The sequence below is a fragment of the Typopeltis vanoorti genome, chromosome 7 (genome assembly GCF_054136105.1).
Source record: "Typopeltis vanoorti isolate ZY-2024b chromosome 7, IOZ_Tvanoo_1.0, whole genome shotgun sequence".
In the NCBI taxonomy this organism is placed as follows: Eukaryota; Metazoa; Arthropoda; class Arachnida; order Uropygi; family Thelyphonidae; genus Typopeltis; species Typopeltis vanoorti.
The window spans coordinates 1,053,303-1,125,391 of NC_143555.1; the positions used below are offsets into that span (position 1 = coordinate 1,053,303).

Below are 72,089 nucleotides of genomic sequence, written 5' to 3' on the forward strand. Positions count from 1 at the left end.
TATTTAATACCAAAAGTCGCCGATAGGGGAAATGTTGGCGCTGGAGGAGCCGAAAACAAGCGGATAATTACATTAAGGGCAGATAAAATGGAATGATAACATTTCGACGGTATAAGCGACAGCCGCGTCACTCATTACAGCTGAATATGTGGCGCGTTACAATGATGATAATAAGAATAATAATAATTAAACGAAAACAACTTGAGAGAGTCACAGAAATTAATGTAGTGATTGAACTCACAGGATATAATGTTTTATTCATCGGAATCAGGGTCTCCTGGATCACATACACGATTTTCAATGTGCTGACCTTTCTTGTGAACAACAAATTGCATCGGGCGTCCGACATTCTCTACAGCTGAACGTAAGGTGTCGGATTGGATGTCCATAACAGCCCTTTTTATGTTCTCTTTCAAGACATGCAAGTTCGGAACGCCACCAAAATACACAACGGATTTCAAATACACCACAGCCAAAGGTTACATGATGTCCGGGATCGAGGCGGCCATGCCGTCAGAAAGAACTGACTGATAACCCTCTCATTACTGAAATGCTGGCGTAAAAGGCGCTGTACTGAACGTTCAATGTGTGGCCGTGCTCCATCCTGCATAAAAATTATGGAGTCCAAACATTGTCTTTGCTGCAATGCAGGAATGACAAAATTTTCCAGCATTCGTCGATAAATCTCTCCAGTAATGAAGCAGGTTACAGGACCTGTAGGGGTAATACGCTCAAAAAAGTATGCTCTTATTATGAAATCGGGCTGTGAAGCCACACCACACGGTTACTTTTGGAGAAGGTAGTGGTACTTGCTGGATCGCTTGGGGATGTTCAGATGTCCAAATTCTGCAGTTGTGAATGCTGACCGACCCATTTAAATAAAAATGAGCCTCATCATCCCACAATATTCTCCAAGGCCAGTCGTTGTCAACCTCCATTCGGGCAAGAAACGTTAGGGCGAAGGTCATGCACTTATCATAATCTGCGGTAGTTAGTGCTTCCACACGACTGAACTTATACGGATATAAGTGAAGCATTTTCCGTAAGATTTTCCAGACTGTACCATAAGCCATATCAAGTTTGCAAGCTATGGCACGAGCGCTTGGACCAGTACTGGTCCCTGTGTCGTCGAACACCGCAGTAGCAACGTCTGGTTGCTACTGCGGTGTTACCCTCTCTTCTTGCACTGTTTTCCATCTTCTGCCAGGTCTAACTCCTAGTGATCCAGTGTCTTCAAACTTCTTAATCATAGCTCTCAGTGCTTCAGCTGACATACTACCTGTACGCAGGTTACAAAGCCTTCTAAATTCCCGAAGAGCCGCTACGGCATTGCATTGTTTAAGGTAAAACAACTTAACAAGTAAAGTATGCCGAGCCAGGTAGGACGCATATTGGGCACAATTGGTCAGTCATTTGAATAACTGCCTGAACGTCCCCAATCCCTTTTTAAGTGGAATTAGTGGCGTTGCTGTCACGTGCGCACATTAAAATTTGCATAATCTTTTTAACCTGCGTTGACTGCAAATATCTGACTGCCTTCGGCTCCGCCAGCGACAAAATTTCTCCTATCGTTGACTTTTGGTACTAAATCTTTTTTTCGTAGAATTCATCTCCCCATGCCTTCGAAAGTCTCAATATAAAATTTGGTCAGTCGGTTCATTGGTTTTAGTTTCAGATACCTCCAAAGAGGGAAAATTAATTTTTGGCTGCCCTGCATTATGTAGAATTTTAAACTTGGTAATACCTGAAGCCCAGGCAGTTAGCCGAGTGGTTACGCGCTTCGCAACCATATGCCTGGGAAAGGAGTGTCCTAGCGTCATAATTAGAAGGCATGTCCTAATATTGATTTAGTTCTCTTCATGATCAGAATTTAGGCTTAGATGGTGGGATACATTCATTTTACAGTTTAATGGGATAATTAGCGCACAAAGAAATAGTTAAACAAGTTTAATCGATTTCAATATTTCGTCTCAGTGAAAGACAATCATCAGAAATACAATGTTACCATTGTAATGACACACAAGAAACAATAAGTGGAAGAAATGAGGTAGATTGGTAAGCATGTTTACTTAATTTAACGACGTTATCATGAGCGTTTTAGTCGTAAAACTTTCTCCATTTAAAATTGATATAATTAAATCTCAGGAAGATTTGAAATCCGTATAACTTTCATCTCTTTATTGAGATTTAAATGCCTTCCATTGTATATTCTTGGTTTAATTCCACAGTGAGTTGCATAAGTCACAACTTTCCAGTAAAGAGAGAGAGAGAGAGAGCCTTAAAGAGTTGCAATATTTGAAGAATAAATCAACAAAATTCGCAGCGTCGATGACGTAATTACGAATGCAGTTGCGTACAAAAGAAACTTAAATTACTAAAACTGAACGGGAAAGAATGAAAGCTTTTCGATAACATTAAACTTCCCTTCAAAAACATTTTTGACGGCCCTTGATTTTAATAATCGCTGCGACGTTAATGCCACGTAGACACTTAAAATTCCCTCGTGGCTTCTGAATTAGCCATTGAAGAAATGTCACGTCAATTTCTCGGCGGCATTTGAGAAAAATAAATTTTCTTATCATTTCCCTCATTTCGATGCTTTAATATATTATCTAATTGAATCCTTCTTGAAATATGGGGTTTAAAAGAATAATTCCTTATCCTGAATTCCGTATTAAAAATCTCTTCAAAATGTTTCATTTCGGAAAAGACTCGAACTAATATCTTCGGGTGAGTGCATCACATGTGAATTGCGTTCGTATTGGAGCAGGCTACAATACGTACGCATTTTGAATAAAGAATCTTGCTTTTTGGTTGGGGAATCTTACGTATGAGAGTGGCTTCAGTCGAAAAATTCACAAAAGCCATCTCGTTCTAGAGGCGATTCAAACCTTCACCTTTTCAGATAATGTAGAGCCTCCTTGGAGCAGATCAAACGTGGAACTTTTAAAGTGCTTCAGACATCCATTTGAAGGGGGGGGGGGGAATGTTCTCAAATTAGGAGGGAAAATCATCTACCAGTAACAAGCAGTTTATTTGAAGCGGTCTGCATTTTTTTTTTCACTAGGAGAGTGGTAAAAAAAGACTAACCGCTTAAAACATGCTGATTCGAATGTTTTTACTAATGTAATTTGTAGGCTTTGACACGTAAGAATGTCAGGTAGACAATGAGCGAAGTGAGAATGAAATCGCGAGAAATGCATGCCAAGAACTTTGGCAGGTTCATCGTTCACTCAACAAGAGCATGTAACTCTCAAGGGCCTCCTTGTTCCCAACCCGCAACTTCCGTCTTTGAAACAGGCTTGCCGTAATTTTTAAATTAAATCCGTAAATGAAAGCCCTCACATACAATGCTAACGAGCTTATTCGTTCTCCTCAACTTCCAGTTCCATTAGCAGATTAATTCACTGCAAGGTGAACAACCTCACTTGTTCGGCGTGTTATCAATGAAAATAGAACTTATTTCTGGTTTAATGAGTATTCTTGGAGTAACTTGAAAGTGTAAGAGCTACATATTCGGTGAGTTGGAGTTCTGTGATAATCCTCTTTGCCTTATTCCTTTCAGAGTCTAGTCGTTTACTGAAAAAAATAAGTACACTACCCCACTATAAAGATCTAAAAAGACTATTAATACAGAGTGTAGTTTCATGTTAACAGCATGAACCGTTTCGACTGAAGCTCTGATAACCTTTTAGACACCTTTCGTAGTACTTAGTTGTTGTTTTTTTAATTTAAAGTAAAATCGAATTAAAATAAATTAGAAGCCGAAGAATTTACTGCATTGAAATTCACACATCCCTTACTGTATTCTTAAACAAAATGAAAGAAATGTTGTAATCGCTTTAACATTAATGTTCTTTAATGCTGTTAATTTAAACCATTATTTATCGAATTAAAAGCATTCAATCGATGGGATATTTTCAGTCAACACAGCAAAATACACGCGTGAATGTGTTAGGCATCCTAATAACTAAGTCGGCCTTAAATTTCCTGTTGAAAATCTGAATTACCTCTTTAAAGCGGTAATCGTTTACTTAAATATTCTACATCTGAAGAATCTCAGAAAATTAGGGAGATTTTTATCTGACTTTTGATCACGGGATCACTTTTATTATTCAACGCATTAAACTCTCCAGGTGTCTGGGAAATGAAATAAGTTAAATTTTTTAATTTTCGAAGAAAGGGAACGAAATTTCAGGCGAGAAACACCCTTAATAACCGACTTCCTTAAACTTCTCTAATTAATGTGTTAATGAGTTTGCATGTTGCAACCACAGGGTAGCGACACGCGGAATAGCGAAGAGCGTCGGCTCTGACTTAACGAACGTTGTTCGATACCTTGGGAAAAATTTAAGCTGAGGTTATGCGCGAAATTTATTCATCGGTTTATGGGTTGTGCACCACTGTGTCTTCAGATATAACAAAAGACAAGAAAGGACAAAGTTCGCTATTGGACACTGCATTACCATCTGGATTACGAGGACTTCATAGTGTAGTTAATGGGACGAAAACGCCATATAAGTGGGTAATCCTGCAATCAGTGGTTCCACAGTAGAAATGAAAGGATTTTAAAAACTTGTGTGTTCATACCGAAAATTATTCATTTTCTCCTGATAAATTTTGGGTATTTTATGGGAATAAATTCAGGTCTGTTTTATTCGAATTCGCTGAAATTTTTAGAAACAACTATATGCTAACTGTGGTCGAATTCGGTTCAATATACACAAGTATTTGAGTAGGAGGAGAAGTAGACGAAGAACAACAGCGACTGGGATTTGCGTTTATTAGCGGATTTATTAATTATTTATCGGTTGAGCATCTATGTCGAACCGTGAATGAATAATATTCCTTTTGCAGTCTTTACTGCAATTCAATCTTTGGTCCTTTTGACTAATTTCTCTGCTTCGAGTCATTGCCCTGACGCACGAATTAGCACACACAGCCAATTAATTCTTTTTTTCTTGGAAGGATGAAAAGGGGAATTTTTTATTAAATATCTTTAATCCACGTAAAGATTAGACGATGATAAAATGCAGCTTTCCGTTTATAGCAGTCCCCAGATGAACTGAGAGAAAGTAGTAATAAACTATCACATTCGCATTTTGCTCTGTAAGAGCACTGCATATACTTGTACATGAATAAATATACAATGTACTTCGCAATCCAACTTAACCTAAACAAGTTTCTAGCTACATCCTAAGCCGTCTGAACAGTCCAGTCTTTCGACTTCTGTTCAGTAATATTCTTGCTCCGGTTAAGGGAAACGTTTCATGTAACCTTGTAGGATCAGGACTCAGGAGAGGACACCAATTTAACTGACGTCAAAAAATAACTTTTAATACAACAAGATGAACAGTGTATACATAACTTCATGCAGTTTTCAAAAATATATAAACATCTATTAATACAGATGTGTATGATATATTCCTTTCTTTATTATACTCGTACATTCTTTAAGTAGCTCTGCATCAATGAGCACAATATAATGACACATAAGGACACTCTGTTGCCAAAACTATCTTGCACTGGCGCATTTAAAATAAAAACTAGACTGCGCAACAGCCGTTCTGTTTTCATGTTCTTCAACGAACGGCAGACGTTCTTTAACTTCTCTCTCTCTCTCTGGAAAAACGGCACTGCATGCACTTACGAAATTGTATGGTGAAGAGCTGCTTCTGTGGTCCCGCTTCCCCACCTGTCATACTGCAAAGGCTAAAACTCGATCATGCCGTTTAATCGACTGGTTAGCACTGATCTAACTCGGCTGAGCATTTGTGGAAGATGAAGGGCAACAACATGTAAGAAACGAAATCCACGCTGAAATTCTTTTGGCACTCGTGCAACTAAAGACATGCTTGAAGAATTGACAGCAAGTTTCCACCAAGTGATCCAGAAATACGCTGAAGAAAATTGGCGTACTATACACATTATAAAGGAAATAGTTTAATTTTCTTAATTTCTTCATGTTGTAATAATTTTGGCAACATAGTGTGTACAATATTCACATATAATGTTGTCTGTACATGCTTTAATCAGATATACGTTTTAAGTTATATTTACGGTGAAATAACTAGAATCAGATGATCCATGTTTGAAATTCATTCGCGTGTTTACAAAATCATTTCTTCTTGTTATAAGCAGCTAATAATATAACGGGCGAGGACAGTCAAGTATCGGGAAATGGATTTATATTGAAAATCGATTTATTTTAAGCAAATATTTCTCTGATAGTCTTTGTAGTCTTACAGGTTGCAAACTTGTAACGAATTAGTGATGCGGACGGGATAACAGAGAGATAATCCAGAACTATTCTAATGAACAAACCTAGAACGTATCAAACTACTTCATCTCTCTCTCTCTCTCTCAAATAGATGGACTAGCTATCTAAAACAGGAAAGAGGACATGATATGGACTCGGCGAATGCTGATTAAAACAATGTTAAAAGAGACAGTTAAACATGCAGCATATATGATTCTTACCACAATCCGTGGAAAGGAAAACGTGCACACGTAGAGCGAGTTTGAATAAGTCACTTTCAATCAAAACACCGTTAAAAATATTCCTTGTGCAGAGATATTTCCGATGAAATGATATCTTGGCCATTCCGTTTGCGAGGTGACGCTTAATTCACAATTCATTTATCTTTATAACTTTATATTTAAATAAGTCTTCTTTGAAGCATTCGTTAGAATTTTGAAGCTACAGTGATCACTCCGACATGATTTTCCTTACACAATAACTATCAGGCGAAACTTTGTGAAAAAGAGGCCCCAAGGTTTACAGTTACTGCCCTGGGTTTCTCTCTCTGGTCTCTGATGAAGACAAACCAGTTCTTACAGCTGTCAGGCCACTGAAATTTAATTCAGCACCAATAAAAGACAAACATACAATATCTGGGCAGAGCTCGTGTCTTTTAAGTAGTTCGTACGAAGCCACTCCAGCGCCGAAGGTTGTGTTCTCATAAGATCTCTGGTAAATTTTCGAAACATGCGGTTCCTTCTATATTTGGCTATAAAGTATGGTTGATTCCATAATATCCTCCATTTTAACATTATTCTTCTAGACATCATTCTGAAATCTTACTGGTTATATTACGGAATTAATTAACATATTACCAGACCGACAATGTGAGGAAAATTCGTTTTTTATTTCTCGTGTACAGCATTGAAGTGTCTGTTCAGGGAAAACAATTGAAGGCGCCAGGTTAACTCTATTAAGAAAAATATACTTACAGTATGTGGAGGGGGAGAGAGAATATTTTCCGTGAGAAATACTATTCACATTACAACGACACTTTCGAAAGCAAAATTCATTTCCTCATTGAGCATCGAAGGTTCCACAATTATAAGGCATTTTATAAAATGAAGATTTTCTCTAAATTAATAACAAAAATTTCTTGTTTTGCTATATAATGTTCTGTATATCTACTTTCATTTCCTGATGAAGTAAGCGTTTAATTCTAGAAAATTATTTCTCCCTAGGTAAAAAAAAAGTACCGAAACAGATATCATTCTAAGTTGTCAGTGTGAAAGTCACGAGTCGTTTAGGTATATCGCGGAAAATTCACAGTAAGTGACCCCCTTACCACGATCGTCAACATGAGAAGAAAATGAATTACTTTTCCCTTTCTCACTTGGAATTATATTAGAAGCCTTTCTGACGAGTTTCTATTCGCTCTGATATTAAAAAAAATATATTAGTTACGAAACTCGTTTGTCTAATCTGTCCGACTTTCGTTAATTTATTTCAAATCCATATAAGAGAGGTTCGAAAACAAGCTGTAGTTACATTACAGCGGAGGATGGGCTAAATGTGAGATAGTTTGGGAACTAGATTATGTCCCTTCCAGTTATATCAAGGATATCACTTTTTGAAGCCACTTCAGGTTTAACCAAGCAGGATGGTGGTCTCAGACAAGGAAATACAAATCATCTGGTGTCTAGAAGACTTTCACAGATATCTTGGAGATATAACCCTTAACAGAACAAACCATTTTTGGAGAACGAAGACATTATTTATTTGATCATACAGGCCTACAAACTGAACACTCCGTTTTATACTTTTTTCTTTAAAGAACTAAGTCAGAACTCCGATTACCATACATTTGATCTGAGAAGATGTGATGTCCTCTTAAATAAATCAACTAAAATATTCTGGTCTTCATTGATCAAATGTCTTGCTGCTCTAACAAATTTTAGTTGAAGATGAACACTAAATAGACAAAACACGACGAGAGCAGTCGACAAGAGAGAAAAATATTAAATTAATTCCCAAGTAGATGCAGAATGAACAAACTATTTCGGGGATTTGGACGCAATATTTAACGAAGATGAATAATTAAATGTAGACGTATATGGAATGAGCAGGCTGGGGTGGACGGACTCCATCTGAATATGTTTCAAAGGTCTGCCTGTCTCTTTGAATCTCAACATGCAAGCTGTGTTCAACCAATATTAACAAATGCCAAGAAATGAAACAATTGATTATAGATTCTGGAGAGAAATTTCAACCTTAGGAACCATATCCGAAAATAATTTGCCATCATTGAGCTTGTAAGGGGAATCGTATTGATCATGATGAAAAACATACGTAGCTTATAATATGCCCAAGCAAACCAATCTGACGAAATAGCTTTCCTAAAAGGAACTTATTTTCGATGTTATTCGCTTCAGGCTGAATTGGTATTATTTCCATTCCAGAATAATTAGAAAAACAAAGCACAAAGGTCCTTTTATATGAGAACAGTGTTTAATACAAAACGCTGTCCAATTCTATTCTTATTTAGTCCCAGCGATTATTTGGTCCCCTACTGCCACCGAATTCATAAGGTTATTTCGCAGTCAAGAATGGGCGGCATTTCTCAAACAGCAGCAGCCAGTGAATGACACAAACAATTTCTGATTGTTCTATTTCTACTTTAATGATTATTTCGAAGTAGCCAATCATCCGTTCGACTATTAATAACTCTCCTGCTACTTGATTTCAGTCCACATGAGAAGTTGCCACACTTATGGAATTACGATAGTGACCGGTTGCCAAGAAATTGAGGAGAATAAAAAATCCGTTAGTGTGTGTGTGTGTGTGTGTGTGTGTTACTTGAATAGTTGGTGGTTTGTTTATTGGGGAAATCGGTAGGGAATGGCTTTCGTTTGTGATGGGCCTTCTTCCTCTTGAGTGGAGGAGAAAAATCTGCTCTTTACTAAGGTATTCCTTTATCGCATGTCATTTACATCATTATCATTGCTGACCTGAAAGAGTTATGAGATTGGATTGGCCTCTATTTTCCTAAGAGTGCGACTAATCAATCCCTGGCGGTGTAACAACTATATTCCAATGATTCCAGAAAGAACAACTAAATTTGGTCTGAAGGGTTTTTTGTTATTCTAATGGTATCTTAATATAAAGATCTGACTGAGTCGCTTTGAGAATTTCGCATTGTGCAGAATGTGACGACCTCCGCATTTGTAAGAGTTCTTAATTCATGTTTCAAAATCAATTATTAAAATAATTGATCAAGAAATGCTGGTCACGTCACTTATGCTAGCAGAATATAAATACAGCTCATATTATTCGGACGTAAGTATTACTTCCACTGGTGTTGGACAGAGCAGAGGAAGGAATGAAGTGCGAGATTAAGCTCATTATCAGTAATATGTTAAAGAAGCCACTCGATATTTGATCAAACAATGACAGTGAATAATCTTGAAGTGTTTATTTTGAGCAACGAGGATAATGAATGGACAACATCGATTCGCATACGAATTCATGGCGCGAAATCCACAAGTCTTGTCGACACTGAACGGTCCTCCTTTTGTTCAACTTTCTGGTTTCGCCTTTGCCGATTGCAGCACTTACGGAAGCGAACTTTGAACTCCGTGTTGAATCTTTCCTGGAAAAAAAAATCTATGTTAGAACGATGCATCTAAAATGAAAAACTATCACCAACTTCGATTCTTGTTTATATCATTTTATAATAGCTTTTAAAAAAGTCCCAATTAAGTTGAATTTGCACACACAATATATCTCTTCATTCAGTTCTAATCACTCTTCATCCTCCACCTTTTACTCATAGTGAGCGCTGGCCACCAATGATCCAAACCTTTCACGACATACAGAGAGAGAGAGAGAGAGAGAGACTTCACAACTACGCTTACTTGTAAATAGAAAGATGCTGCTGAATTCATATCAACCTTTCTACTTCAGAGAGAGTTACTATCCACAGTGATTTCTCCCTTTGTGGTCTCGTCAGTAGAGCTCGATCCAGGAACTATAAATGCTTTATTTCCACATACTAATAATAATACAATATGCTATTAGTATCACAATGCTTTGTTGATATTGCACAATTCTGGATCAGAATGTTATTGCAATTTTTTCAACAAAACATTTGGCTCTATTGGTTGCATTTGTAAATAATGTTATTGTGTTAATAGTTTTAATTAATATAATTTTGTTTTGACCTTATCATACACATGTCCATGATAAGGTCAAAACTATTGGTTTACTTCAGAGCTCTATGAGACGTTTGTTAACCTCTGATGCATGCAGTGCACTCCTAAATGCATGTAGTCCACTACAGTGGACAGGATTGAAAATTGGATTGAATGTAGGAAAAAAATGAAATAAAATTTACAATGTTTTCTTACATCCTAAAAATACTTAATTTTTTTTTTAATCAGCATTTCAGAAATTCGTGCATGAGAGGGTTAATGTTTGCAAGTGAAGTATCTTCATGATCTTCACATGATGTACAAGAATATACCTTGTCCGAAAGAAAGTAGGCTTTGCCTCTGAGTAAATTGATATCATGTCAACAGCCTCCATATACAAGTCGACTTCTTTTCTTCTATCCATGGAGCTACAACTAAAACCGAGCCTTGACTCCTGGATTTCTTGCTTTATTATTGACTTTCTACTACTCTTTTACCATGAAGTTTTCTATCTTTTACAGTCTTCTTACCAATACTGGTATTTTTCATGTGAAAAACATGTCCTGTTTACTGCAACGTTTAGAACTTGATTATTCTAGATATTGTAGGTTTTTATACAGTGATAAAAACTCGTGCTTGTATCCGATCCTCCAGGGACATTTATAATTCACTTTTCAAAGAAATTTCCTCTCAGGAGCAGAAATCAAATTCCCTACCCATAAACTATCTAGATTTCTCATCCGTAGGTAACAATTGAACAAATTATCGATTTAATGATTGTACTTCAGTCTGCCAATGGATATCTTTTGGACTCAATGAGAAAATGAAAGTAGATTAGTCGTGAAGATACTTAAAGCAAAAGCTTTGTTTGCTTACTCCTGATAAAGAATCAAAACAAGAAAAGTTCTTGTCGAAAAAAATCAGTATAATTCACTAAGCTCGAATGTATAAAGAAAATGTCGGTCTAGATGTACAAACAATTGTATTCAGCCTCTCTCTCTCACTGCTGAATGAACACTTCCCCATTCTTAATTTGGGGACGGTGAGTTTACTTCTCCCATGGTTATCCAGTCCATTTAGATCTAGTTAGAATCCCAATGCGAGATTCGAACCCGCATCTCTTTTGCTGAACATAAGATACGCTAACCACTCGATCAACTATACGGTGTAGAAAGAATAAAGAATGTAAATAAGAAAAATAATAAGGATCACCAACTGAAGGATCATCGCATCCATAATAAAACTGCACACTAAATACTTCGATCACAATACTCTGTTAGATGTGAAAATGACATACGATATAATATTACAAGAAAATTAAGATGGTCTTCATCGATCAGGTTATGAAATGAATTAAACGAAGCGAACCAAAAATACGATCTTAAAAAGTTCATAATCGTTATGGCATTTAAAGGTCGAGATCATATGTTAGATCAAAAATTGTCATAGCAAATAAAATATATGACACATCTTTAATTACTTGGCTTCATAACATATCTAAAAATGGAAAGATATAGATGACAAAATAAAGAAAATTCAGAAAGTCTGTGGAAAACAATTAAAGGGACACTTCATATTAAAATAGATGTAAAACTCAACTAACACTTCATAAAGCAATGGCCACTCTTACTTCGTTATGTGGTTCATAAAATGGACTTAAAAATAACGATGAGAGTATTGTATTCTACAAGCTGCACATATCCGAGTTTTTAAGAACAATTAAAAGATACACAAAATTGGACCGTATAAGAAATGAAGACATCAGAAAAGAACTAGATATTTACGACGCAAATGAAGAGTTTAAAGATATGGAGAGAGATGAAACGAGAATCTATTGGGATGGAAAGATATCCGCTACTAGTACATATGGATAAATATAAACGTAAAGGGAAAGATAAAGGAAGAGCAGCTGAAAGACAGAAAGACCAGTGAAGGCGGACCATGCAAATGCCTAATCCTTGAGGAAAAGAAGTTTGATTTGAATTATGTACGAAGGAACTAAGAATGAGACGTGGTACGTTTGCCATTTCCGTGCGTTTCTCTTGGCGATTTGGTAGTTCGGCGAGATGGAAATACATCAGAGCTTCAGGGAGAACAAAAATCCTTGCAGTTCCTTTTGACTCGGTCACCACAAGTTGAAAAGGCCTTATAAGAAGGTTCCTCGCATCCTAAACGAGGTTCGAACTTACTTCCAACCTAATCTGTGTGGCGATATCCTCTCAAATGCACTGCTGAGGCGATGCCTTTGGAGGAAGTGGGATTGGTGGATATCATGCATTATTTTGCCAGGAAGAAAGTAGAGTAACTGTCAGCACGAGCAGAGAGATCTGATCTTGACTAGTAATATTCGAGTTACCAGAGGGAATCAAGGTGAAAGAACTACGTTTGAAAGAGGGCCGCAGTGCTGTTTGATAAGTGAGGCGATGTTTCTCCAGATTGAGTAACGGAATAAAAATCGGTGCTCAATCATCCTTCAAGCAATGAAAAGCTCTTATCCTCTTTTTGCTGTACCACACGATAGAAGTTCGTCAACATGTATGCAAGAAAACAAGATACATAGAACACGGACACTCCAAATTTAGTTGAGAAATCTGGAAAAGACGACATGCAGGGAATTATACACAGAGGAAAAATGGTCACCCCCCCCCCGTTACAAAGAAAAGAAGACTATTTCAATTTGTTGAATGATCCCCGATCAAATGTTTGGCACTCAATAGAGAGATTGCAGGTTTCTCTGATCGCATTTCGATGTGGAACACGCCATGCAGCGAGCCATATAGATATGATCTAAGGGAATTCGCGATTTCTGTGATCGTTTAACTAGTGAATCTGCAGTTCGTGAAGTAAAGTAATCGTGAAGAATTTGCCCATAGAGGACCGAGATGAGGAGTATCGACCATTATTTTGATGGCATTCTTTTATCTCTTATTTACGGTTTTCGTTGCTTGCGTAAATGAACTTAAATATATCCCTCACAGTTCATTGTACTCCTAGAAACAACCGAAAATTGAATATCGAAACTTTCAATCTGTAATATAAGCATTTTTAAAATGGGCATTTATTGTTTAATTGAGTTAATCTAATTAATGAAAAGTCAGTCTGAATCTCAGAATTTATTCCATATATAATATATTCCAGCACGAGCGTCCCTCCCCTCCCTTTATCTCTCTCCTTTTTATAAGACCAACGAAAATTTCAAAAAGGTATTTCTACATGTAATATTTCATTAAGATTATTTGTTCACGAAAAAAGCAAAAAATGTCGAAGTGAATAAATGAGATACTTACGTTATACATGGCGTAGATGAAGGGGTTGCAACACGAGTTGCTCATAGCCAACCAGTGACAGCTAAACCAGATCACGTTTATGTATTTGTATCTGTAATTATAAAGAGACACGTTAGTCTCATCTAACGAGAATAAACTCATCTCAATATAGAAAAGTAAGAGTATAGACAATCAATGACGGCCTCAACTATTCTAGAGTTTTGTCCTTAAATCCTAATTAATATTTTCATGTAATCAATAACCTACTTACTCCCTTGGCACAGCAGACAATCGTCAACAAATTATGAAAGGAAGTTTCCTAGATCGGTAATAATGTAATTTTTATTACTCTTTAAGTAATTAAGTGAAACCAATTTTAACGAACTTCTCTCTCTGGAAGTGATATCTTTTATTCCCAGTAAACGGGAAGCACTTTTACAAACGTGATAAGAACAGCATCAGAAGCACAGTGTTTCAGTAATTTCTGAGAGGTAAGTGACCGCGTACAAGAAGATGAAAATAAAAATAACACTTGCTCTCTTTTCTTGTAAAAATAGAAAAGAGAATCAAGAGAGGAAATAACAATGCCCTTCATCTTATTGTAGAACTTCCGTTCCCTGAATGATTAAAATTACCGAGTTTCCACTCTTGAATATTCAACGCATCCCGAGTGTGAAGTGCTAGCTTCTGACTTCGTTGTAGTGTTTATTTATCAGAATAAACGACAATTTTATTTTTATTTTAAATAATTTCTCCCGTTCGCTGTGAAAAAACAAGATTTCATCTCGGGAGAATGAGAAAGATTGTTCCAAACAGTTACATTTGGAATCAGAAAATCGCTCGCCAATCTAATACGATATTTCAGTGTTCCACTCGTTATACACCAGTCACAGACAGCATGAACTGCTTTCCAGAAAGATCTTCAGAAATTTTCCATCGCGGAGCAAGTGATATTTCTATATTCTCTAACTCGCTGATTTTACCGAATACCCTGTACCACGCTAATCAAGGAAGACGATCGGATTGCACGTTACTACCATCCGTTTTCATTTACCCACTGAGCACGAACATCCCCAGGAATCGTAACCACTTAACGAGTGACACCCAACAAACAGTGTTCCGCAGGTGAATATTCTTGTGACAATTGCGCAGAGGGAATCTTGACACACGTTAAAGACGGATAAGCCCCAGCGAGGGGCTTATCCCTCTTTAACTTTGAAACAAAGGAAGTGTCACATTCAAAAGCATCAATCATCCAACTTTGCTTGCAGATAACAGATTTCCTACATTCTTTGTGCTTTTGTAAAAATATTCAACTCTAATCGAAGGAGAGTAAATTGAAGTGAAGTGAATAACAATCTAATGTAAGGTAGCTGTATGTCAAGAATAAAATGTTGATACCAAAAGCAAGAAGCGATCTAGAGACGACGAGGGTATTTCGGAAGATATGCTAAAAGTGTGTAAATTGCTTAATAACATCTTCATGGTGAGTACCGGCACCTTTTTTTTTTTCCAGAAAAAAGCACTGCTGATAAAAAATTTGTCTTCTGTTGTTGAATGCTTTTTTGGATGGAATTATTCGTGCTTTAATATCTGATTGGTTTCTTCCATCTTCTGTGCTAAAAATACCAAGATATTTAAAAGCGAATACCTGTTGTATTAGGTTATTATATTTTCCAGGTTTATTTTCATTGGAAAATAAACTTGTAATTTATAATTAATTTTACTTGTTTAATTGTAATTTATAATTAATTTTTAGGCTGTATTGTGTGAAAATATCTTCCATCTTTGATCTGATCAGAAAAAAATTAAAGTGATCAGATTTGATCACTTTCAGTTTGTTTTCATTATCAGCTATAACTGCTATATCATCTGTGAACTGTAGCTAGTTAATATCAATTCCATTTATCTTAATTCCTGTTTCTCTTTCAATTTATTTATTGCATCTTCAATGTAGAGATTAAACAGTATGGGTGAAGGAGAGCACCCCTATCTTACACCTCTACGTAATCTTGCTATTGCAGTTTTTGATTTATTGCTGGCTGTTTCTATCAGGGCTTCTTGATGCTTGTAAAGTTTAAGTGTGAGCCTTCTATCTCTTCAATCTACCTTTTATTGTTTTTAGGAGGTGAAACATTTGGTTCCAGTCAATACTGTCGAAGGCCTTCTCCAAGTCAAGAAAGACTATCAGAGTATTTTGATTCTTCTCAAATCTTCTTTCAATAACTGTTCACAGAGCTAGAATTGCTTCTCTTGTTCCTTGCTGTTTCCTGAATCCAAACTGGTCATTGCCAACATATTCTTCAACTTTCTTTGTTAGTCACGTACGGCTACTATAAATGGACGCACCTAACCTCTGTACGTAATCAGTAAACGTTGCCAAAAATAGCGAAACGTGGTGTGTAGTGCTGCACTGCAATCAGGTCCGCGACAGGTGTGCTGTCTTTTTCTTTTTTCAAGCGTTCTTACTAACTGTTGAGACTGCTCCACCTAAAGTTAGCGACCCCTCCCCTGCAGAAGATATGCAACTCGAATAGGGGGAAATAACAAACATACCGCCCCACCATCAGAAACATCAAAGGCGGCGAACCGCAAGGAGAAGAAACCGAAATCTACCAGGACAGGGAAATCCACACTCCTTCACGAGAAGACAACATAAAGGATACAATCAAGAGGTATATACCTCTGAATACAAAATAGTCCACTTCAAGTTAAAGAACAGAAGGCACGAGTTCGAAGTCCTAGCGAACTCGTGTTCCCAACTTGAAGCAAGCCTGCAGGGGGGTTGGATATTCCGCCTCCCTCTCCGAACAGAATCCTTGCTTAGATTCATCAAAGACCTTTAGAATAAAGGATCTAGTCTGGGTATAAAGAACCAATAACGCCACCATCCGTTTGCATCGCCTCACTAATCACAGGCCTCCGATCACCATTTAAACAGAAGGCGGTGAGGAAACTGTCAAGCTTCATCAGGCTATTGTTCCTGTGGAAACACACTTTTGCCACTACAGAGATATGCAGCAACTTAGCCAAACTTACTCCTTGTCATCGAACTGGAGCTTTGGCCCAACACCACTCAGTGCCGGAGTTGGGGTAATTATACGAGCCCCTCCCCTCCTATGAGACTTTCATAACATCCAAAGGGATGCAAAAGGAAGAATTCTCGCCATAGGCTGGAAGTACCGGGCTGTACCACCAGGTTCCTTAACATCTTAAACAAAGTAAGAGAGAACCCAACATCAGGAACATCGGACTACAAAAATTTGGAAATTCACCTTAGAAATGCTCAGCTCACCGATGTTTGGCGAAATCCTAATCCCTACACCCCTAACTACACAAGGTTTGGCCAAGGAGTTGGTACTCAGTCTTCACTTCCCTTTTCTCAGTCAAGAAAGCTTCACCAAAAAAATGATAGAATAAGGCCAAAGAACGTGCCTACTTCTACAGATCTCAGCTTTGAGACATCTACATAGGAAGGAGCTGGTTCGTAGCAAGCCAACGCCAAGGAATACTATGTGATAATATCATCCAGGAAATCAACATCGAAATAGATGCAGAAAAGAAAAGGCAAGCGGAGGAAAGAAATTTCAAGTCCAGAAAATACTTGCGCTCGGAAAATACGGCGTCGGACACTTTTGACAACAAGCTCTTTACAAGGTTCAGAGAGAAGATAACCATATTTAACATCACGGACGGGGGCAACGTCATCAACACCACTGCTGATATCCTGCAAGCCTAACTGAGGCACTAGAATGAACTTTATACAGATGACAGTGCCTCACTGGACTACTCCTGAAACATACATCACTAACTTCCCTGCACACATCCAAGCAGGGAAGTTAGCAATACCGAGCACTTTACAACATATTCCTTACCACTGGAAAAGGTGCCAGTCAAGTTCGTTGAGTACCATACGGTTTTCATCCCCAAGGCCAACAGGAATTCCTCCCTGATCAACAAACAAAATGGGGATGAAATACGTCAAAAGCACCCACGTGTATGGCATCCCAGCCCGATCGATAGAATTTCTGCACTTCAGAGAGATGTTCCGTCTGGTATTCACCAAGAATCTTCCGATGGCATTGCTCTCAACCTAGCGTTTCACAGTGTCCGAACATTCATATCTGTTCCATATTCACCAGGAAGTCTAGGTCACCAGGGGTCTCCTTCCGATTCTCCCAGGAGGCTACAACAGCTCTACCTGCCTACAAATTAACGGACATTCATCCGACCCCATTACCATCCAAAAAGGATCAAACGAGGATGTCCTCTCAGCCTCCTTGCTTTTGCTCTGGTCCTTGAGCCTTTATTACAGGCAGTCAACTTTTATGCGGTTAGAGGAATATCACTTCCACTCACAACGGAGGAATCCAAAATAACAGTCTGTGCAGATGACGTGGTGCGACGATGACTCCATGAGGAACCTCTTTAATATCGTAGAGAAATTTAAAGCATCAAGATTGCAAGAAAATCAGGACAAAACACAGCTCAAGATATACGTATGAAGTGTGGAACCCAGTTAACCTCCCACTGAGTCTAATTCTCAAGGTAGACCCCATTACCATCATACAGGGTGTCTTTCCATGCCACCTGAAGTCTAAAAAGAACATCTCATCAGCAAGACCATCGACAGCCTCAAGCCCTGGAAAATCAGACCGCTGTCACTTTCCTTCCAGGCCACAGCAATCAAGACCATTTGTGTGCTCAGATTACCAATATGTCCTTAACATAACACATCTTGAAACATCAAAAAAACCGGTCGTACAGGAAATCCTTAAATTTCTTCTGTGGAAACTTACGTCGTGAAGTTGACACCAAAATCTTCCAATTTCCAGGGAAGCTGGAGAACTTTGGCTTCAGGTCAACAAAATAGGATATCCGAGTAACACTGATTTCCATCTCAACAGGGTACTGCAAAGCAAGCATCATAGCAGTTATCTTATTCCGTATTGCTTGGAGTTTCACGTTTCCCCCCCTCTTTGTAATTACAGCTCACCAAGGATACAAGGCGGAAATTGTCCCAGAGTGCTCCAACTACCTTGGCTAGATTTTACAGCAGCTTCGCTCTTCAGTCATTGATATTAACATCAAACAGAATAAAATGGTATAATGTCATCCCTACCCATCTATGTACTGACTTTCTGGGTCTAGGGACTCACACGCTGTTTGGTCACTAGTGACACATCATGTCTACCTGTCAAGAAAGAATCTGGCATGGAGGAAAGCATACCATAGCCTGGCAGTAAATTTTAACATCTGGCGATTTCACAACACCAGGAATTCCTTCTGCCACTTATGCCTGAGTGTGGATAACGTGAAGCATGCCTTATATATGTGCCCAGTCTCCCAAAATATCTGGAGGAGGCCGAGTGATATGTTCTGCATCACTCTTTTAACACGGGATCAATTCATCTTCCTGAGTTCTCACCAGCAACAAACAATAGGCAGAGGTCTCTTAACATAGTGATAAATAAGATCTAATATCACGTCTGGAAGATGACGGAAAAAAGTGGAAACATAAATCCTCCAAGCTGGGCAGACATCTCTCGGATCGTGCTCTGCTGTTTCTTTCACGGGGATTAACTTGGATGCTAATCCAGGCATTGAAGGCCACCTCTAGGCAGTTGACCCTGAACGGGTTGATCCCCTGGGCGCCGGTTATCTTCGTGGTTATCCAGCAGACCTCCGAGAGAGATCGCGAAAGAGAAACATGTGACAGAACAGAGCTAATTAAATTAAAATTACTAGCTGAGGCTTTTCCCCTTCATTCTTCCCCATTTCTCTCCCTCCATGACTTTATTTCCTTCTCCCTTACCTTGCCTTTTCCCGCAACTTCCGTTTCCCGGCCACTTCCTCTACTTTCTAGTGGTTCTCTTGCCTCTTATTTAAATAGACCGAAGATGAGATTCTTGACTCTTTCACCACGCAAACCAATTTGACCGCGGGAAGATAATTGGGGTCTGGAGAGCTAGTGCCAGTATTTCGGAAATAGCCTCACTTGTTGGTTGCTCGCGTACTACTGTATACCAGGACTGGATTAACCATGGAGAGACATCCAACAGAAGGATTGACATTGGTCAGCCATGTGTGGTTGATCCTAGAAGGGAGCGACTGGTGTCTCAGCAACAACGTGCAACAGTCGCATGAATCATCCACCATTATAGCAGCGTGGCAGTTCGATCATTTTCCACATGCATCATACCTTGCTTCGCCTAGGGTTCCACAGACGGAGACCCACGAGGTTTCTCATAATGACGACCAGGCATCGCATAAACGCTTAGTATGGGCCGAGAAACGTCGGCAATGGAACATCGGTAGATGGAAGGTTATCTGAAGTGATTAGTCCAGTTTCCTACTGCAGCATGCTGATGGCCTGGTACTCATTTAATGTAATCATGAAGCCATATCCCCTAGTTGCACAGTTGGGGTGCAACAGGCCGGTGTAGGTGGTGTTATGGTCTGGGGAATTTTTCCTGGAACGCCTCAAGTCTGTTGGCTAAGATGCTTGCTCACAAACACTTAATGGCGAATGATACTGGGATCTGGTAGCCGACCCTCGCTATCCACATCTGCAGAAGGTTGCCCTCACTACAGTGCAATCTATCAACTAGAAACCCACCTTGTCGTCGGGAGGGCAAGGAGAACGACAACGAAATCGCCAAATTGCCTTTGCCTCAGACTAACCCAATTGAACATGTGTGGGATATGCTAGAATTGGGTGCGAGAACTGCTGATCCTCCTCCAAAGAATGAGGTGGACTGATGGAGTTGCTTCAGCGGACGTGAATCGAATTACATGGAGAATGTTCGACATTTTGGAATCTGTTCCTAGGCGTCTGTCAGCGTTTTGCACAGAGAGAGGTGGACCATCGCTTTACTACGTGGGTGTACCTAATGCCAAACTAGCTCAGTGTATAAGAATGCTTATTTAGTAAAAATGTATCCATTGTGTAACAATCCTGTACTAAGTCAAGAAAGAGGATTTTCTGTGAACTAGAAACGGTACTTCACTCACACATTCTCTTTCTTATTGAGAGCGTCAATTTTCTTTAGCTACTCAAGTAATACTAAATCAGTAGCAATAGTGACACCATTTATCAATCATAACGGTAGTTGCAGGCAACTTCCTGTTTTCTCAGAATTTCGCGCGGTTTTTATAGATGAGATGGATTTGTTTAATGAGATATACTCACGAACTGAGTTCGCATCCCGTCACGGACGAGAAAAATACTTGGAAAGTAAATTAGACGGTCTCACACGACGTTTCCTTCTCGAAATCTTCATTTCCTCAAAACAAGCCAGAAGACCATCCACAGTTCACTGGCTCAAGAATTTGCTTGCTTCGGCCGTAATTCAACGAAACCGAGTGAAGAAAGAAGCCCAACAAGCTTGTGCTCGAGGCATTTAGCACCCCCCCCCCAAAAAAAAAACACTGAGTATTAGATGGTTATTTCTTGAACTTGAATGTAGAATTCCTATGAACGATCTGAATAAAGACTTTTGAAATAATTTATTACAGGAAAAAGTTCTCGTAAAATTGCAATAAATGCTTCATTTTTCTTTGATTATCTTGCTTACGATTTCTTTGTTTTCTAACCCAATAAAGATTTTAAAGCGTTTTCATTCTGAGTTTTATTAAACTACTCTGTGTGCGGCTGTCGAGTCCTTAAAAGAAGAAAAAAACTTTTTCGGTAAGGGTTTCGTCAAGATTATGAGACGCATGGGCGAAGAAGAGTGTGGTCCATCTTTCACTTACATTACAAGCAGAAGAAAGAAAAATCCGTTATTGAGAAATCGAGTAAGGCTAGAAAACAGATAGTGAAAGCCGATAACGGTGCGTGTGAATCATATCATTTGAGGTTTGTTCTGCCATAAATGTCGTTTTGCCCTTACTCGTGAGTTGGTTCTCAAGTCTTGGAGCGATCGAAGGAGTGCAAACAGATCGAAATTCTGTTTCTTCGCTGCATTGTTGATTCAATTAAGCCTGTTCTCGCTGGAAACGATCTCGAGATGATTTCGCACCGTTTCTTTCAATCAACGTTTATTTTAAAAATGCGAAGCCAATAAACTAATTCCATTACATTCTCACCTATCATCCATTCATTGACTGACCGAACGACACCAACCAAGATTTTATTTCAACCGCACATCCATTATAAGCTGACAAAAGCTTTTACTTAAAACAAGTTCAGTAGAAGCCCCAGTACCGTGTAATCTTATTTTTCTCCAGTAGCAGTGCTTTTTTTGTCTATTTACTAATCAATTCAAGGAGTCTCAAGTGCTGAACAACTATGCATTTTCCATCTGCACACTCGAACAAAAGTACGCTTTGTCACGGCGTACTGGTTGAAAACAGTGCAAAAAAGTATTCAAATTGTAAGTCTGTTTTAAGGCGGGGGTTTCCGTAGTGTTTTCCCCCCTTTCTGCTAATTAGCAAAGTCCTCGCGAAACGCATTTTCTGAAGATATTTTACGAGGGCTTTGCTAATTAAAAAAGACTTGTCTATAAAATGTATTTAGTTTTGTTCACCACGCTACTGGCCAAGACGTCTGTAGACGTCATGGTTATCATGGATGCGAAGTGCATATAAAAATTTTAATACCATTGATATTACATTGAAATAGGTGATGGATACGAAGCGTATGAGTATCCGTATTTGATCCATAATGGCCGGTAAGGTGGTTAACGATGCTTAAATGGGATTTGCTCGCTAACTATGGAACAAAGGATTATCCGAGGGTCAGTGTAGGACTTAAATAGGTGCACGGGATCATTTGAAATGTCAAAATAAAAACTGGGCGCTTCACCAACTCGTTTTGCAAGGAGCCTTTGCATAGACAAAGGCAGACCGTGAAGCACACGGCATACAGGAGTAGTTTCGGAATCGCCACTCATTGCGCAGTTTCCGGTGCATCAGTCTCATTGAAGTGGGTATTTTGGATCGAAGCCTCTGCTGTGGTTTGCTTATTTCCATGAGATAATTTGTCAGAAACGTTTGCGATCATGCTGCAGCGTTTCGTTTTCAACCAGAGTTATTTATTGTTGGTTGGGAATTACTTTTTCTGTTGTGTCCAGCAAAGAATATCTCCAATATTGGCTAGTCATTGAGAATTAGTTTCATATACTTTTCATGCAGACTGATCATGTTTGAAAGTGGGGGGAGGATTATCAGGTTACGAACTGAAGTGCATTGTGCTATTTAACAGGCTATGTAAACTATAATTATAATTAGTCAAGCACTCTACCACAAAAGCAGTTTCACCCTTCATTGAAAATGAAACGAGCAGCATACCGTAAAAGACATTTCTAACGAACAGCCTCGTGAAAATTAGCGAACCCACAGCAAACATCTCCCCATGGGTTCCGATATATGGTTCTGAAATATCTATTTCAATGAGATTGCTGAGCTATATTTTAAAAAACAATACTCATTCATTAAAGTCTTCATACTTTTTCTCCCAATCTCTGATCGAGCAGAATTTTTTTGAATCTAATTAATTAAATCAGAACTGCATTGGCAATAGCGAGCAGCAACTTGAACTAATTGCATTTAACGGTCTGAGCATAGGACAGCTTATAGTCTATGACAGTGGTGTTCAACCTTTTTTACTACGCGAGCTACTTTTCTATAAAAAGTTATTCGGCGATCTACTCTCTTATATAGATAGCGTTCCCCCAACCTGATTACGCACAAATAAACAACTACAAAATAAACAACTAAAAAATAATACACAATTAAAAACTTTATTTGTGTATTTAAAATTTTAATTATCACTTTTAATTATTTTAATACAACAAATATTTAATATAAGAAAAAAAAACAAATATATTGGAATAAAATATTTCTCTATTTTGGAAAACCAAAGTTAGAAAAACAACAGATTGATTACAAACTCACAAGTTAAAGGAAATGCTGGTTGATTAAAAAAAAAAAAAAGTTAATGTGAAATTTGGCATTGTTTGGACCTCGCAATATTTTCAAAGTCAAGTTGATATGAAGAAGTGGCCAATCGCAGACAATCATCCAAATGATAATTTGTAATTTGGTTTCTTAATTGATTTTTTATGACGGTCATATTTGAAAAAGCGGATTCTGACAAGTATGCTGATCCGAAACACGACAGAATTTTTCGCGCAATATCAGTTAATACTGGGAATTGTTCATGTGCATACTTCCAAACTTCCTTGTTTATTGATTTTAAATGTAAACTATTCTGAATGTTTATTGTCTCAAGTTCTACTTCAGCTTGGTTTATATCCAACAGCCCACTAATTTTATTTGAAATTTCTGTGAGGTTCAAGTTTTCTTGAAATGGATTATTCATAAAAGATACAATCATTTCAGTTTTATTAAAATCTTTAAATTTTGAATTTATTTCTTCCTCAACTAATTCTATTTCACGAATAAATTCTTTTAAATCATAGAAAAGCATTTCTTGATTTTGTTCAAAATATTTTAATAAATATGGCAGATGTCTAAATTCGCGGTCATTTATATTTTTCTTTAATAAAAGTAAGTATTGTTGGAAACATGTCGGAACTTAACATGTTAATTAAAATTTTATCTCTACCTTGTAACTCTAAATTTAAATTGCTTAATTTCGTACAGAAATCTACTAAAAATTATAAGTGTAACAACCATCTTTTATCACTCAATTGTGGATAAATATCTCCTTTTTCACCAAGAAAAAGTTTTATATCGTTAATTAATACAAGATATCTTTCTAAACATCGACTTCTGCTGATCCAGCGAACATTATTGTACATCAGAAGTTCCCTATCATCATCTGCCTGTAATTTAAATAACCGTCGTTGCGGGGGCTCGAACAGAATTTACAATTTTAAATGTAATATCCAAAACATCTTTTGTGTTTGTTGGTGAATAATACAGTGGTACTTTAAAAAATCTGGATATTTGTCATCGTTTTTACATAATGAAATGAAGCCTAATTTATTACCTATCATTGCAGGAGCGCCATCAGTAGTAATAGACACCAGTTTAAAAAGCGGAAGTTTGTGTTGTTTCAAAAATTCATCAAATGCTGAAAAAATGTCTTCTCCCCTAGACCTTCCCGATAATGGCATAATTTTCAAACGTTCTTCTTTACTTGAATAATCTTGAAATACCATACGAATAAATACGATTAACTGAGCAATATCAGTGAAGTCGTTTGATTCATCCAATTGTAATGAAAATGCAGCACACTGGTGAATGTCTGACATTAACCTGGCCTGGAAACTTTTCTCCGGCAATTGGAACTCTTCTTTTCGGCAATCTGAAACCGTGTTTGCAGCCTACAAGTAGTTTCTCTCTAGGGACGTCTCGAACCGATAAGCTCCTTTCTGGTAGCAGGAAACTGCTCTCTCAAGCAACGTGGATCCGGCCAGTCTCTCTGACGGCGACTCTGAACCGGGCGGCCTCCTCTGACAGCAATTCTGGAACCGGGACCCCTTCTGCTTGCTTCAGTCCCTTTTTATCAGGCCTCCTCTGAGACCTCGCATGAAGTTTGACAACCCCCAAAGAATCAGTATGAATCTTTCATCTTAAGTTTCAAGTTCGGCACGCCTTTTGTTCTCCTCTGCTTTCTTTTGATTGTAAGTTGCCGGCCATCGGAAAGTAGTTTGAACTCTTTCTGACTAACTTCTGAGATGTTTACACTTAGTCTGCAAGCCTTTTTAATGCATACAAGTTTCAATAACAACCTTTGTAATGCCGCCGTGTACAGATTGCGACAAAAACATCGCCTTTGTTTTTAACACTGACATATTCTTATTAAAGCGGTATATACAGTTAGCTTCAAAAGAGTTATTTACAAAAACATCTAAAACAAACTATACCGAGACAAACAAAGTTTATTTTTTTACAATATTCACATGGGACTTAACCTAATTAAAAAATTGATGTACTGTGCTTTGGAATATTTAATATTTAAGCTACAATCGAGTTTTTACACTTTGCCTATAATCGTATTCACTCGGCTCGCTGTTTGACTTCCACCGATCCAAATTAATTCATTTACCCGGACTTCATAAGATAATAACTGATTTGACAATTTAAACGAAAAAGTAATAAACAACAGCAATACAGTTAAAGCGAATTAAAATTAATACAAAATAATAAATAAAATATTATGTTTTCAGTTTTAATTAAATTTGTAAGTAAGGAGGAATACACAAGAGATTGGCCAAAAATCGCTCCGCGATCAACCGGTCGAACACCCCTAGTCTATGAGTTTCCTTCGTCTTTTGAAACGTCCAACCATTCAGAATACCTAAGAAGATAAACAGAGATGGCTGAAAAACAGTATCTTGGTGAAATTATGAACATAAGACGTGTCATTGAACTCAGACCACTATATTAGAAAAATAAGTGTCTATGCGACAAAATTATTATAAGCCAAATACAATTATCCATTCAAAATTACAAACGCGATACCGTTGGGATTGGTAGAAGCAAGCAAGATGACGACATCGTTTTCATCATCTATTACAAAATAATACATGATTCATGTACTTAACATTTAGAATTGTATTCTGAAGTTTATTATTGATCATGCAAAAATCAAAAGAAATTTACAATACATACCGAGAACGAGAGTCTTCTGTCATTCATCTGAACAAATGACGAAAACGTTGATATTTTATTATCAGGCCACTCACTACACGCACCAGCTATCATATTTATTCTTAAATTCATTCACGCTGCTTGCACATACCACATCCAATGGAAATCCATTGCAGTCACGCACTACCCTATGAGAAGAAAATCTATCCCTCACCGCATATTAGAATTCATTTGCAGCTGCCAAGGACGCTATATTGTCCTTTCCACACCCGCCATAAAATGAAAATTTTCAACAACTGAAATCAATGCGGTATTACCCTTTCAGAAGAGTTTGTAAGTCTCAATCATATCACCCCTCTTACCTTTTACTAGTGTCTTCAGTCTAGAAATTTTCAATCTCTCTTCGTAATCAGCATCTCACAATCCTGATATCATTTTACACGTCTTTGCGTTCTCTCCAGTATATCAGAATCACAACGGAAACCGACCTAACCTCACCAGGAGGCCAAACCTGCGCACAATAGTGCAAGTGAGGTCTTATCAAGTGGCAAAATGACATCCTTATCTTTACATGCTAAACTTTGTTTCAGCATTGCAATTATGTTTTGAATTTGTTTTGCAACTGGTCTCCGAAATTCAACTTCCTATCTATTAACACTCTCAAATACCTAGCCTGATCAGTTTTTTTTTTTATCTTAATCCCACCAATATAATATGTAATCACGTCGAAGTGCATGACTTCACATTTACTGACATCCATTTTCCTATGCCCAGAATTCCAGCCTATTCAAATCCTTCTACAAGTATTGCATATCAGCAGGATTCCTGATTACCCTACCATCTTTGCATCATCGGAAAAGAACTGCATGTTACCTGTCAAATCCTTCCCCAAATCATTAATGTATAGATTGAATAACAGTGGACTAAGGCCTGATGCTTATGGTACACCACTGGCTACCTTAAATCTTGCAGACGCACAATCCCCATTTAACACATTTTGATTTGACAGCAGTCACCCATTCTCTTAACCACGCTAATATTTTATAATCCAATTCATGCAACAGTCTATCATGCTGTATTCTGTCAAAAGCCTTAGCAAAATCCAAAAGTATCATGCAGTATCCATTCCCCTTTTAGTTCGATGGTAACATTGTTATAGAATGTGAGCAAATTGCTAAATAAAGTTGCTAAATGAGGACTGGATAACTAGCAACATCCTCTTCAGAACGTATCTTAAATTCCTCGAATTCGTCACAACAGTACAACGAATTCCTGAAAAAAGAACGAACTTCTTTATTGCGTAAACCCTGGCGAATTACACCGATAATGAAATCCAAAGAAGAATGTCCCTGGAAAGTATTAGAAAAAACCTTGTAGTAGAGTGAATGAAGCATCTTTTTCTAGTTTCGATAATGTCGCAGTCAGTACGCATTTTGAATCCAGTCAGAAACTGTACACACTAATTATACGAAGGTTAAAAATTCATGCAAGACAACGGTCTGCAAAAACTGCGTATTAATAGTCTTCCTGGCCATTTAAACAGTGAACTGAGTTCCGATGCCTCTAATACAAGACGGTTAGTTTTTATTTTATCGAGCGTATGATGTACAGGTCTCAGAATAAAACATACAAATTACATAAAACAGAATAAAAAATTGTAAAAATCATATTAAAAGGGGTACACTAGGCTGAAATGATTAAACATCAAAATTAAGAATCAGGAGTCACAGCTTATTCCGTAAATCCCAGATCCACTCCAGAGATTCTGGGGTCAGTTTAAAAAAAAGTCCTCTTTAGAACCCGGGAATAAGTAGATAGGACACTCAAGCACAGTGTGATTGATAGTCTGAATACCTCATTCGCAGTTTCGAGTATCGGACCAGTTCCACTTATGCAAGAGATGCTTACATCTCCCATGTCCTGTTCTGATCCGATTTAATGTGGTCCATAAATGTCTAGGGAGATTGAAGCCCTCCAGACGAGATGTCGGATTTGAGATGGGCATTTGAAGATTGGAGGTATGTTGAAACCAATACTCTCCCCATGACTCACATAGGTCGAAGTTCTGGTCGTTTATTTGTATTGCACTCCTCCAGGCAGGGTGCCTGGATTTCAGTCTTCGTGAAGTATTGAACGAAATGTCTTGTTTGATAGGTAAGGAACTGTTTCCAATTATTTTTGTCCATAGTTTGCTTAAGGCTTGGGTCCTGCGGGGCGAGGGACTATATTACTGAGAGTTGGGAGCAAGTAGCAGATCTTAAAGCTCCAGAGATCATATTCATAGTTTGATTCAGCTGGACATTGACTAAAGAAGTGTGTGCGCTGTTCAACCACACAGGAGCACAATACTCTGCTGTGGAATAGACCACTGACAGTGCGGTAATACGCAGTGTGTTGGCATCAGAGCCCCAAGAAGTACCAGCAAGTTTATGCATTATGTTATTACGAGTTTTTAATTTCCCAGCAATATTTTCTAGATGATGTTAAATGGCATACTTCTGTCTAGTAACTCCTAGGTATTTTGGATGATTGTTAAATTTCACCTGTTTATTTCTGAAGTAAACTTTTGGGATATAGTTGGCCTGGATATTACTTAAATGAAAAGATGCTACTTCAGTTTTGTTCAGGTTAGGTTGTAATCGCCAGCTTCTAAAGTATTTATCAAGTACAGCCAGATCTTCAGTTAAGGTGTTCTCAGCTTTATGGAATGTTGAGTTGCAATGGCAATATCGTCAGCATACATGAATCTCCGTGATGTTGTCTCTGGGATATCACTAATATATAAGTTAAAGAGCAATGGGGCAAGAACTGACCCCTGACGTAGGCCATTTTTAATCTTAAATAATTTACTTTGAGATTCATTGAGAGATCCTTGTATCCATCTGTCTGCTAGTATTTGATTAATTAGGTTGGCTAGTTTTGTTGATGGGATAGTTTCTAGGAATTTTAAGATAAGACCCTCTCTCCACACCGTGTCATAGGCAACAGAGGTCCACGAATACCGCTGTTGTTTTCAATTGTTTTTCATAACCGTTCTCTATAAAGGTTTTCAAGGCCAGTACTTGACCGCAGCAACTTCTGTCAGGTTTGAAGCCAGCCTGTTCCTGTGGAGTTCTGCTATGTATATTTGAAGAAATTCTGTTGTATAGCAGCATTCTTTCGAGAAGTTTCAGGCAGATGCTTAACAAGACAATAGGACAGTAGTTGGAAGCAATTGTAAGGTCTTTGCAAGTTTTAAGACAGCAATGATTTTAGATATTTTAAAAATTGATGGAAGTATGCCAGAGTCCAGGATATTATTGTACATAGCAGTAAGCCATTGAATAGTTTTTGGTCCATAGCTCTTAATGAATTTAGGGTAGATGTTATAGAGTCCAGCCGCCTTTCCAGTCCTCGATGAGTTAACTGCCTGGGAAGTGAAAGCCTGAAATAGTGATGATGGTGGAAGATCTGTTTTGAGATTTTTTGTTTTTTTTTTCACCTCTCTTGTAGCTACTTTATCTTGAGGGTATTTAGTCATCGAGACTATATAGATCTCGATGACTAAATATCCTATCACTAAATATGACTATATAGTCATCGAGGCCGCCATAGATCCGAAACACATTTGCAATGTGTTTCGGATCTATGGCGGCCAGTTTACCAGAAGTCCTTGTATTAGGATCAAGCTTCCTAATCAGGGACCAGGCTTTTCAACTGGAATGAGTAAAATTTAAATTGTTCATTGTTTTAATCCATTTGTCTTTTCTAGCATTGTCAAGAGACTTCAGTAGCTCAGTGGCTACTGTAGGGTTATTATTAGTAGAGAATTCTTTATACAGTTTTTCACTATTCCAGCCTGGGATATCTTCTCTCCTGAAACCTCTTGGAATGGTTCGTTTGGCAGCACCAATAACGATGCCAACAAATCTAATTGTAATTGTTTACAGTGGGCTTTATGAATCTTATTACAGTGTCAACCTTATTCTTAAAAGAATCAATACTATAAGAAGAATCAATAATAAAAGACGGTAACAAAAATATACTTATTCAAAGGTATCATTGAAAGATTCGTTTTCCGATGTAACGCACCTTAAATTAAAATCAAATTTATAAATTTTTCAACAGCAGAGCCATGATTAACAAAGTAAGGTTTAAATTCGTTTAAAATATCCTTTAAAATATAAACGTAAAATGGTAATCAAAATGCATGCAAATGCATAATATATTCATCGTGCAAATCAATGTGGAAAAGAAAACTATCCCCTGTGGAAAGCAAGAGCGGGTCCACAGTCATAACTTCGAAAGCCTTTCAGTGTGTTTCGTTGTGAATTAGAGTCGAAAATTCCGAATACCAAGAATTCAAGGGAAAGTTGAAAAACCCGAGCTAAAAATTCCTCAATACTAAATCGTACTTTTATTTCCGAATTGAAAGAGAAAGTTTTGGCCGTTCCGAAGCGGATTTCCTTTTTAGGAAGTTAGTGCGGCAAATTGCCGGTCAATCCAGATCAGCAACTTTCACAAAAATATAAGAAGCGTGTTGAGAAATGTCACGACATTGAAATAATAACCAACGTGAGATTAGATTCGTAAAAACATTGTCAAGATTTTTTCCTCAGTTGTCCGATGTTCAGCGGCAAACTTCAACTCCTGTGTATTCTAAGAGTGCTGCTGTTAACATAAAAGACCACGTGTCTGACTGCATTACTGGAAGAAGGTAACAAAATCGTTCATTTCTGTAATTGCAATCGATTTCCAAATAGTAGATTTCATTTTTCATTAAACATTTTCAAAATTTAATCCACCATTAGAAATCTTTTTGGCAATTTTATTCCTTCCCAATTGTGTTTGCTTTTAAGGGATAGTTAACGAGCTATCATCACGCTTTCGCTCGAAATTTGTCTTTCTATTTTAGCAATCTTATTATTGTGGCAGCCTCGCAGAAGAATTTCTGCAGGTTAATTCCGCCAAAGCCGAAACGTTTCACTTGATGACAAGCAAAAAAAAGTGATTTCATTCAAGTGAGCCTCGTTACTTTAACGGAATTTAATTTCCCCGCTTTAATCGAAATCAACTAGTTAATTAAATTAAAAGCAGACGCGTAACTGAAGGAAGAATGAAACACTAAAACCGAAGAAAACATTCCGTTTTTGGCAGTGATTGAAATTTTGTATATAATATATTTCATTTTTGTATAATTTTTTCTGCTTAAACACTGTAAAGTCAAGTGAACGATGAGCAGAACATTACGGATAAACTTCAGTACGCAACAAGTTTGCTTTTAGCAGTTCGTTTTACTGCCGAACATTAATGGGAAGATAAGATCATTAAAATAGGGTGGCGAATTAGCATACAACCGCGTTACACGAAGACCAGGAGCGTATTCACTGCACCAATAATTTCGATGCGCAACTGGTGCAACAGCTAATGGAGTGACCGTGGGCGAAAGAATTTTAATCCGTCCCTTGGAATATGAATTACCGCTTAATCCTGCTCGTGATCATCTTCTCGCTTGACTATCAATCACGTAGCGGCAGTTCCATCAGATGCCGTGGGAGATTTTATATCTTTGTGGTGAAAAGTGAAATACTTTTTTCGATGATGTAGAACGTGTTCTTTGAAAATTATAATTGATATTACAGTCGTTAATTAAATTCAGTAAATTCTTCCCTACAGGTCATCTGCTACCAATAAGGGACCATTTCGTTTGTTTTTAGTTCACCTTTTCACTTTCTATTGAGGGCACAGAGTTGTAACAGTTACGGGAACATATGCCCCACTAGAAAGTAAAGATGAAAACAGTGAAGAATTTGATAAGTTGTGACAAGATCTATATTAGATAAATCCAAGTTATTTCATATTAGGGAACTATTTTAATATAGTAATGAAACTCGATCGTTTCATCTTATGTCTATAATGAGTGCCTTTTTTAGACGAAAGATGTGCAAAATTTATCTAAGCAGTTGAAGATTTAAAAAAAAAAATCAGAAACTGACTACTAATAAATTTGCAAAATTATTAAATCCTCTAGGTTTAGATGGGAAGAAATATGTATTCAGATGATCATTCGGTAATAAGGAATATTACAAAAACTCCAAATTATGATCATGCTGTGCATAATGATAATAAAAATTCATTTTAATTCACTGACACGTTGAAGAAACTTTATATTTTAAAATGCGCCTTATGAATTAAGAAAATTCTATATTATTTACATCCATACATTTAATTACTTTCTATGATATAGTATTATGGAAGTAAACATTAACTTACTTTACGAATTTAAATATGTTCATTTTCAAGCATAAAGTATTATTCTCTTAGTATAATAATCGAGTAATGCTCACTTACTTGTTAATATTTGGTTCTATTTCCTTGAGAATATTATAAGATTGGAATGGCAACCAGCAGATAGCAAATATTGCTATTACGAAAGAAAGCATTTTGATCACCTGTAAAGAGAAAGAAACGAAAAACATCTAAGAGATGGCATAAACAAAACTAATGTAGTAAAAATAACTAACGCTGGGTTCACAATAAAGCGTCAAGAGGCTATTTTTTTTCCAGCGGCGTAAATTAAGTTCAGGGGATAATAAATCCCTCATTATTTTAAGTGATGGAACTTGCTCCACCTTTTCTCCGAGTTGCCCTAGTGTTGTACTACCCAGGTGTTGACTCACGCTTGGACTCGCCGATAGTTCTTCGGTATGAAACTGAGATTTCGATCTCCGAGTTTCGCATCCGGCTTTAAAATAATGGGGGATTTATTATCCGATGAACTTAACACTGGGTTTATTTGTAGTAAGATTTCAAATTACTAGTTTCGCCACGTGAACTAGTGTCTTCATCTCGCGGTTTAGATGAACATACATATATAAATAAACAAGTTTTGATTAGGAATCAATACATTACTAAAAAAATACCGAATGTGTAGGAACCGTTACACAACTACAATAGAAACACGTGGATGCTGGCACATGCTGAGTCATTGTTCAGCAGGTGCGTCCGATAGTTAACTCCGATGTGTTTAGAGATGTGATGAGTGACTTCCAATTGTCACACAGAATCATCCCTTGGTTTCTGTTTAGGGTACCTTTGAGTGGATTAGCCACCGTAGCCTCTTTTATGTTACGGGAGCTGTAATCTTCTTCTATGCATGGCATGGAGCTCTTATCCCATTCAATGTTGTGGTGAGTGTTAGAGAAATGGAATGCCAACCCTGAACTGTCTTCCCTGCTGTTGACGTCTCCAATGTTCCTTTTGTCTCATTTCTAAAATTTTTTGTCTCGAAGTTTCCTATGTAATTAAGGCCACAAGAACACGGGATGTTGTAAACTTCAGGATGTTTGTCGAAAGAGTTGTGGTCCATGAGTGAGCGTAACAGATTTCGTACTGTCATAATTGGTTTGAAGACTATTCTAATGTTATCATTAGAATAGCCTTCAAATGATCACAGCCAAGTTCATGTCCGCTGTCAACTGACAAAGTTCCAAAATTAAGATTTACAAAAAGTGACTTACGATTTTCATTGGAGCGCTGCCAATACTATCATCCCGCATCGGAATTACAAAATCTAATTTTTCGATAATCTCAAAGGATAAGAAATGAAAATGGGAATATCGTAAATATCCGAATCTTTCATAAAAAGCAGCTAAAACTACCGACTGACTAAATACTGCCAGAAGCAGTTTAACATGTTCGCTGCCACGCTACTCAGTCATAGTTTGTTCCCGCACGACAAGCGTTTTCGCGTCTTCAAGGTCACTACGAGTAATCTCGTAGTTGGCTTATCAGATAGAATTTTGTTACGCCAACTACGAGTAATCTCGTATCACTCACATCTTCAAGGTCACTACGAGTAATCTCGTATCCGGCTTATCAGACAGAATTTTGTTTCATACGCCAACTACGAGTAATCTCGTATCACTTCCATCTATATATTACATGTGATGACGCCAGTGTTTATTGCGTCTAGTTCAGTTTTAGTTTCTAGTCTCTAAGAACCTTCAATTTCGCCATGGCCAGTAAAAGAAAACTTACTGATATAGAAGTAGAAGCTTATGCTAATATGAGCGATGCTGAATTTCATGAAATTTTTGGTTCCGATTCCGAAGATGATCCTACAGACGACTCTAGCGGTGACTCCGATGATGAAGAAACTTTTGAAGATGAAGTTAGCAACCAGCCAAATACATATTGGGAAAATTCAGAAGAGCCCCCACAATTTGACTTTGTTGAAATTGCAGGTTTTAAAATTGACACTGGAAATTTCAGTATCAAAAGGTTAGTTGAACTTTTCTTTTCTGAAGATTTTCTCACAATTTTAGTAGAACAAACCAATTTCAATAGATTTTAATAGTTTTAAATTGATTTACAAATTACGTGTTATACTACGGATTACCTCGCGCTTGGCATAGGAGGTTGGTAATCGACATACGAGAATACTCGTAGTTGGCTTGTGAAGCTCATATACGAACTACGAGTATACTCGTAGTTGGCAGCGAACGTGTTAACAAAAGCTTAAAATAAAAATGACAGGAAAGTGGAAGTGGGGGACCTCTTAAGAAACTTTAGGGAGCTGATATGGGAAGATCTAAAAGCCACTAAAGCAGAAGTTAAGACAGCTCCAAATTAAGAAGGGAGGCAGGAATTATTTAAATCTGAAATAAACGATCTGAATTCATCGATTGAACACCACTTGGAAATACTCACGGTTTGAGGATCAAAACATTGAAAGCAATGAAAGCTAATATCGATGACTGAGCAATAAAAACGCAGAAGTAAAACAATTGAAAATGATTAGTGAAGATGCAGATTAGCGAACAGAAACGGGAAGGAAAATGAAAAAAAAAAACAGTAGTGCTCGAGCTTTAACACTTTTGAAATAATCAGCATACCAGCAGTTCGTAATGATGTAGTGTAAATGAAAAAATAGCGAAACTACTTGGACTTGTGAAATCGGCCATTACTGCACGTCCGGCAACAGGAAAACAGCCATCAAGCCAATTGTCATCCAAAGTTAACGTTAAAAGTAAATGGATGGCAAGAAAGCTAAACAAAATAACAACCAGACGGTTTGATGAACAACTGAAGGCCCGTCTACATAAATGACCACAAGATCTAAGTTAAGCAACTTTTTTTTTTATCAGCGGACGACTTTAACGAACGCAGTTGAGCTGTGAAAGGGTGTTGAGAAGCTGCTGCACATGATTCAGTGGATTTATCAAAGGGTGGAGGAATTATTGATGCCATTTCGGATGAACATTGGACTTGGAAATATTTGTAGAACACTGGCTGCCGAAATGGTGCGAAAACAAATTGGTGAGAGCAATTTGGCTGATTAATGACCATCCTGCATTGAAGGAAGTAATTTTAAGGAGCTCTTAAGAGCACCGCCCTAGAAGTGCGAAAAATATTCAAATAGAAGCGGGGGTTTGATTTCTGCAGGATTAATAGTAGTTCAGAGGTGAAATAAACCTTGAGCGAAAGAGAAATCCTAGTTTTTTGATGCCGAGGAAGCAACAGTTGTAATGTGCTTATGTCAAGAGGTCTGATGAGAGTCATTCCGAGGAGAGAGAAATCTCTTGTCTAGAAATTTGGGTGTTGTCAAGAGTAAGACTGGAAGAACGCGGTTCTATTTTTTGTAGGAGATGATAGAAATGCATTTCGCTGCATTGAAACTGACAACGTTGTTCGAACCCCCATCGAACAACAAATCAGAGTTCAAGATAGAAGTAATGATTGAAGTTGTGGTCTGTGTTGGACATAATTTATGAAATGAGAAGGAGCGTAGTGTGCTATCATCAGCAAAGTTGGATATTTGATTGGTGATAAAATAGAGTAAGGCCTTAATATATAAAAGGAAGAGAGCGGGAGAGAGAACAGAACCCTTTGAAACCCAAGATTTAGTTTGAAGATGGACTGCCCTGAATCATCACTCGCGGCGTCCGCCAGTCGGAAATATTCCACGTCTCTATGTGTTACGTGTATTCTCATATACAAATGATTGTAGATACACAGCCATTTCGTTTCATAGTGACAGTATAGCTTACATTTATATTTCTTCTAGTAACCAGCATTGCTACTATTGGCTAATCTTTTTTTTTCTGGTAACGAGAATAGCTACAAGCCTCAGAGTTCCTTCTGCTCTCTTCCGTTTGTGTTCTTTCTTCTTACGTGTTTTTAACATTAGTTTTGTTAAAACTCTATTTTCACTTTACTATTACATTTCTAAATTTCTGTATTAGTTTTTCTCAGTATTAGCAATTCCAGTCTTCGAACTTATTATTTGCTGACAATATTTTTCTACTTTCTAACCTTTCGACCAAGTATTATCTGTTGCGTATTTTATTTGCTATTTTGGATGAAAACGACCTAAAATAGCCTCGCTATTTTACTGATTATTTACATGTACTGTGATCTCCACCCGCTTCGATTTGCAAACCTATATTTCTTTGATACACTGACTGCATTAGGGTGTGCTATAAGTTTATATTTTAACAATCTGATAATCTTGCTGTAGAGACCACCATGTTTCAGTCTGCGAGATCTTGTACTAAGTCCTGTACATAATCTGAGATCGCATCTTGTACAAAATTCGAGTTTCAATTCATCTCCCCTCACGTCTTTCACAGAGCAGCGTGAAATTTTATAAATTCATCCCGTTATTCTCAATACCGAAGCCATTACACGACCATTCCTCCTTACTTGATTTCATCGAGATCATTCGGACATGTTTGCTTTTAAGCGCAGTCGAAAGAAAAAAAAACATACCTTTTTCTTATTTTTTAAAATCGATGCGTCTCTCTGCTGCTGAGCGTTCCCTGGGGTGGTGGTGCTCCTCAGTCGCAGTCCCATCCTGCAGTAGGCATAACTTATGATACAAAGGGGTATAAAATACTGAAGAGAGACGAGCATGTGGTTGTAAGTTTTCCAGATGGCAGGGGAAAGTCCGAGGTTGTCACAGAACAGCTTGGTGTAGTTGGACCCTTTAGGATACGTAACCACCTCCACCTGTAAGGCAACGGCATACGGAACACTCGCTAGAGCCGAGAAGGTCCAGATGAAGAGTATGGCGAATTTTGTTCGAAGCTTGCTCGTGCGAGCCTTAAGGGGGTGCATGACCGCCCGGTATCTATCCAAAGCTATAGCAGTGAGGGTGAATATGCTCACGTTCACTGACAGTACCTGAACGAAAGGACAGAACGCGCACATGAATTTGGGAAGCACCCACCGCTGCAGCAAGGCAGCCTGGAATTGAAAGGGGATTGAAAATAAGCCAATAATTATATCGGCGAAGGCCAAGTTGGCGATGAAGAAATTAGTCACCGTCTGCATTCGTCTGCTGCTGCCGATTATCCAAAGCACACAAGAATTCCCGATGACATCCACGACAGAGATCGAGCCGTAGCAGAAAGAAAGAAGGACAACGATACCGACCGGAACATCGTAAAGCTCTTCTTCGTAGGTGTCGTTTGCCAAAGGAAAGGCGAGCGATCTGTTGAATGTTTCAGTAACTTCGTCAAACTCTGCACCGATGGAATAACTGAAATCCAAGTCTGTATTCATAGTTTCGTACGTCACTAGCGGCATATATTCGGTGTGTTCACATTCATTCTTGCTTTCGCGACGATAACAACATGTACGCAAACGCAACTCTTCGTTGTAACGTGTGACACGCGCCGCCTAACACCGACTGAATTCTGCAGGCAGAACGCAATACACTGGAAGTTTAACTACAGGAGAAGCGCTGGTGCTGCCATGGAGCGAGTTGATGCGAAAGCTTACGTTATCATTGCTGTGCTGTGTTAAAGATCTGTGCTCATCGCTAGAGGAAACATAATTGCAATTTGTCTCATTGCAAAGAAGGAAATTCGCATGCATATTGCAGATAAGAAATGCATATCAATACTCCTAAACCAAAACTGTAAATCGTACATGAAGCGTATATATGTTTTATATTTATTATTTATTATTATTCCCCCATTCAATTCGGCCGCAGAAGTAAGATATAAATATCAAACTACTAATAATAACTAACATGAAAAAAAAAAAAAAAGATATCGAGCAAAGCACATCACTTGAGTTTTTTTTTTTTAAACTTTTTTTTTATCTAAAGGTGGCTGACGGCAACTCTTATTATTGCAATGAGTGTAGAATAACTGGGTGCAGGGTGCACGATTCTTGGGTTCTTGCATAAATAATTTGACTTGTAACTTTTTTCAGACTTGTTAAGAGAAATTCCTCAAACTATAACTAATTGAAAGTGATCGTCTGTTCAAGATAATTAAAAGGGATCGAAGCACATCAATTGCGCTTTCGGGTTGAGCTTCAGTTATTAAAACTTAGAGTCGTTATTTTTGTTTGTTTGTTTATTTTTTTACATAGGTTGTTTTCGAAGTTTCGCTCTTGCGTTATTCTTGAACAAATTTATTCTGTCAACATTTCTACAAATATCCAAGCTTAACCACCGGTCTGTTAGGCGAGTGGTTGAAGTCTCTGACCGAGGCTGTAATCGAATCCCACCTTACGTACTGATGTTTGTGTTTATCCTTAGGCAGTGAGGAATTTTGATTAGGCCTTTCATTTTCACCTTGTAACACAACCATACCAGTGATTAATTCATACTGCAATCTGCGGATCCAGCACACAGCTGATTCGTCTCTCTCTCTCTCCTTCCTACGAACTGTATATGCTATTATCATCTGAAATACGAGAAGAATTTGGGTACAGACTATACAGTCTGCTCGATTAGTCTGTATTGAATGATCATTCTTCGAATCCACGTTCATACCGCAGGTTTTGTCTCAAGGAAACGTGAGCAGATTTACGCTGCGATTCAAATATACAGTGTACAAATATAAGAGTCAAGTCAGGTGCGAATGAAGCCGATCAGATGGAAGTTTCTATGAGACCTTGCCTCCTTTATTCCTGATGAAGAACATAATTTCATTTCATATCCCGAAAAATAATAAATAGAGGTGTATTTGAAACTAATTTGCCTAAAGACTAAACATTTTCTAAAGTTTCAACAACAAAAAAATTCTTTCTCCATTTCTCTCCAACAAAGTCGCAAATTTTCAAAGCTTAATACCAGATGAGAGGTCATACAAATGCCTTAAAAAGTATCACAAAAAGGCAGTGGATTTCTGACAAATTCCCTTCCTCTTTTGCGGGCAATGATCGGAATTATAATAAATCAAGGATGGATTCCGCGATTGAAACATGCACCGTGAAAAAGGAGAAATGGGAAAAGCTTCAAAGTCTAACTTCGGTGTTTCCTGAGGAGAAAGAGGCGCTTCACGGAAAATCTTCATACATGTTTGTTACTGCTCAGATCATTTAATAATTCTAATTTTCAACAAACAATTGACGACGCGGCGTTATTAAATCTCTATGCCAGTAGTAGTGCAAGATTACTACGGTCTCTCGTTGTGTATTTCGTTGTCCACGCTACAGTGCAAAAAGGTCAATCATTCTAATATCCAAGACGCACGGACTCGTTCACACACATACAGAGAGAAACAGTTTGTCCTTTGTATATACAACAGGGTTCGACAAATTATGCTATATTCTACTCGCCACGAACAAAATGTTCCCTTGCCCAAGATTTCCCCCCTCTCCTCTAATTTTTAAATATGTGACCAAGTAAGTCGATAGCAGTTCCATAATGTGATTAGCGCTGTATCGTAGTTGGAGAACATTTTCTTTCTGTGAGAAGCACACTAAGAAGGAAGAATCAATACGCAATGACGAGAGGAACAAGAGTAAAAACACCGATTTTTGTTTGTGAAAATATAATTTTACAGCCAAGAAAAAATGCGCGTGCAGTCAGATTAAGAAACATGGAAACGCACGCACGTGTGTTTCCCAAAATACGAAATTTTCGGGTGCGACGTTCTGTATAGAATGGCCATCCGGATAGGTGGTGCCTTCTATCGGCTAATGCAGAAAATATAACATCGAGATTAAATAAGCGAGATTTCTTTCGATATGATTTTTTTTCTATAATCATGCATCTTCTTTCACTTGTCCAAACAATGATATTCAAGATGATGATGTCACTGAAGGGTCAAAAGAAAACTTAATACGAAATATACACTATAAATGTATATAAATCTAACTATTATTAAACATCTGACGATCAGAAGAGATATGCACTGGTGTCCCACAAAAAGCGAAATCTCTCTCTCTCTCGAGTGAGAGACAGAGAAATGCCCAGCGCAGATCACAAGTATTAGTGAGGTGAGCGGAATCAGAGAGGGATTGTATGACACCATCACAAAAGCTGCTGATTAACACTGAACACACATTTTTGCCTCTGAAATTAAAATAGCGATTCTTAACTAATTTCGATGTACTGAACGCATTTTCTCCCTTATGAAGAAACGGATTTTGAAACCCAGAAATAAGATGCATCTCAAAAGTCATTGAGTAAAAGACAAAGTAGCGAAATGTGTGTGCCAGTGTTTCCTTTTGGGTCTTCATTCTTCAGGCAACATTATTGCTAAACATACCTCTCGTGTATGTTTAGCAATATGTATGTCTTGCGAAATATTCACAAAATATTGTTTTGTGAATATTTGAAAGTGCGATCGAAAGATGTTAATGCAAATAACTTTATGATACGAATATAGGAGAGATATACAGCGAACCGTCATACCTCTCTTTATGAATCCAATTATCTCTTTTTTACGATGAAGATGACAGGATTTCTGAGGCAGAACAGTGGATTTAAAACGATACACAAACAACTACCCCTACCCCCACATCAGATGAAGTGAATTTGGAAACAAAAAAAAAGGAGTTGCACATGATCGAAGACAAACTTATGTTTTAAAAAAGATAATTTTGTGGAAAATATTGATTTTAATGGGATTGGAGAGCAGATTTTCTACGCATGGAGTGAAAGTCATCTGGAGTGATATAAATCTGAAAGATTGTTTTTTTATTGTATTGCCAAGCGAAACACGCCCAATAAATGAAAAGGAGTGCTGAGGTAGGAAAGTCGAGTTTGCGGTGAAGAAGGACTTCATTGCTGAGCCACACACTGAACAATGCCCATAATGCAATGGCTACTCAGATGGGAACCTAAATATCTCTTAAGGTCATATTTAACTATCAGGAAAGTAACAGAAAACAACGAACACTGAATCTCAGGGTCATTCTGTATTGAGCATAGAAATACTCTGTAATGAACACCACTTAAATAAAACTGTAGAAAGGAGAAGCTTCGTGGATCTTACACCGATCTCGTCATGAAAGTGAAAGAAAAATAATAGAATCTCCCAAACTAATACTACTCTATTTCCTCCTGAATGCACTAGAGGACATTTATTGGGGAGAACCATCGTAGTTCACCGACGAAACCGTTTGGTCGGAAAGACCTGATTTCGATTCCCGTCCATGACGTGAGGAACGTTTATGTAGTCGCTTTCGATTAAAAGGCGAGTTACCTGTTTCTATTTCGATTAAAATAACCTCTCAGATGGAAGTAGAGAGTTTTCTGCACGCAGATACTTGTGTTTTTCCTCCCTCAGAATAGGCAAACCGGCACCTGAAGACATGTCTACAGCGATGAATACTTACAATATGTGGAAGAGAGGGGGGGTCCTCCCCACCTGCCGCTACCCCGTAGTTAACCGTGAGTCACATCACGGTAGTCAACCTCCTGGATAGGAAACGGCACATGGATGGGATGAGAGTATTGGACGACAGTTATTGAACAAGTTCCGTTTTGGTCCCTCGGTTTCTGTCTGTACTATCTCACCCATCCCGGGAACTCAACCTGCTACAGGATCACCACCTTGATTGCCCGTATCTACATAAGAAAAAATAAATAAAAAAAAAACCGTTTCCAAACAGAGCTGAACTTCGATCTCAGACGAGCAACCTCAAAGTCGCAATTCAAGCAGAGAATCAGTAAAATATTAATAAACAGCGAAATTAAAATGAAAGGAAAAGTTCGTAGTTATTTTATGTGCGAACGAAAACTACAAAAGTGACGGACAGCTGGTGAAAAAGATGCTCGAGTTGCAGCTGCACCGATTTGTTCACAGGTCTGTTTATTTGGGTTTTTTATTCTGATCCAAATCTCACAAGGGCAGAAACTTTAATAATTCAGCGAGTCGAGTTTAACATGCATTTTCGACGTTAGTGAATTGTGCTCACCAGGGGTCTCCTCCTAATGGCCAGTTCAAAAGGCGTTTGTGTAGGGGCGGAGGCATTTTCTCCCTGAGAGGATTTCTAATTTCCATCTGGTGAAAACGAACGGTACTCGGGCGCCGCTGCACAATTCGTGTGTTTTTAATAAAGTTTATTGAAGTCCTGTCCGAAACGTATCTCTTTTGTACTGTCTCTTGATTGGCTTCGGAAGATTTAAAATTTTCTCCTCAAACAATGATTTTATTTATTTTCCGATCTTGATTCGAGTTCACTCCGAAGCAGAAGCCTCTTTCTTCATTAAATATTAAGACGTTGGTTCGGGAACTACAAGAGAACACGCAAAGACACACTCTCGCCGTTTCGTTCACTGAAATGAGGTTGAACCCGTTTGAAAATTTAAAATGTTCAAATCCTTTAACTTATGTTTGAGATCTTTTGAATCCGAGTAACGGAAATTTAATTCATTGCAATTTCAATCCCTTTTATTAAGCCAGATTCTCATCGTACGTATTCCAAGCGTGGTGCCGACATTACTGTTCACGGAAAGATCCATTAGAAGCGTACCACTCACTGTCCTGCTGGCCAAGGAAAAGATCCTCATTCGTCCCTTCAAGGTGAACCTTTTTCGGAGTAAACTTCGCTTCGTTGAATTCCCGTTACGCTTCCACCGATGTCAGTTAATGCAGTAGTAAGCCAAAGTGCAGATTTTAAGAATTCTACGCGTATTTAGCTAATAATTTCTCAGCTGAACTTCAAATTCAATCTTTTTTTAATCTTTTGATAAATTAAATCTTTTTTTTTTTTTGGATCATTATTCGTCTTCCCATTTAGGAAATTGCTAATATTAATTTACGCACATTTTTTCCCGTTTGTAAACAGAAAATGAACTCGACAAGTGCGTCGAGCAGTTGCGATGCTGTGGGTGTACGGTATTGATGACTGTCACCGACGGTTGACACTGAATTGCACTTTCGAGACTAATTTTCACTAAGCTTAAAGGTCGCGAATTAGAAACTAAAGCTGACGACACTTGAATGAAATAAAGCTCTCTGATTAAACAAAACAACAGGAAGTGAAATCGGCTTTAATTAATGCAAAGCTAATGATAACAACTAAAGTGAAAAGTAGGCAGAACAAAACACTCGCATTTCATTCGCACGCAGCTTAACTCACGAGGCACTTGTGAGACCAAAACGAGTTCCAACTGATTATCGCTCTTCCAATTAAAATCCAGTTTGAAAACGATTTCTTGCGATGCTTAGTTTCACGTTTTCGCCTCGTCAGTACAATAAAAACACCTTAAAACAGGCGCAGGAAATTTAAGAAATCAAGATCTTTATACACCACCCACCTATCCTCTTATTATCATCCCCCAACCATTGCTGCTGCTGCGTTAAGCCATAAATGCTCAATGGCACGTGATAGTAATAGTTTTCAATACACAAGCGTCTTCTTGGAATAGAAGATCTGAAATCCAAGTGATTGTGAAAAGTCTTCGTATAATTCGCTGAATTGCTGAGAAGAGAAAAGGCCGAAGATGATCACGTAGTTGGGGGGGGGGGATTGTGTTCGTAGAAGAGCAGCCCTCTGTCATTTTGACACTGTTTGCAAATTTCAAGAGGATACGAGCACTGTTCAGCTTATCAATCGAAATTAATAAACACAATTGATTTCCGCCCACATATGAAGGCATAAATAGTGAGCAACCCACCTTGTGAACACCGACAAATGCCCACGGAATCATTCCACGTGCATCCTTTGAGCTGTTCAATGAAACACTTAAGGCAATGGAATCAACCGCACACTTCATTCCTCTCCATCGCGCATAATGCGGACTGATTTCACAGTTTTACTTTTTAATGCGTATCCGTAGATACCCCCCCCACCACCACCACCACCGAAAACTAAGTAATGATTACGGCCCACAATAATTTCGTCCGATTTCTGGCAACACTCGACAAAATTCACAAGGGGGTTCTGAATAAATGTTTTTCGGCTGTAACTTTTTTTGAATAAACAGACAATTCCTAACAGATTATTCGTGTGCGTTTGCAATTTTAAAATCAATTTATGTGGGGGGGAGGGGAGAGAGAAGGAGCAAAAGATGCGTTTCAAGCAAGCATGAATATTTATAAGACGTTCAACGTCTGTGGGATATTATCACTGTATCCTGGCCGAGAGATAAACGAATTCCCCACCACCACCACCTCTCTATCACATGCTATATTTTTTATACAAAAAATTCTTTTGGTCATCGAGAATTTGTTCTTTATTATTATTTTCCCCCTTTACATATACATAAAAATAAAAAAATAAAAATTATATATATATATAATTTTTTTTTTTTTTTTTTTTTTGTGGTGGAAGCTCTTAATTTTCGGAATATGATTGTCAACGTACTCTCTCTCTGCCCCCTTCCTGGAATTCTCGTCTTAAATATGAAAACTTGTTAAAGAAAACAAAACCAAAGTGATATCGCTTTTAAATTAATTGCTTATGTGTCCCTTTGTCTTATTTTATAACAAAAACTTTCAAAAGTTTGATTAATCTTTTTGAGCTTTTTTATCGCTGATAGAAAGTGTTTTGGAATTATTTGCGCGTTTACCTCCCAGAAGTAAACGCGCAAATAAAAATAACTTTCCAATAACAAAGTTCTACCCTCGAAATCCCACAACTGAAAGAACGCAAACACGTCATTTTCCAGAAGATTTTCTTTCTCAATTCCATCCAACTTATTCGATACCCAGTGTGTGTGTGTGTTGTGGGATTTTCTCTCGTATCTGTAAGATGTTGTCTTGTGAACTTCTCAAGAAGCAATCAACCTCGTTATTTATACGAGGGAAAAAGAAGCTTAGTGTTCCTCGATGGGAATATTTCAGAATCTCGAATATCCTGGACTCCGTTTCCATATTTCTAAACAACCAGGCGATCTCAAACTTCGCTCGCGCAGTCTCCGAGAGCTCTCTCTCCACACACTCACCGCTTGTTCTTCGTGTTTAATTGAAACAATATCATCATTTACGAGAAGCGGATTGAACTAACAAACAAGAAGCATTCACCGGAAATTAAAAAAAATTATAATCCTAAGTAATCTACTTTATAATTGCTTAAGACTTGTACTAAATCACATCGCATGAAAAATTCAGATTACAAAATATAAGAACGCCATTAAAAGGAAAGAACAATCGCTTTCCATTCTTGAGAAAGGTAACCACCTGACCTGTTGCAGCGAGCATCGCATTTGGTACTTACTTGCGGAACTTAATCACATTTTTGTGTTTTCAATGCACATTAGCAGGAATGAAAGGCAACGCATCCGATCAAAGAAATGAACAACCACTTCGTTTCTTTATGAACAGAGTTCGTTTACGTGAGGCAGGAATTTCTTTTGAGCCAAGATTCGGAAGCGAAGATCACTGGTTTCGTTTGGAAAAGGTCGCCCTACTTTTCTAACTTAAGTTTGAACAAGTTTGTCGAGGTTATTAAATAAATTCGGAGAAAAACGTGGATTCCATACGAGAATTGCACAAACGAGACTGTCCGACATACATAGTTATTAATATTTATTATGCTAGGAAAACTTTCATAATTTCACTTTAATTTATACACAGCAATATGACCGAACTGAGTTTCCATTTTGTTAGTTTGCATAACGAAACTTACTGCAGTTTTTAATTATTGAGATTCAAAAATTTCGATTTGTCCTCGCATACGTTGCAAAACGGGCTGCAATACATTTAAGACTCTCACATTTACGAAGATCTCGCGTTAACCCCACCTATAAGAGACCCGCCGCACCAGCACCGATACAAAATAAAACAGCTTTAAAGTAACCCCCCTTCTTGCACCAACGCCCATCCTCGGGTGGAAAGTTTACTGAGATCTGATTGTGTGTTCAGAATGTTCAGATACTTCGTCGTCAGGATTGGTTTAACAGCGTCGAGTCGTCAAATAATTTCGTTTTTCTTTCAGCAAAACGAAATCTTTCCAGCAACAAAACTGCCGACCAATTCCGCAGTTTTGTTGACGAGCGATCACGAACCCACTCTTTTATCATCCCATCTTCAGACGCTCGTTTAAATTCTTCCTCCCATTACTGGAGTTTTATGGTCATCCGCAAGGTCGACTGGTCGGTTTCGTTCAGCTTCTTCGCTTTTAGTATCGCCATTGAAAAAAAGAAAGTACGAAATGATAGTCAGTAGTGAGTACTGCATCATTTAAATATACTTAACACCGTTGTTAAGGAACTTCGTTTACACAACATTCTTGCACTCTAGAATGTTACAATTTCAATGTAAGGGCTCGATGGAACACGTACAAGATTCATTAACCACAAACGTCACTGAGATTCAATGATGAACTCCCATTTCAATGATTGTGACTAAAATCATTTTAAAAGTAAACAAAGAGAAAAGTATTAAGTACGGATATTGATCAGGTATGCGTAGAAACTATTACGTTACATATGAGAATTAATAATTTAATTGGATAGTACTTTAGAAATAATTCTACATTATAAATGAATGATGTACGTGAAATATCGATAGGAAAAAAAAACTCGGTTCAAGTGCATTACTGTGTAGGTAAAAATGCTCCAGCCTAATTGCAGCTAAGAAGTAGTCCAAGTCGCTAAGTAAAAATGCTCCAGCATTTCTACCTACACGGCAATGCAGCTGAGGAATATTCTCTTAAAGAGCGAGAAGGTTAAAGTGGGCCTGCAGGATACTTATTTTATGCCTGAAGTATCTGGAAAACTGACTTTACCTAAGGATGGTCCATGACATTAATCCCGCGTTTATTCCTACAGGAAAAAGAAAAGAGGGTGCTAAAGAATTGCCACACATCCAGGAAGATGAAATTAGGATTACGGCGCGACTAAACGGACTTCAGCATGAGTAAAACTGAAAGGTTTTTAAAGATCGTGTTTGTAATTGGTCTTTGCCAAGGATGTTTCGTATGCTTTTGCCTCCACAGGTGCCGATTCCATATCGAATTGCAGAATATAAAACATATTCTGCAATTAGCACTCAGTTAGAAACCTTTCTTTTATTTAATCAGTGGATTCCTTAGAGACACGTGACTGCCACCACCTCTCCTCTTTAATTTCTTGCGCATAGTTCGGCGAGATCTGGGTCGGGGAAACGCCTTCTTTAAATTCTTTGGCCAATTGGTGCACGCAGAAAGTTCAACGTTTGTCAGTACAACATTCTGCAGACAACGGCGATTTTCCTTCCTTCCTTCTTGACAAACTGACTTAGGACCATAGTTACGCCTCTTTGACAAGTAATACGGGTTATTTTTCCATCGATTAAACACCCGGGATACCTCATCTTTGGAGAAAAACAGTCTGCTCTGCTGTTTTCAAAATCGTGGCTCCAACCAGGCAGGCATTCAGAATAAGCCGTTTATAGACCCCGAAAGGTCGTTTGTTTTTCCCGTTGTGATCAACACTATTGATGATTATTGACCAATAACACTCTTAAGTAGTTGCCTAGAAAATGTGGTGACGAAGTATTTTGCATATACGCTACGTAAGTGACGTTTACGCACCTCTACATAAAGGTTTTTAGTTCGGTGGCTGGTGTGTGCAGTTTCTTGAAAAAATTATGGAAATGCGTATGATGCAGCGCAGCCTTAATTTATTTGTAACCGATTGGATGTGCGTTGTCCATTTCAAATTGTGGGCTGCGTGCACGTCCGGATGAGTGTATGCGTCTAAATGATATCGCCAGGGCAATTACGGGAAGTGGAATTGCAATTGATTTGCAAGCTTTCTTCTCTTCTTGTAAGTTCAAAGAGAGATAAATTTGCTTTTTTGAATATTAATTTCATTTATTTTTAATTAGACCTGTGTGCAGGTTTAACTCTATCTGAATGTCATTTTAACCAATCTCGGCTGTTCTTAACTGTTTGGCTAAATATGAAGCAAAAATGTCCTCGATCAAACAGCCGAAATTAAAACGAAACAGGGCTAACCGTTTTCAGAGTCGCCCTAACGAGTTTTCAGCCAGAGTCGAAGGCTCCAATCGATATGTGTTGCTGTTAAGGTTTACTTGACAGGAGACTTGTTTTTCCCTCAGGAATTCCTCCGCTGACAGCACGGCCAATCCGTAGGACTATCGACGACACGAAGAACCTCACGTGTATCGAACAAAGAGTAAACAAGAAACTGCTCGACGTTCATCACATCTCAGGATGGACTTCTTATCAACGGAGCAATTTGAAAGCTAAAAGAAAGAGAACGGAATGTCGTCATTTCGATGTCATTTGCGGATAGAAGGAATGATGGCGAAGTGTCACTTACGATTCGGGGATATAAAGGACTGTTTATTGCTCATCGTCTTGATTTTTAAACGAAATCCAACGTTCGTTCATTCAGAGATGTTTGTTTGTTGTTGCAGTGTGGGAAACGATGGCTGCACGCGAACCTTGATCCACTTGACTTAAGATTGTTTCTCTTAGAGTAGGAAGAAACGAGGGCGACAGTGATGCTCCCGGGATAACGTAAAACACTGGGGATTGCATACGGGCGGAGAAAATGCATCGCAAATATTTGAACTTCGCATTAAAAATAAAGTACAGTTAAGAAACAACGGGGGGTCCACAGCATAACAATCTATTTATTAGTTTAACTATGACATCGTCAACATCGAAAACACAGACTTGATCATAGAGAACTGTAGCAGAACTTCCCGCTGCGTCGTGGATTATTCGGAACTGTTTTGACCGGGTTTAAAGATTTTGGACGTAAGAGAGATTTCTGAAATATGAGCTCGGGACTGAATGTTCGTTTGTCCTGATAATTTCTCCTCGCGTTGTCGACATTAAATTTCCTACGCATGATTTCTGCTATTAAAGGAAAAAGTGTCAAATGACATTTGCTTACAGCGCTGGAATGCAAAGATGCTTGACCGTTCTTAGTTCGATTTTAGTCGCTCACCATAGAAAATGTGTCTTTCTTCAGCCGATATTAGTCAAGGTTTCATCAGACAAGTGCGGGTCATTTCCTTCTGGACAATCTTATTTCTTACGATGATATATATAGTTCGACCACCGACTAGAGATCCCTCAACACTTCTGCGCATGTAAGAAAAAGGAGAATCCATTCCGATAATAGGTTAATCAATCTGTCTTCGGGATGAGTTTGTTTATTATTGCAGGTCGGAAAATTTAGCTTTTCTTTTATGAACATTGTATTTTTTAAAGTGTAACTATTTTGCTTGTGTAACAGTTGGAAAAATGTACGTAGAGTATTAACAAAATTAAAAAAGGCATAGCATAAAACAAAAATGTAACTAAATTTATTTTTAAGAAAGTTTTCTATAAAATAAAAATAATTATACAGAAAAACAGAAATTTTTTCAAATGAACTTAGATATTCTAAACTTACAGTTGAGAGAACTGAGACACTTTAATGTCCTAAACCGATTAATTATTTATGACTTCTTGTGACTCTTTTAACAAACCCATGCAAAAAAATGTTGGAAAAAAATACCATTATCAAATCCTTTTAATCTTCAGAGGCATCTGAATCGGTGTCCGAATAGCCATCACTTTCACTTAAACTGATCACCAAAGGTTCGCATAATTCTTCGATAACTCCGTCTCTGTCCCAATACATATTTTCCAATGAGGTGACATGAGAGCAATATTTTCCCCAGTTTTGAACTGTAATACTTTCAATCGCCTGTTCTGAAAGCTTAAAAAGTTTCGACATGTCAATATCTCCAGTTACGTTGCGATGGCAAATGAAACTTTTCACTTCTACCCAAACATACTCAATATCATTAATATCGCAATGAAATGGTGGTAGCCTCAAAGCTAGGAATCCATGCTCTTTGAGCATTGTGTCAAATTTAAATAGTTTAGCTGTGGGCGAGTTTCTTTTGACCAAATTAAGCAATTTAATTTTTCGCATATCTGGGGAATGAGAAATGTTATTTGCAGAGAGCCAATCCACAAGATCTTGCTTCTTATTAGACCAATTTGGAACTTTGTTTAATCGAATAGAGTGATATGAAGCGTTATCAATTATAACAACAGCATTTTAAGGAAAGTTCGGAATCAGTTTTTCTTCTGCCCACTTTTCGAAGATCGTATAATTCATTTGCCCATGGTAATCTCCAATAGTTGAATTGGCTTCGTATAGTAAGTTTGAATTCGGTAGAAAACCCATTTCTCCACCCGCACACAAAATTATGCGCGGCGAGGTATTTCCGGTTTGTAGCACTCCACATTCTTCTTTAAACTGCCAACATTTTCCATAAGTTAAATTACTATCAATCCAAGTTTCATCTAGATACACAGTCGGTTTTTTCTCCTCCCTGAAACGTCTTATTGCTCTCAAATACTGCCTTCTAGATAAAACAATGTCACTTCGCTCAGTGATAAGTTTCCTTTTATTCCGGGACTTTTTAAAACAAAATCCGATTTCATGAAGTATTTTCCTTAAAGTTTTTCTTTTCCAAGGAAAATTAATTTTTTCTTTAAACACAGGAATCATCGGAACAGTTGGCACTCTTTTCTTGACCACGTAAAATTCGTGAATAGTTCTTCTTATAACGTCTACATCAGAATCATTCAAAGCTACGGTTTCGATGGTTTTCTTTACTCTGGAGCTTTTTTTAGGAGATTTAAATTTCGGCTTGCCTTCACCTTTTGATTCCCTGCGAATTCTTTTAACAGTCGACCCCGATACGCTCGCAATTGCACTTGCACGTTTTATGACTTCAGAAAGGGGAACAACGAGACGATTCTTTTTCGCAGAATGTCAGCACATTATTCAATATTCTTTTGCAAGAGCTACTGAAACGTTTAACAACAGAACTTGTTAACTGTACTGGATCCATCATACAAATTAATAATAAAAAATGATCCGAAAAAACGACAACAAAAAAAAAAATGAAGCTAGTACTAGTACAGCAACAGACAAGAAAGCACGTGATTTCGCATGTTGGCGACCAATTCGTACATCATTTCGTTCTCCCCTTCAGCACGAATCGACTATTCTTGGCAAAATGCCAAGGAGAAATCTACAAACGGTGAGCGAACTATACTGGTAGTGTTAAAGACAGTGAGGTGGAGACGTATTGATAGCTCTCAACTCATCATCAATGATGTTCGAAGGTTGGAAACTGTTTATTTATCATCATGTCTATCATGGATTTAGGCCTAGAGTGGCCTCTTCCGTCCTTAGAAGTCGTCGTTGAATCTCTTAAGAGCACATCCTGGTTTTCTTATTCCTAATGGCTTGTAATTTAAGGTTTCGCTTGATAATCTTTCTGTTTTCATTCTATCAATGCGTTTTCAATCCATTTATGTTTATATTTCTTATTTTTTCTATTACTGATTCTTCGTTTAATTCTTTCAAAATTTCTTCGATTCTTTTGTGATCAAATAGGGTATACTTTGCAGTTTTTCTCATAAACTTCATTTCTGCTGTTGTTAATCTTTGTCTTTTTGTTTTATTGTCCAGATTTCACTTCCATACAATAAGACTGGTAGGGCTAACGTATGGTGTACTTTTAGTCTGGTTTTTGTTTGTTTTTGAACTACTTTTGGTTTAAATATAAAGTTAATAACACTAGTCATCTTTCCAATTTTTAGGTTAATATCTTTTTCATATGTGACCATACATCCTAGGTAGTTAACAAGATTTTAGAACAGGTGAATTCATTTATCTATTGCTATTTTTATTTAATACTGAATCTTGTCTTTTAAAGGCCATTGTTTTTGATTTTTCTGTTGATATTATCATACCATAATCTTTGGCTATCTCGATTAGATCTAAAATAGCTTTCTGTAAGTTATCTTCAGAATATGTAATTATTATTTGGTCATCAGCAAAAAGGAGAGTGTTTAAGTTCACAGGAGGAGAAAGTTTAATACCTTGATCAGCTAACGCCTTTTTATTCCCGTATATGGGAGTGGGCGAGGCCGTTTAGCCCTATCTAACTTTCGTAGACTGAGTGGGCAGTTCAATCTCCACTGGTACCAATCAGAGATAGATGGCCCAAGGCTATCACTAATTAAGCGGTACACAGTGAAGAGAGACGGCTCAAATGTGCCGCCATCTCGTGGTCCCTAACCCTAACACAATATATTTAATGTCTAAAATAATGTGGGTTCTACGGTCAATTTTCTTGAGTTTACGGGACGAAAAACCCGAGTTTCCGGGAGGGAAAACCTGCTTGCCCATGCCAGAGATCGACTAACTCGGAAACCGGTCGAAAAAAGGCTTAGAAAAATTTCCTCTAGTCGCCGACTAGACTCGAAACCAAGTCTTCCTTCGTGCGGCCAAGTGCTTTGGTGTGAAACGCCACATCCATTGAGTTTATTTGTATCAACAACGGCAGCTGTGTACATTTAAAAATAAATATATATACAGCTATTTACAATTTGTACATAGGCTGCTAATTCTATTAGGCATTTTCATTTACTCGTTACAATATACTTATGACACCTGTTTTACAATCACTGTTGAAATACGATACAACATGTCACATGCTCAATTTCTATTGTCCTATTGAATTGTTTGAGCTGTTATTTTGGTGGTATATGTTACATAGTAATTTCAGTCTATAAGTTCCATTATCAGATCAGTCTATTCACGTTTATATATATACATCCACACACATATATATATATATATATATATATATATATATATGTTAGCATTGATATTTTCCATATGTACAATTCGTTCTACATATATCTTCATTCTATATCTTTGTTCACATATTTTGGATGATTATTTTATTAACTTAATTTAAATGCACATCTTATTCTTAAAATACATACATTGATTATGTTTTTATTTACATTTATATATGCATATATTTTGGTAGTATCTCTATACCTCATCAGATTTTTTTTTTTTGTAGGCACTCTTATTTTTTACAAAATGAATTCCATATTGCTGTTACATTATATTGTTTGCTTAACTTAAGAGGTAAATCTGTAATTTCTTATATACAAAAGTTTTCTGAATTGCAGAATTAGTTACAGGTCTATAAATGGATAACATATCCTATTAACATTTTGGGTTATTATCATGTTATGAACTTATGTTATCTGCATTTCTTACAACTGATATTTCTGCCGTCCTTGTGTCTGTATATACAATAACATATATATATATATATATATATATATATATTTCTGGTAATATATCTTAATCTACATATTTATTACTCGAATAGTATTGACTTATCTTAAGGAGTAATTGCTATTTACATTTACATTTTTTCTTTTTTTTTTCCTTACACAATTTTATATATATATATATATATATATATATATATATATATAACATTCTAATCCCTTATATATAGGCGTACCTATATATTATTATTAATATTTTTATTATTTTTTTAAACTTTTATTTATTTATTTTAATTATTATTATATATATATATTTTTTTTTTTTCTGTCTTTTTTTTTATCTGTCTCTGATTGGGTACCAGTGGAGATTGAATTGCCCACTCAGTCTCCAAAAGTTAGATAGGGCTAAATGGCCTCGCCTACTCCCGTATACACGGGAATAAAAAGGCGTTAGCTGATTTTTTTGATTTTTTTTGATATTTTTTTTTCCAATTTATTTATTTTTATTTTATTTTTTTATTAGATTTGATATCTTGTTGTCATTGTGGCGAATGGGCCTACGTTAACAGCACCTTTTTCAGGGATTATGCTTTTTGTTCAGATAGTGGGTTATCATTATTGTTTACCACTAACTACGGGGGTTCCATTATTCGGTATGAGATTTATTTCTCCTTCTTCTTCTCCTTCTTCAATTAGGCCGAGTTTCCTCCATTGCTGTGTTGTTATGCTTTTGGTTTGTGTAGTGTTTATGATAATTTCCTTTAAATAATTGTTAATTTTTGCTAGTATGTCTGGTCTGGTGTCTCTTCCGTGTATTTTGTCACATCTGTGAGACCATATTGCATACATTGTTATTATTATGATTATTAGTTTTTTTTTCATTTTTTGGTCTTCCACCCAAAATAAAGTGTTTTCAGAGAATGGTTGTGTCTTATGTAGGAGTTTATGTATGGTGTTCCATATCATGGACGTTTTGCTGCAGAACATCATAATATGATATATTGTTTCTGGGTCGGGACAGAAATGACACTTCGCTGGGTCTTGTAATGGAATTTTTTTTGCTACACACCACATTTTTGTGGGGAGACAGGCATGATGTACTTTATAGAATAATGTTTTGTATTTTGGTGATATTGGAAGTCGGAAAACTTTGCTAAGCACCGGACTTAGCCTAATTTCTCCTTTTCTTATTTCCTATGTTGGGGAGGTGGGAATGTCACTTGACTTAATGTTTTATATAGTTTTCTTGGTTTGATTGTCAGTAAGATTTCGGTATCTGAGTGTTTCATTATATATGTGTACCCTTCGGCTGTTTCTTTGAACATTCTCGGGCTTGGTTTTTTATATCTGGAAGTGAGCTTATAAACCTATGCGGCAAACACTTTTGTAAGAATGTTGCCGCATAGGCATGATAGGTTTTGTGTGTGTGCTCGGGCTGCTGTTATTGCCCTGCCGATGAGAGTTTTCAGATGGATGTTTAGCAATGCTAAACCTCCAGCTTCAACTTCATGGAAGAGTGTTGATCTGCGCATGGGTTCGTACTGAGAGCCCCAGATGTATGTAGCGCAGAGCCTGTGTATTTTTTCGGCCCACCTTCCGTATCTTGTACCACAGGCGAGATGTTAGGTAGATGTTGCAAACCCGGGCCCTTCCTCTGACGGACAGCTGTCTAGGGCGCATTGCATTAATTTTCTTCTTTATGCCGTCATGGAGTTCTTTCCACTGTTCTTCGTGTGATTCTGAGCTTCCGATGTTGATGCCCAGAAGCGGTATGTAATTATTCACGTGTATTCCTGAAGGAATCCTTGATTGGTTTTCCCACTTTCCAATTATTTTGCAGTGGGATTTTGCCAGATTCACATTCAGGGCTGAGGCTTTGCTGAAGTCTTTTATTTTGAGTGTTGTGTCCAAGGAGTTTTGTGTTCCTAGTGTTAAAGTGACGTCATCAGCATATGCCAAAATTTTGGCGTCACTTTCTCCGTGTATATGTGTTCCTTTGATATTGTTGTTTGTGTTAATGGCTATAATGAGCGGTTCTAGGGCTAGAACAAATAGCCATGGATAGTGGGTCTCCTTGCCGGTTGGAACATTTTATTGGGAAAGAGGCTGAGAGATTTTTATTAATGATCAGCCTACTTTCCGCGTTTCTGTACAAAAGCTTAATCGTTTCTTTCCAGTTTACTCCAACTCCTATTCGGTCTAGTGTTTCAAACAGGTATTGGTGGCTAACTGTGTCAAATGCCTTTTGAATATCTAGACCCATTACAATACATGGATTTTCTGTGAGGCTGTAATAATCGCAAATGCGTTGGAGGTGCATTATTGTGTCAAGAATATTTCTTCCTTTCACTGCAAATGATTGTGCTGGTGAGATAAGTTTATGGAGGTGCTTTTGTATTCGGTTTGTAAGTATTTTAGATATTATTTTGTAATCAGTATTCAGTAGGGTTATGCCTCTCCAGTTTTTTATGTCTTGTAACTTCTGTTGATCCCCAATGTACAATGTGTCCTGTGTTGAATTTTGCTGGCGTTGTCTGTGTTGTAATCATCGTGTTGATCATTTTAATAAAAATATGTTCAAATTTTGGGAAGTATTCTTTATAGAATTCGCCTGTTAGTCCGTCTTCACCTGGTGATTTGTTATCCGGGAGCTGTTTCACTATAAGAAGGCATTCTGCTAAGGTGATTGGTGCGTCGATCTCCTCAGCCTCTTTCTGGGTGATTTTGGGGAGGAGTGAAAGGAATCTTTCTCTTTCTTCCTGATTGCTGGGTTTTTCATGAAATAGTGAAGAAAAGTATTTTTGAATACCACGAATTATTTCGGAGTCTTTGTTTAGAGTTTGGCCTTCGTATGTTATGGTTTTTATTCTCTGTTTTGCGTTCCATTGTTTCTCAAACAGCCATGCTGTCGAGGTCTTCCCTTCATCATTTTCAATTATTTTTAGACCAGAACGTAGCCACGCTCCTTCTATTTCCTGAAACTGTTTCGCTGTTATGCGGTTTTTAATTTCTTCTATTTCTGTTCTGATGTTTTCATTATTTCTGTCATGGTGGCGATACAATTTTGATAATTTCTTCAGCATTTTCTATGGATTCTATTTCCTCAACTATTTTCTCTATGTTATTGTCGAATTCATCGTCATCTTTAAGGTGTTTATTAAATTTCCATAGGGGGAAATTTCTGTTTGTAAACTTACTAGCTGTTTCTGTTTGTTGATATTGTAGTTCAGCCATCACCATATGGTGATCGCTGAACATGACAGGTGTGTGTTGTACAGTTTTGACCTTTATATTTCTGAATGTTTGGATGTATATGCGGTCTATTCTAGAGGCGTTTCCGGGTGCAAAATATGTGAATTCCTTCTTTTGGGGGATGCAAGATTCTGAAGGCATCTGATAGGCCACAGTGGATGAAAACTCTTGTGAAATTTTTCTGCGGAAGTAAGTTTGGGTGTTCTTGATCCTTTTGTGGTTGTTCTGTAAAGTTCATATCTCCTGCTATTATTGGATTATTTTTTGTTGAATATAGTGTCGCACTTCCTCCCAAAAGGTGGTCTTATGATTATGTGTGGCTGGTCCATATATGTTAATTATTTTGTGTATTTTTATCTGCCAAAGGAGCTCGACCTCCAGAACTCTATGCCTGATTACGACATTATGGGATAATATTTGGAGGTTATCCGATTTTTTTATTAGTGTAGTAACTCCACCTATACCATTGGTCTGATCTTCTTCGGCAACGATATGGTACATTGTAACTTGTATTTGAAGCTGTTTGATGGGTCAGTGTTGTTGTGTAGTCTAGTGTCTTGTATCATAAGTATATCGGGTCTGTGTTGAAAGATTAAATTAACTATTAGTTGAATCGATGTTTTTTATTTAGCCCGTTTACATTTAGTGTAATCATTTTTAGATTGTGAGTCATAGTTATAAAGTTGAAAGTTTTCTAGAGCCTTTTCTTTCTGGACTCTTAGGTAATTTTTTTTCTTTGGGTTTTGACTTCCGGCTTTTCGTGATGTTAGGTGTAAACTTAATTTTTTCTCTCTTTACTGGGGTCTGTTTAGTATTCCATTCTGATTTCTCTACTTGGTTTTCTAAATCCGTTTTACTTTTTTCTGTAATTTGTGTTACCGAAATGGTTTGAATTATTTCAATGTTTGGAAGTTCTTCATCTTCAACCGGGCAATTATTATTTAATTCTTCATTTGTGTTATTCGGAGTGATTTTTTTTTCTCTGTAGTTTCAGGATTTGTTACTTTTTCTGAATCTAAAACTGACCTTTGGCTGTTAGTCTCCTCGCCCGTCCGGATAATCCCTTCCTTTGCCTTTAGCAGAGAGTTATTCTCATTACATTCCTCGTGCCAGTAGGTGTTAAGCCCTGGGGTGCTGCTCTCATTGACCTGATTCTCTGCCTCATATTCAATAGTTGAAGTTCTTTCCTAGAAGTTGTCTGCTTTTTCAAGCTCATCGCATGTGTTCGGTTGACTACCCAAAGGGCGCGAGGCCAACATAGAGGCATATGTCTGCCCTGGACATTGTTTAATATCGTGTCCGATTCTCTTGCATCGCTCACATTTCGATGCTGTGCATTCTCTTCTTAGATGACCTACCTGCCTGCATCTGAAGCATACAGGAGGTCTTCCTGGAATGATCACTAAGCCTGACATTTTAGAAACTTATAATGTACGGGATATTTTATAGTCTGGCATCGTCATTCAATGTAATAGTCAATCTTTTTTTGTTGGATAATACATGCGCCCATTCTTTATCTTTTATATTGGATACATTTTCAATACATTCTTTTTTTACCAAATGATTCAAAGTGCATGCCAACTAATCTATTAGATATTTGGGGGGGGGGGCAACCAATGAATTAAAATATCTAATTTTCTAGATCTCACAATGGGGATAATTTCACATGTATGGTTATTAACATTAAGCGATTTTAATTTAGCAAATTTTTCTTTCAAAGAAACATGTTTAAATGAAATTATGAAAATATAACTGAACTTTAAGGAGCCAAAGTGCCATACATCGGAACCTCTTACCTTGCCTTTCAAACTTTCGATGATATCCAGTTCTGTATATGGGGCGCCAGAAGGATCACACTTTAGGATGCAGGCCTTGCTTCAATCTAGTTCATCTGGGAGATTCAACGATGAGAGAACATCTGAATTGAAATCCTTCGTTGTACTGGTAGCAGGTGACTGAAAGACGGTCGCTGATGCCTGTTCCATTGTGTTATGTAGATTTGTTACTGTAGAGGCTGGGGATGTATCCTTCAGAGATCCAGTAGCCTTGGTACTTGAAGAGGTATTGCCAGATGAAACATTTCCTTCCGGTAGTTGTTGAAAGGTAGTAGTCTTAATAGGTGAGCTTCTATTAGCAATTGAAGATTTTTCCGCGATAGACGATATGCTGTATGAAAGCAGACGGTACGTTAAGGTTAGAGGAACTAGTTGTTCAGCGTCGTCAACGTATCTGAGCCAGATTGTCGGTCGTAGCGTGGCGGAATCAAGAGCCATTTGCTCAAAGGTTTCAATGTGGAAGTTAGCGATTGGGGGGGGGGATAGTGGTGACCCCATGGCTGTACCTTCTTTTTGTAGGTAGAATTTGTTTTGCCACACGAAGTAACTGGATTTTAGTAAGCGGACAAAGAGGGCCGTAATGTCGGGCGGAAATAAAGAAAATAATTGTTCTATAGTAGGAGAATTGTGTCATATGGGGACATCAGTGAAAAGGGCAGAAACGTCGAAACTGACTAATAAGTCGTCTTTGTCGAGTGTTATGTTTTTGATTTTGTTTATAAAGTGTTGTGTGTTTTTTATGTAGGAGGGGGAATGACCTACCAACTCCTTGAGTGTTGCCGCTAATTTTTTGGCTAAGTGGTAATTGGGACTGTCTATTCCTTCCACGATTGGTCGAAGGGGCACATTTTGTTTATTTTCGGAACCCCATATAATCTGGGGGGGGGGGGGCGTAGTGGGGTTTGAGTTTTTTAACCGTGTCTGGTGGCCAAGAAGTGACGGACTTGAGTAGTTTTTCTGTTTTATCCTTTATCCTTTTTGTTGGGTTATAGTTTCCCATTTTATATGTGTTATTATCGGCTACTAGTTGATTCATCTGAAGTACGTATGTTGACCTGTCAAGGACGACAGTGGCATTGCTTTTATCCGCTTTCGTTATTATGTTTTGTTTGGCTTTTAATGATATAATTGCTGCTAATTCTGTTTTTGTCACGTTGTTCTGTTTGGTTTCTCAGTTCAGGACATTACTAGTTTCTAGTCGTATTTTATCTGCTATATTGTTAGGTAGAGATCTGATGCCTCTTTCAATGTGGTAGATAAAATCCAATTTGTTTTTAGGTGCTATTGAGTAGTTCAATCCTTTATTCAGTAGCGTGAGCTCCCCGTTGTTCAGGGCGTGGCTTGATAGGTTAATCACATAGTTCTTGCTTTTCGGTGGTTGGTCGCTCCTTGTCTCCCTTGTTTGGTGTTCATCGTTGGTGTTTATCGGGGAGGAAGTCCTCTGATTGGATGGATTCCTGTGATTGGCCGCCATATTTTGCCGTTGTTTCAAACTGTGGAATTTTTTCTTGAGTTTTTCGTTATTCTTTTCCAGGGTATGTTTGGCCGAATTGTCAGTAATTCTTTCAAGCGTTTGTAGAATGTCTGGATTAACATAGTTCGAATTGTAATTTAGAAACCAGATTTTGTGTTGTAGCTAGGTTTTAGCGGGCTGTTTGAATCTGTTCTCTAAGCATTGCTTTTTCTGTGCGGTCATAGATACGGAGTGCCTTAGCGGACGTAAATTTCTTTTTTTGTCCTTTTCACTAATGTCCCCCATATGACACAATTCTCCTACTACAGAACAAATTTCCGCCCGACATTACGGTCCTCTTTGCCCACATACTAAAGTCCGGTTACTTCGTGTGGCAAAACAAATTCTACCTACAAAAAGAAGGTACAGCCATGGGTTCACCACTATCTCCCCCCCCCCCCCACAATCGCTAACTTCTACATGGAAACCTTTGAGCAAATGACTCTTGATTCCGCCACGCAACGACCGTCAGTCTGGCTTAGATACGTTGACGACGTGTTCGAGATCTGGCCGCACGGGCGACAAACGCTAAACACATTCCTCAGCCACCTGAACAAACAACACGAACGCATAAAATTTACCATCGAAATCGAAAACCAAAAATTCGCTCCCGTTTCTAGACACACTAGAAACGGTTACACGTCTTCCTTCAGGCAGTCTATCCTTCACGGTCTACCGCAAACCGACACACACTGGCCAATACATACATGCTAATTCATACCACCACCCATCACAAAAATATGGAGTCATAAACACCCTTAAAAACAGAGCCACAACTATTTGCTCTAAATAGCAAGCCCTGAAACAAGAACTAAAAATCATCAGCGACACATTCATAAATAATGGCTATAACAAAAATACTGTTAATAAAATACTCTATAAAACCACAACAAAAACGAATCTAGATTACAGTAAAACCATAGCCATCCCATACATTAAAGGGTTATCAGAAAAAATCAACAGAATCCTACAACATTATAACCTCAATGCCACCTTTAAACCACCCACTAAACTCAAAACCATATTCAACTCCTCTAAGGATCCTCTCCTCCCATTAGTACATCCTGGAGTCTATTGCATCCGCTGCACCTGTAACTTACCGTACATTGGTGAAACAGGACGGACAATCCCTATACGCAAGAAAGAACACATTAAATATAACCATTGGTGAAGCAGACTTCTCAGATCACGCACTCAACACCTTACACCAAATCAACTGGAAAAGCACCTACTCCTTACACCGCACAAAAACCTGGTACGAAAGGAAATTTAAGGAATCCTGCGAAATCCTGATAAACCGCCCAAATATCAACAATAAAGATGGCATGAAAATTCCAAGGATCTGGATGGCACACATTCAGCCAACCTAATATGAAAGATACAACATAAGTCAGGACTTTATTCAATCCTTAGCTAATGGCTGGAATGATGTGAATATATGTATATAGTAGACAACACTGATAATAGGACTAGCGTTGATGTATAATTTTTTTGAAATTTTTTTTGCTCACCAGAGGTCAGGCCAACAATTGTTGTAACGGTTGGTCAGTGTCATTAACAAACCAGTTTGATTGTAGTATAGCTTGTTTCCTGTGTATAGTTATATGCTCCAGAAGATGACCTTGACATAAAGGACGAAACGTCGACTGTAGATTTTAGTTATATTAAACTAAAGTTTTTATTCAAACACGGTAGTTGTCTCCATAATTTTCAAAAATGTATTCGATGAATCAGGCCCGAACCCTAAGAGATTTCTTCCTGGGTTCCAAATTATACCAAACAGTACCTCCTCAAGAATGCGCAACTCAGAGTTAGATTTGGTCGGCATTACGAGCGGAGCAACTATGGCTAGGCGAGGCACTGCTAGCCGTTAATTGCGTGTGTTCTGTAACCTCCTTTACGGTCGGTATGAAGAGCACCAATTTCTCATTTCCAGGTGAGCATTTCTTGTGAAAGGTAGAAATCAGTTTATTCTAACCAAAATGCACAGGAAGTAGGGTCTCCCAGTTCCGCTAAGCATAGCGGAGAAGAGGACCAGCAATGTCTTCAAGTGATTAACTTGGTGCAGTGTGCTCAATCACTTTTAAAACTGGGGTTGTCAGAGTGCTCTGGGAGTTTTTGTTGGACTTCTAAAATCCGCGGTAAATGAACTTTAAGGGTGTGCATTCGAAGCGGCATTCAAATGTATATTGGTGGTTGCGTTTATGCAGGACCAGTTTAGTTTGATTTTATTCGAAGCTTTCTTTTATATTTTTAGTGAACCGTAATGAAATACGTTAGGAAACTCTAACTGAAGTAAGAACTATAAGCTCCTCAAACTAAAGACAATAAAGAATATGCAAATGAATGAGTTTTTTTTTAATATGAAAATGTAAAAAAACTTGCTTAATTTTTCAAAGGGTTTTCAGGATAATTACAAAATTTCAGGCTATCTGAATATAGCTCCAGTGACGCAAGAGTTGAAATAATTAAAATTACAGAATATTTAACGTTTTCGATGTTTTTTGTTTTTGCTGTACAAGAGAAGACAGAAAAAATATTTATTAACATTAGAATTAGGGTTAAAAGAATTCCGCTTACGTACTTGAAGAGCAGCAGCAGTTATTAAACGCATTCAATTAGGAGTAACATTGCCAAGTTTGCCTTTTGTGTCCTGAGTCCTTTTCACGTCATTTCCCCCCTCTCCGATTTCAGTTGCTACCTCCTGAAACATTCTCATATTATTTGGTCCACTCCTCGCATTCTTAATTCTCTCTCGCTATCATTTCTACTCCAAATTAAAAGTGAATTCTCCAAACAGAACAGTTTTATTGACTTCATCTCGACTAATTCCCCACACGACTAAAACGTTTCATAATTTTAGCATTCATTTTGTTCATTAAAAATCTTTTAACTCGCTCTACTTAGTTCTTTCAAATGTCGCTCAAATGATCAGTGGTGATGAGTTTTGTATGAATTCTTCTCTTGCCATGCAAGTTTCGAAATGTACCAAGGCGCACTGCGCACTGTTGGAGGGAGGGTTGAACAAATATGCCGCTGTTTTAGAGAACCAACATGGAAGGCATAGGAAAAGCCTTGATCACAATCACACAGCATTTAATGAGCTGAGGCTGCTGCGAATGTTCGAAGTGCAAAGCAAATATTCGTCAAAGTCGCACTTTGCAGTCAAACGAGTCAAGAAGTGCGCGCATCTAAGCTGGCGAAGATTAATTTTTAACATTTATCGAAATGAATTGTGCCATTTAATATTTTCTACCCTAAATAAATACTTCTGCTTAGTGAGTTGCGTTTAGAAAACCAACTTACTTCCATAATTATCATTAAGAACTGAACCTATCTTCGGACATCGGATACTCTGCAGACAGGTTTATGACACGCTTCTTGGGCCACGGTAACGTGTGGTAGTTAGATGGATTTTAAACGGTGCTATATATTATGTCTCTGGTATACATTTTCTATATGTATTGTGGCCTCATAGGCACAGTTGTTTAATTTTTTAGTGAGAGTATCACCTACATTTGTATTTGTACCAGTAAGTTAGTAGGACTATTGGTTATGTAAAGTTTTTCTAATCTACTCCCATTTTCTGTTCTTTAACTGTCAGTCTCTATATTTCCACTTGGAAAATAATTTTAGGACACACACACACACACACACACACACACACACACACACATCTATAGTTCTAAATATTTGCTGCATCACTAATTGTGCTATTTTTTCATTTGCACTTCTTCAGTGTTAATAAATTTCAATTTGTTTCGAATGCCAATATTCTAGACCACACGAGTCTGGCTTACTTTAGCTATTCCAGATTGCTCTTTTACAGTAATGCATCACGTTCCCCCCTTGGTACCCTTAATCTTCTTTCCATCAGCTCATACGCGTTGACTTTTATCCAGTTTTTTCATCTTCTCTCCAAATATCGTTGTTTTAGGTTTTTAGTTTTCAATGTTCTTCTCTTGTGTATTTAGCATAATATTTATTGGTTTATTCTCACTGCCCCCCCCTCCTCTGCCCTGCACGTTCTAGAATGCCTTTACCTTACTGAGTTTGGACTTTTGCTGTTCCTTCGTTTCCAAGGAAATGTCTGCCCTAACATTTAATGTTCTTTTTTTCTTGAGTTAGTGTTATTACTTGCGAAATCCACATATTCTTATGGCTTCCCTCTTTCTGGGACTGTATCTACCCCCCCCTTAACTGCAGGCACCTCTTTCAGCTCCCAGTTCCTCTTCGTAATGGAATTCGGTTCTTGAATGCTTCCAGTACCCCTTCCCTATGATTTCCTCCCTCAACGTCAGTACATCTCTTGCAGTTTGCACCTAGGCCTTTTTCTTCTCATTTCAGCTTAATCCTGACATCCCTAATGCTATTAACTAATTCCGCATATGCTCCTCGTAAGGTGTCGTGGCTGAATGTCGGTATTTCACCAGCCGATTTATCCGTTTTTCAGCTCTTCTGAGTACACGGCATCCCTCTATCTCCGTGCAGTGCAAGTCGAGCTTACCAGGAACTCGTAAAAGTGCGGACATTCCTACCGATGGCATCTCTTTTATTTCCCGAGTTCTACTGATATTTTCTCACCTAACTCGGGGTTATGTTTTACCCACCACATCAACTCTTACTTTTATTTACACAGATATTTACTCATTAAATTAATATAATAATTTCAGCGTGCTTTGAATTATTCTTTTTCTCTCAGAAATACCAACAGGGTTAATATTTATAAATGTTTTCGATTTCCGTAAATCACAAACAACCTCTTCGTCGTGATCTGTGTGTCGTTCTTCTAAAACCGCAAAACGAGTTTGCGTTCGTTTTTATCGCTCCATCATAAAACAAAAAAAAACATGGAGGAGAGAAGGTGATATTGTAGAAAATTATAGATTATTATAGCAGATTATTAAAACTTTATTGCAGAAAAATGATCAATCCCAAACTGAAATCCCTAAACATCCTCACCGAGGAAACTCAGACATCGAGTAGATCTTCCAAAATCTATGAAGAAGATTGTTTTCGATTATCTTCGAATATTTAGTTGTAACTCTTAATAAATGAATGCCTTCTCAGTAAGAGAATTAAATAAAACCAAGAAAAATCAATAAAAGCCAGAGGTGGGCTCTCGAGAAAGTAACGGGTAGCATAAAGAGATTGGAATGCATTAAAAGAGGAAGAACACAACCATAAATTCTCAATTAAAATTTGTCAAGTTTAGAAAAAAGCAAAGATTTCAACTTAAAAACGCATCTCGCATTCATAAGTGATAAAAAAAAAAAGATTTTGACAAGAGAGACAGATATAAACTCTTTGACATACTACAACCCACTTAAGTATAAATTAATGAAACCACTGTACATCGTATATGCGAGGGTATACCATCCCTCATACAAGGATGCCTCCTTTCTCAATAGTGTTTGGAACATATATATATATATGTTTATGTGTATGTATGTAGGAAGATTGATTTACTCGGTGATGTACATTTATTAAGAAACATTGAATGACTGGAAAGCGAGAAATATGAAAACAGAGTTTAATAGCACGACTGGTTTCAGTTTGTATCAGCCTTCATCAGGTGCACATTACAAAAGAAATAACCAGTAAAACATAGAGGAAATAACTGTAAACAACACGGAAAGTTAGTGTATATGTTACCGGCAAAGTGTGAAATGCTGGCATTCTGTAGAATGCCGAAAATGAGACGTCATAGTATGAAACGCGTAGATGTTCACACGTTTCCTAGGCATTCTATAGAATGCTAAAGGCAAATCGTAAAAGTACAAAATACTCCCGGCAGTGACTTTTAATGTCGCACTTTCGATGCTCGCCGCAAACGGAAAGTGAGAGAAGAACCTAACGTAACCTAAAATCGATCTAAATTGAATCTGGAAATACAGGCCAAAAAATTAAAATGGATTCCGACAAAAAAATATCCCCCCCCTACACCTTTGGGGGTCACCGCGCGAGTTCCTAGACTATCCCAGACGTCGATAAGGGACGGGGTGACTGGCGCAATCTGCTGGCGGTTGTTATGAGTGTGACCGGCGATGGTTTTTACCGACTTGGAACTGCTGAAGGAATTTTAAACCAACTCTTTGTCAGATCTCAATTCACTTTATGTCCCAAGGACTTACTGAGACGTTTCTGACCACGAAATAGCTCTCCGGTCAGCTGCTTCCACTCAGTCCACGGGTAGGGGCCAAGAGTTCGTGAAGTGTACTTGCAAGACCAAGTGCCGAAATTTGAAGTGCTTTTGTATGGAAAAGGCAGTTAAGTGCAATTCAAAATGCCATTCCAGTCTACCTTGTAGCAACAAGTAGTTCAGCACTTCTCTTTTTCTCTTTCTATAGAAAAATCCGGTATCTTTCTTTTGTACTTCTTATATTTTCACATGAATCTTTTCAATAAAGCCTTTTTCATACTTTGCCGAAAGAGTATTTGTCATTCTCTATAATGCCTAGGGAAAGTATGTAAAATATTAAAATAAAACAAACATTTCATACTTCGCCTAAAAACGTCACGCATTCTATACAATCTCTGCTTTTCACACTTTGCCCGCAACATATATATTACACGAAGAAACGTTGAAGTTTGCGCATTCAAAACTGTTCTCTCGTTGGCTTCGTTGTTGGGCGTATGCATGCGTAGAGCATCTCGCGAAAGCCAGTATTTGACGCCACAGCAGAATGACAGTCTGAAAGGTTGTAACTCAGGTTGCTGTTGAGATGTAGGGGGGGATCAGAATGATTTCCTTTGATTCTATTATCTTCCTTTCTACTTCATCATGGCAACGGAAAATGTTATTAGACTTGTCCCATAGGACTGTATGGCTAGGGTTTTCTTCATTAGAAATGGCCGAGAATAGAACATGACTACACAAAGCACTGGCTCGCTTTCTCTTGTAAGTGACGTCTCTCTTGCGATTCTCAACGCATAACTCTACTGACTTCACTCTTTAGTCAAAGTAAGGTATGTCACAGTTGCACCAGATCTGGTAAACTCCGGAATATTTAAGGTTATGATGTCTAAGTTTCGGACGGCTCACTAAGGAGCGGAATTTTGGAAGAGGAGTAAATAAAGTTCTTATGTTGTATTTTTTAAGACCCTTGGCTAATTTGGGTAAGACAGAGCGTATGTATGGAATAGAAATATTACTTTTTACACTATTGGTCTCTTCATTACTGCGACCGGGACGATTCAATAGGAATTTATCAGTAGATGTTTTGAGAATAACCATTTAGTTGAAAAGTAGACCTGAGAAAAGTGAGTTCTTTATTAAGTTCTATCTCATCGTCAAGAAGAGAGCGAGCATGAGATAGAACTTAATATAGAACTCAATTATGAATACATTTTTATAAGAATACATTTTGGTTTGTTTTCTTTCTTGATTTATTATATTGTTTGATTACACTGCATTCAGTTTATATACAACTTCTTGAATTGTCTTCAGCTGTTCCATGCGTCTCCTGGTCATTTGCAAAGAGCAAGGTATCTACGATAAATTGATCTTCCATCTGAATTCCATCTCAGTTGACCACCCTAATTATTTATTTCCTATATTTACAGGAAACCAACTCACACCAACAGATATCTCCAAGCACAGTCCCATCACCATCCACCTCAAAAACTTCGTATTATTTCTACGCTAGGCAAACGTGTTCGCTCACTCCTCTGTGAAGAAGAAGATATTAACAAAGAACTTCAGTTTCTTCGTACAACCTTTCGACAAAATGGTTATTCGACACAAGCAGTTAATAAGATACTTTCCAATCCACCTCCTCGCCACACTGAAGATAGAAATAGTGAAACGGATTCCCATATATCACTTCGTTTCGCTAAAATTAGCCAAAGTTCTTAAAAGATACAACATCCGGACTTCTTTCACTCCTCTTCAGAAACTTCGTTCCTTGCTTAGTACACCAATCATAAATATGACAACCTTAAATATCGCGACGTTTACCGAATTTGGAAAAACTGCAATAAACCTTATTTTGACCAGATGGAAAAATCCATCGAATTACGTCTCGATTTTCTTTTTCGCCGTAGTCAACTAATTAATGAAGATTCTACTACCCCCAGAGCTTACATTTCTTGCCTTTCATTAGTTCCTTCTCCCCCAAAACGGGCTAAAATTTTAAAAAAGTTCAACATCGAAACATGTTTCTCTACTTTTCCTAAACTCCGTTCGTTCCTTAAATCAACCTAAAGAAAAACATCTTCAGTTCCCAGGAGTATACAAGATTATTTTTAATTGTGGAAAACCTTACTACGGACGGACTGATAAATCTATCCTTCTCCGTGTGGAAGAGCACAAAAGAGATATATCCTCTAACAGAATCCGAGCCAGCGCTCTCGCCAGCCACGTCTTGTTCTCTTTAAACTCTGATGAAGGCCGCCAACATCAAATAGACTGGTCTCAAACTTCTAATATTCACAAAAGTTATGATGAACTTAAAAGACGTATTCTTGAGTCTAAAGAAATTACCTCGATTCAACCCACATGAATAGCAGCCTTAGCTACAATTTACCTGATTCGCACAGTTCTGCTGTCCAGTGCTGGCGTTCTCGCGCTATCACATGCACGCATAAACATACAGCTGGAACTGTAGCGCGGACTCCAATTTAAACTGTACTACAGTTTCTAGTAGATCTGTCGTTGTTATTATGTCACGTTTCATCATCATCACAAACCATGGGCTCACTGCCCGTTGATGTCTGTTTCACTATCTTCTTCCACCTTTCTTTGTCCAGTGCACAGTGTCGCAGTTTTTGTACACCCATTCCGCACAAGTCTTTTATATCGTCTATCCATTCTCTGTATGGTCTACCTCTTCTGTTTAAACCATCCAAAATACCAAACATAAATGTCTTTATAAGACTATTACACTTTTTTTATATAATCTTTGTCAAGTAGCTTTATTTAATCCTCCTACATGTTTCGCCAATTTTTCTATTGGAATCCTCAGGGAATACAAACTAGTAAGCTAAAATGAAGGTTACAGACTAGGTTATAACTGATGGTTCTAATTCATACAAAAAATTGGTATTGTGCGTGACAATGTGCGTGTCTCGTTAACGTGATTTATTCGTTATGGTTCATGACGTAATTGTTATGAAAGTTCATTTCTTTGATGTTTAATGATCTGATAAAAGATATACCTTGCTCATGTGGTATTATTTACGTAGGTCAGACCTCTAGAAGCTTTGAAACGAGAAAGAAAGAACACATAGGATATGTCAGAAATAACAGACAAGACATTTCAGGCCTTTCATGCCACTTTGCCTCTACTAACATCACATTGAGTGGGATAAGAGCCTTATGCCATACATAGAAGATAACTACCATTCAAGAACCTTTAAAGAAGCAGCTACAGTCGCCCGTAAAACTGAAAACCTAAACAAGAATCAAGGTCTAATTTTACCAGAAATTTGGAAAACTTTTATCAGATCATTAAACATCAAAGAAATGAACTTTCATAACAATTACGTCATGAACCATAACGAATAAATCACGTTAACGAGACACGCACATTGTCACGCACAATACCAATTTTTTGTATGATTTAGAACCATCGGGTATAACCTAGTCTGTAACCTTCATTTTAGCTTACTAGTTTGTATTCCCTGAAGATGCCAATAGAAAAATTGGCGAAACATGTAGGAGGATTAAATAAAGCTACTTGACAAAGATTATATAAAAAAAGTCTAATAGTCTTATGAATAATTGTCAAGAAAAAATTCAACATAAATGTCTTTATCTTCCGGACCTCACTCATTCTACAGATGTTCCCAAATAATTGCAGCTTCCATTTTATAATCTTCTACATTAGATCCTGTTTTGGTTGTATCTTCTGATAGAGCTCTTCACTGGTGATTTTCTGTGCCCATCCTATTCTTAGAATCTTCCTGTAACAAGTTCTTTCAAATGCCAAAATTCTTTTCTTGATTCCTTATTTACCACCCATGTTTCAGATCCGGACAGTACACCGCTGACGATGCATGTTTCCAATACTCTTAGTTTTGTTTTCAGGCTGATCACTTTACTTTTCCAGGTGTTATCCATGGCCTTCAGATTTGTTCTTCCCTTTGCAATCCTGATCTTTATTTCTTTTTTACAGTCCAAGTCATATGTCAGTTTACTTCCCAAATATGTGAATTGTTCTACATTTTCTATATCAGTTCCATCCACTTGTATCTTTTCTTTCATGTTCTTCTCACCAAATACCATTGTCTTTGTTTTTTCCAAGTTCATAACAAGTCCAAATCTCTTCCCTTCCTCACTTAACAGTTTCAGTGTTTTTTGTAGTTCTCTTTCGTCTTCTTCAATAATAACAATGTCGTCTGCAAATCTCAGATTGTTAATTGTCATTCCGTGTACAGATATTCCTTTGACATCTTCTTTCACTTTATCCATTGCTCTTTCTAAATGTGCGATGAAAATGCTTGGTGATATTGGGTCTCCCTGTCTCCTACCTCTGCTTGTTTTAAACCATTTCCCCAAATCATCTCCTATTCTAACTGCTGCAACTGCATTCTCATAAACATCTTTTAATATAGCTATTAGTTTTTTTTTTTATCAATTTCATAGGATTCCAGAACTGCTAATGTCACTTTCTGGTCAATACTGTCAAATGCTTTTTGAAAATCAACAAAGCAAGTATCTATGTTTTTTTTTTCTCCTGGCTTTCTCTGCTGTTAACCTCATTGTCAAAATCTGTTGAATTGTAGTTCTATCCTTCCTAAATCCTGCTTTCTCGTCTGCAAGGTATGCTTCCAATTGTGTTCTCAATCTTTCTGTCAATATGATCATCATCACTTCACCAAGATGACTTATCACGGCAATTGTTCTATAATTTTTACATTCTGGCTTATTTCCTTTCTTGTATAACGTTACTAATATTGATTTCACCCCTCCTCTGGCATTTTCCCTATTTTCCATACCATATTACATAGTTGGTGCATTTCTGTAACCATACTTTCACCACCATATTTAATCATTTCTCCAGTAATGTTATCGTTAGCAGGACTCTTGTTGCGTTTTAGCCGACCTATTGCTTTTTCTACCTCTCCTCTTAAAATGTCCATATCATGCTCATTACCTAGTGGTGATATCTGCTTCCATTCTTCAGTCAGTTTCCCAACGCTATCTGAATCTAGTTTTTCTTCATATAACTCAATTTAAACTGTACTGCAGTTTCTAGTAGATCTGTCGTTGTTATTATGTCATGTTTCTGTCGGATTGTTGTGTATACTTCTTTGTACTTTGACACCTGAAGAAGTTGGTTTACCAATGAAACTAGCAGTGTCCTCTTTAAACCTTATTCTTTATTTTTTCTAGGTGTTTAAGTCATTTTAAATTAAATTAATATATATGTTCTAAATAATATTGAATAATTAGAAACCGAGAAATATGAAAACAAAGTTTAATAGCACAACTAGTTTCAGCTTGCTTCAGGTTTTTCGTATATAAATTTCATATAAAAATGCCCATCCGAAATAAAATAGTAGAGCACAACTAAATAGACAAATTAATGGAATAATAAAACATTAAGGTTGGCAATAGTTAACAGAAAGAATGTAAATGGTTCATGAAAACAAACTAACATTATTGTATGGTAGTCAAATTAAGAGAATGAGATAAGAAAAGAATCTTTGCAGCAGAAATGAATTATACGAAATGAAATGAAATTAGGTATACAAGAATAAAAACTTGAAATCAGGTTATATTGCAAGAACTAAACCAAACACCAATAATGGAAACAATAGAAAAATCCAGAACCAAATGGAAAGAGGATCTAGAACAAGTGGCGGAGCATAGAATACTCGGGAAGATGAAGAAATACAAATTAAAAGGTCATAGAAATAAAGGCAGACTAATGAACTCTGCGATGAGCAGCTGCTGTTACTGAAAATGAACGATGAACTCAATCACTCCCATCTGTTTCTACTAAAACAAAAAGGTTTTGGGTTTCGTATTCGGAG

General features: G+C 37.6%; 1 protein-coding gene across 1 annotated transcript; it reads right to left on the reverse strand.

The window, feature by feature from the left end:
* Positions 1-9,764: 9,764 nt before the first annotated feature.
* Positions 9,765-37,832, reverse strand: LOC150104443 (substance-P receptor-like). Its single transcript, XM_090395551.1, has 4 exons — positions 37,014-37,832; positions 32,592-32,692; positions 13,719-13,809; positions 9,765-9,890 (listed from the first exon to the last, which is right to left on the reverse strand). Exons 1-4 carry the CDS (start codon positions 37,830-37,832, stop codon positions 9,765-9,767), a joined length of 1,137 nt encoding a protein of 378 aa, XP_090251677.1.
* Positions 37,833-72,089: the final 34,257 nt, after the last annotated feature.

Excerpts from the sequence above, each read along its gene's own strand:
- LOC150104443 (XM_090395551.1), bottom strand. The coding sequence starts at position 37,832 with ATGCCGCTAGTGACGTACGAAACTATGAATACAGACTTGGATTTCAGT. Across the intron at positions 13,810-32,591 it reads ATAGAACCAAATATTAACAA|ATACAAATACATAAACGTGA; the intron begins GTAAGTGAGCAT and ends TTATAATTACAG. Across the intron at positions 9,891-13,718 it reads TCATCTACGCCATGTATAAC|GAAAGATTCAACACGGAGTT; the intron begins GTAAGTATCTCA and ends TTTTTTTTCCAG.